The sequence below is a fragment of the Amphibalanus amphitrite genome, unplaced genomic scaffold, assembly GCF_019059575.1.
Source record: "Amphibalanus amphitrite isolate SeventyFive unplaced genomic scaffold, NRLGWU_Aamphi_draft 000301F_arrow, whole genome shotgun sequence".
Lineage (NCBI taxonomy): Eukaryota > Metazoa > Arthropoda > Thecostraca > Balanomorpha > Balanidae > Amphibalanus > Amphibalanus amphitrite.
The window spans coordinates 371,108-431,710 of NW_024881796.1; the positions used below are offsets into that span (position 1 = coordinate 371,108).

The following is a 60,603-nucleotide window of genomic DNA, read 5'->3' on the forward strand; positions in this document are numbered from 1 at the left end:
TTGAACGCGAGAAATCACAACCAAATGCTACATTAGGTTGTAAAGAACTGAATTGCGTTTTCCCACACACGTGGCGTTTTCTCACCTACGTCTGCAGGAGAGACCGGACCCACTATGCCCCCCCCCCCCCCCCCCACCATCGAAAGGTTCTTCATGACTCCCGGGGGCCCCCGGGGAACCTGGGGGGGGGCCCTATACACTGTGGGGGGCCCCTTCGAAAGCAGGTGGCCCCCTCCTGGGCGAAATCCTGGGTACGTGCCTGCGCGGCACAGCATACCAACGCAGTGAATATGCTGAAATAATGCGCCACCGGCCGCATTAGGCAGTAGCATTTCTTACGGCGTTCGCACTCCGCGTCCGCGCTCATAAGTTGGATGCAACTTCATTCCCGTAACCCCTCACGATGGAGATTTCCAGGAAGCTGGCGAGTCGACCGACTGTAGCACTAATTTTCCGCTTTTCTTAACTACTTACGTAAACTTTAGGCCGTACAAACTTTTAGCTGTTTCCTTTAGAAATATTTCTGTGCGCATCAAACAGCCATGATCTATCTGGTGTACCTACCTAATAACTAATAATAATTTTTTCCATAAAACGTTATTTTATGTAGACAGAGACACGCATTGCCGTTTCCTCGAATGCGTATACTGATCTACTCGTATAGCCATAGTAACCACCATGCAATGAGTCGTGCCTCAGACAGACCCTCCATGGAGCGAGGTACATTTACCGGGACCGAAAGAGAGGAAACGAAACGCTGGACTTGGGAACGGTTCAGAGAAGACAGGTGGACAGGATAAGGGAACATAATACATTAATAGGATGTTGGAAGAGAAGTAGAAACGGAGCGGGAATGGGAGACTCATCAATGGCGGCGGAACACCTTCAATTAAGGGGGGGGGGGCACCGCCGACTTTTGGTCCCATTCCTTCCGTGCAACGCCAATAGGGCTAATGTTAAAATGTCAAAGTCAAAGGGGGGGCACGGTGCCCCGATGCCCCCCCCCCCCGTTCCGCCGCCTATGAGACTCATGGTGCGAAAGCGAGTTACGGATAGCTGCATTTGGGGACAGGGAACGAGATATGGGAACAGGAGTTGGGAAATGTTGGAAAGGATGGTGTATGATATCTGACTGTGAACATCAAACATGAAGAAACGTGATGGACTTCGGGTAAGGGCTAGTGGAAACATTTTACTTCAGAGAAAGTTCGTTTTAATATCGACTTTCGCTCAAGACTCGTCATTCGGTTGGAAGTTGAGGTAGCGTTCCGCAAAGCAAGCAAGAAAACCGTTTCTCTGACAGACTTTATCCCAAGTTTTACTACAAAAACAAGTGGTCGAGGACCTGTACCGCTTTTCAAAATGATTTAGGATTTATTGGCTCACGAGCTTGCGCCTTGCCTGGCTACCTGTGTTCACAGAGTCGGCCTGTCTCGGTAACGACTAACGGGAGTGGACAAGTTCCGCCAATGCCAATTAAATAAGGGTGTCCCAGAAGTCTTGAAGCTTTTTTATTTTTGTCGTGTGACCTTGCTATGCCACCGATTAAGGCAAATGACGCCTCAAACGAAAGAGAATGAACTGAAATTTTGTATTTTCATGCGTAGAGCACCACTTAAGTCAGGTGGCCCCCGTTGTGAGTCGCACAAGATTGAGCACGAGAGATCACGTTCTTCGCTGCCGCCAAGATCTCCCGGTTTGCGAAACACCGGTGTCGCCATGCCCGTTTCTGGTCAGCTTCAGAGCCCTATTTCATGAAGCGAGCCAGGAAACAGAGTGTTGGAGCTCCGAAAAAACATTAGCAACATAATGATTTACTGATCAGAAAGTCTCCTGACATGTTTGCACGCATCCATTACGGAAATAGGCTCAGCTGCTTGAGCACGCTAAGCAACAGCCCGTTGTAATCCTTTGATTCGTCGCATTATTATGGGGCTAAAACAAATATCAACCCGTCGCAAATATATGTCGCTAATATTATGTCGCTCGCTTCAGGGAATAAGACTCTGAAGCTGACAAGAAACGGGCATGGCGACACCGGTGTTTCGCAAACCGGGAGATCTTGGCGGCAGCGAAGAACGTGATCTCTCGTGCTCAATCTTGTGCGACTCACAACGGGGGCCACCTGACTAAAGTGGTGCTCTACGCATGAAAATACAAAATTTCAGTTCTTTCTCTTTCGTTTGAGGCATGATTCGCCTTAATCGGTGGCATAGCAAGGTCACACGACAAAAATAAAAAAGCTTCAAGACTTCTAGGACACCCTGTACCTATGGTCTATGGAGATCGCGATTCGCGACTCACCGTCGCCACAGGAAGTCCGTATCCGCCTGTCACCTCAAACCGGAAACGATGCATAATCATTAATCAACCATCTGACCCAGGCAATTGTAAATGGAACTCTGTTCAGAAGTCGGGATATCACGATTAAAGCCCGCTGACCCCTAAGGTGTAGTGCCGCTCCTAATGCAAATCACCGACAGCCATGGACAGATCCTAATACCTACACATATCCCATGACTGCCGTCCCGCTGCCCGTTTGACCCGTATCCATTATTCAGCTACCGGAAATTACAATAAGGATGTCATGTAGGCGATATAAATGTGATGTTTTATGTGTTCTTATATCATTTTTTTGTGTGTGTGTGTTACCTTTCGATCGTGTGGCTGGCTGTAACACATCACTCCGCAGAGGGCGCTGACCCACGTAATTCTAAGGCGATTTTCCTCCTTCCCCGAGGCATCAGCTTATGTGATCACGGGGACCAAACATAGTTTCCTAAGATAAGTTGCAGTTCACATGTCGACCTTTATGCACGCTCCTTAGGTTTACCGGACCGAACGGAGCAGCGCTAGGTTGCCTTCTTTCTTATACTGGCTTCGTGTCAGCGTCAGTATGCGTTCGGCCATGGCAGCGGCAGTGCTCTCAACACCTCTGAGGGGATTCCGAAGGCTAGTTCATGTTTTGTAAAAAGAGTTCAATTGCTTGATCGTCCTCACTCCCCTGATTCCCTCTCTATCTCGTCGCTGTCACGCCACCAGGCGCCTGATACGTCCGCTTCTACAAAAATGTCGCCACAGTCACAAATTCTGTATTACAACCGCGCAGGCGCGCGGTCCGCGCTTTGTATGACACCGATCATGGGATATGACCTCAGATCTCTGATGACTCATGGACACACAAGAGAACATTCACATTCACACACACTCGCAAATAATGTTACGACACTGATCCGCACACACGCACACGCTAGTCTACGTTACAAAATGATGACGATCAACAATACGCTGGGCCGTTCGCTCCGCTTGCCTCGCCGGCCGAGCCACCGCGGCCGGCCGCTCAATCGACTCCATAATAACTATTTGTACATAAATAATATATCACATGCATTACGAGGGTCACCTGTGGGCGCCCTCGGCACCGACTCAGTGTCGGTCATTGACTGGGGGCGGGCGGGCCAGCCGCAGCCCCGCCAGCGCCGCAGCGCCGCGCGCATAGAAACACGGCCCAACGGAAAAGACGCCGCCGTCGGGCGAATAGACTGACTGACAGTGACAGACAAGACGGCGAACGAGAGAGGAGATATGTCGTCTGATACGTCGGTAATAAATACGATACAGTGTGAGAGGGGTGAGGGAGAGCGCCGCGAGGGGAGGGTAGAGGAGAACTCGGCTGCCGGCCGCGCCCGGGGCGCTGTGAGAGGGCGGGTGGGTGGGTGATGGGTGTGGGTGGTCGCGCCGCGGCGCTCACACCTCGGTGGGCTGGGAGCGGGCGCGCGCCACCACCACGGCTCCGTCGGCCAGTTTGGCGAGCCGCCGGTCGGCCAGCAGGTGGCGCGGCACCACCGTCTGCAGACTCTCGCGGCTGGCCGGGCCGTCGCGCAGCGAACCGGCCGGCCCGGCGCCCACAGCGCCCTGGAACGTGGTGAGCACGCGCGGCCGCCGGTCCATCAGCGGCGTGCCGCCCACACCCTCGTCGTCCGACTCGGCGGCCACGGCGACCAGCAGTGAGCTGCCGGCCGGGTCGGCGCCGGCCGGCTCGTCGTGGCCGCCCTGGCCGCTGTCCTTGCCGCTGCTGTGCTCCGAGCCGTCGTCTCCGGTGTACAGCTGGTCGCTAGAGGCGCGCCGCGGCAGCAGCGTGCTCCGCGCAGTCGGGTGGTACACGGTCACCGTGTGCGGCGGAGGAGGCGACAGCGGCCGGTCGGCGGCCGTCGAGCGGTTGCGCTGCTGGCGCAGTGACCGCTTACGCGCCTGGTAGATGATGATGACCCAGACCAGCGAGGTGACCACCACGCCTGACACGACGGCGATTATGATGATGGCGTAGGTTGAGTCGTCGTCCAGACCGAGTGACGAACCTGTTGGAAGACACAGAGTAGTGTCAGAGGACTGGGTTCGGTCTGCTAACCACCTGGGACGCACATTTTCTAGCCGACAGCCTTCTTCGAGAGTAAATGGTTGACTTTACTGAAGTCTTCAAGCATTCGTGTGAAGCCATTGCACGCGAAGCCCTTTCAAAAACGCGAGGAAATGTCTTTCTGAAGGTGAGACATTTAGGCTAAACAATACAAAACTCAAAGTATTTCAATAGGCTGCGTTCGCCGAGATATTCCCTTTAAGCCTACTAAGTTACACTTATGGCAGAATACTACCATGAATAGACAGAGCAAGCCCATAACCCCAGCCATGTCGGTTGTACTCACTGGGCAGCACGGTGAGTTTGGCCAGCCCGCTCTGCTCCCCGAGCACGTTGTTCATCTGGCACTGGTAGCGGCCGGCGTCCTCGGGCACCGTCTGCACGATGATGAGCAGCTGCTGACCGGCCGTGAAGAAATGTCGCTCGGTGAGCTGCAGCGGTGCGCCGTCCTTTGTCCAGGTGAGTCGCGGCGCCGGCGAGCCGGCCGCCATGCATGTCAGCACGGCAGTGTCCCCGGCCGGTACCTCACGGTCCTCCATCGGCTGGACAAACGACGGCGCCTCGAGCACGCTGAGCGTGGCGTTGGCGCGGATCTCACCCGCCTCGTTCCGCGCTGTGCAGGTGTAGGTGCCCTGATCGTCCGCCTGCACCTTGACGATGTAGAAGCCGTCCTCCGTCTCCAGCATGTGCAGGCGGCGCTGGCTGGCCGCCGGGAAGTCGGAGCCGCCGTCCTTCTCCCAGGAGATGGACGGCGTCGGCTGGCCGAACGCCTTGCAGTCGAGCCGGGCCGTGTTGCCGGCGCGCAGCTGCAGGTCGGCCGGCCGCTGCTGGAACACCGGGAACACGTGCACGTCCACGCGCGCCTTGCTCGAGTACGAGACGCCGTAGCCGTTGGAGACGACGCACTGGTACTCGCCGGCGTCGGCGTCGGTCAGGTTCACCAGCGACAGCTCGGAGCGCATCACCAGGCCCGGCCGACCGTCCGTGTGTGCCCAGGCCAGCGACACGGCGCGGCCGGCCTCCACCAGCTGGCTGTCCTTCCGCCAGTCGAACTGCATCGTGTCGTTAGCGGACGACTCGGCCTCGCAGCTCAGCGTCAGGTTGTCACCCTTCAGAGTCTTCCCAGTACGCGGCTGGAGCCGGATGGCCGGTTTGGGCGACTCGTGGCAGGCCAGGCTGTCGGGCGCCACCTCGAGTAGCGGCTGACCCTGCAGTCGCTGCGGATGGTGGCACCGCGCCGTCACTGTCTGCGCGTGACCGGCCTCGCGCACCCAGGTCGGCAGCCAGCGGAGCGTGCAGTCACACAGCAGACTCTGCGAGTCGATCACCAGTACACGGAGAGCAGTTAGACGGCTGAACGAGGCCTCGCGCACCGTGGTCAGAGGGTTTCCGGCCAGATCGATCTCCTCCAGCGCGTCCGCGCCGGTGAACGAGTCGGCCGACACGGACATGATCCGGTTGTGTCGCAGACCGACGCGCGTCAGCTGGTGCAGCCCGGAGAACGCGCCGCTGCCCTCCTCGATTGTCGACGAGATCAGGTTGTTGTTCAGCTCGCTGTCGAACAGAAAAAGGTGTGTCAGAGGGGCGGGAGAGAAAACGAGCGCGATGGGGTTCGGGAACTGGTGGACGGTCATGAGCCTAGCAAAAGTCTAGTATCTATGACGGCTCATGGTGCGGAGCGTCCAAGACATGCTATGTCGATGATTGTGCAAACGGTTGCGTGATCTAGACTAATTTCGCTCCAGACGTTCCAAACAAATAATGAAGCTCATTTAGTCAAATCCCTTGTCGCATCCTCCATAACTTTTACCACAGAGGTCACTACCCCCCCCCCCTAAAAGCCAGCGATCCTCCCCATCGTGACTCACAGGTCTCTCAGTTTGGGCGAGCCGCGCAGGGCGTTCTCGTCGATCAGCGCGATCCGGTTGTGGTCGAGCACCAGCTGCTGAAGGCGCGGCAGCTTGGCAAACGTGTGCGTGTCCACGGCGCTCAGCTGGTTGTAGCTGAGGTCCAGGAACGCCAGGTGCTCGCAGTAGCGCCAGCAGTCCAGATCCGTCCGCTGCAGCTCGTTGTGACTGAGACTGAAGCGCTCCAGCGGCTTCAGGCCGAACAGCCACCCCTTGGTGATGTTGCGGATCTGGTTGTGGTCGAGGTATCTGCGGGCGGAGACGCCCGGTGTTAAGATGTGTCTGTGGGGTATTATAAGCTGGTGATGTCAGTTGCAGCACACTACTGAGATAATACAATCCGGGACACATCACACACAAACCATCCGAGCGCTGCTACAAAACAACAACTGATGACGAGTCTGCACGGCCCCTCTAAAAAAGTCCCGGTAAATAAGCCGAGAGAGCCGACATCATGGCAGACGGGTCCAGTCTTCCCACACGTTTATCCCTCGCCATTATCCACTGCCTGGCCGCATTGCCATTATCCACTGCCAGGCCGCATTGCCATTATCCACTGCCAGGCAGCAGTAATGCAGACGGACAGAGGGGTGATTCCCATCAGACCCCGATACATGGGCGTACCCCGCATTCCTGCGCGCCCTGATCTTGAAGAACGCCTGGTTCGCCAAGTTCAACAGCTATACATCGGTCTTAGGATCGAAAAATGTCCCGTAACATTACCGTGACATGACACGCGCAGCCAAATGCAAGGTAAGGTGTTCAATCACCAATATGTAAAATAGACTAGTTCATCGGTCCCAGCACACTGCACCGCCTGCATTGCTCATTTTCAACACAACCCGGTTCGAGGGGCGCTGGAAGTACGGACAGAATACCTCATCACTCTGTCGCCTCGGCGACTTCATATACAATTACAATGTGGCTGTCGGAACGACTTAATTCGCGGAACTCATCCCAATGGATCGTACGGTCGCACCGGGGCCCGCCTGGCCGGGCCGGGCAGGGCGGCGCGGAGTCGCCAGGTATTCCCGGAGCACCTGCTCGCCAACCAACACCTGACACGCGGCCGCTCCGAGCCGCGTATCACGGCTGTGTCGGACACGGCGACACCAAACGAAACGTGGTGCACACCGCGCCGCGCCCGCCCCGTTAGCAGATCGACTCAGTCCCGGAGCGCCGCCTCAGAGACCTGTCAACGAGCGGACCGCCCGCGGAGTCGACCGCCCTCAGAAACATGGGACTTGATATATCCAACCAGATAGGACGATATGGAAGAGAATATTTTTCCTAATTAAGAACAGGTTGGACGGACCAGGTTAGGTACGGACAGCTCATGTGGCTCTTGATACCATCTCGGGCCTGTTGGAGGCGACGTAAAACCAAAAAAAAAAAACTCCGCCACGCCGTCCGTCATCGTCGCGTCATGTGAAAGTCACCAGATGTTGTGGCAGGTTATCAGTGACGATTTTTTCTCTCTCGCCGTATCAGTACAGAGTCCGCGGCGGCTGTGCCAGACAGCCGGGGGCCGCCGCGGTGGGTGAGGGTCGGAGGGGAGGTGCAGAGCGCCAGGTGTGCCGAGTAGCCCCTCACTGGCACAGACAGTGACATTGAGACAAACACCGACACTGACACCGACAGACCAGGTGTCTGCTGCGGTCAGGGAGTGCCGCCGATACTGCCCCCGCCAGCCGGTGCACAAACACCGAGCGGGCGCGAGCGGCACACCCGCCCACACGCTCCCCGTGTCGGCCGTGATTCGTCACAATAGCGCGCCGGAAACAGCGCAGACAGGCCGCCCCACAGGCATTCCGCACGTAACTGTCGGTACCGGCGGCACTGTGTGCAAGGAGCAAACCACGCACCGACGGCGCTGTTTTTTTTTTTTTTTTTTTTGCTTCTTAGAGAAAAGTAATACTGACAGAAAACCGGTACAGAATAAGGATCGAATTTTACACACATGTATGACGTGTACATATCGATGCCGTCAGAAAAGCAAGACCTCGGTCACCAATACGTCTTCACTTTGAAGACTCATATCAAGGCGTCAAGGAGCCAGTATCAGCGAGTGATTCGCTCTAGAGGCACTTGTGCGACAAGAGAAAAAAGGGCGTTGACTCATGACATGTAGTCCATGAGAAGGGTCTCAGCAGGTAACAGCTTCAAACAGCTCTGGCTGACAGCTGACCAATGCCATTTCCAGATAACGTGTAATCCGGGCACACCTGTGACCGAGCGCGGCCCTTTCTCTGCGAACGTGTAATCCGCAACACTGGCAGATCAGTGCAGCTAAGACGGGATCAACACGGCCGGAACGCCGGTAGGAGCACGATGCAGGCTCCGTGGGCCGGCCGGGTCTCCACCGACCGCCGCCGCGGAGGCTCTGACGGCGTCATATCGTAACCAGCCCCGGCAGGAGGGAGTGCCGGCGTGTCACCAAGACACCCGACACTGACGGGGTGACACCGGCCCCTGTACGGGGCACACGCGCCGCGCCCGCGCTCCGCGCAGCTTAAAGGCTGGGCCGCGCGCTCCGGCTGTAAATCAAAGGCGCGTCCCGGCAGGCGGTCCATAATTCAGCAAGAGGCCATGCTAAACAGGCGGTAAATCACGGCTGTGTCACGGGCCGCCGTGCGGCCGCGCGGCGCGCCGGCTACCGCGCTCACGGCGTGTCACCGGCCGGACTTCTGCAGTAGCCGGCGCGCCGCGCCCGTCCCGTCCCGGCCCGGCCGGCGGCGGCGTCACTTACAGCTGCGTCATGTTGTGCAGGTGGTAGAAGGCGCCGTCCATCAGACGCCGGATGCCGTTGCGCTTCAGCTTCAGCACCTGCAGGCTGTGCAGACCGGAGAACACGAGACTGTCGATCTCCGACAGTCGGTTCCGGTTCAGATCCCTGTCGGGCACACAATGGACAGGCTGAGGTCAGCACTGATGGCATAGGACAGCACACGACACCGAACACGGGCTGCTGCATGTCTGGTTTATCGCTCACTTCCGCCGATCCGGTTATCCGGGGAATGTAAGACAACTGGTAGCTCAGTTCAGACAGCTCTATCGGTTATCACAGCGCCAGCTGTGAGCTCTGGGGTCAGGTGTTCACTGTCTGTACCGGTATTACAGACCCTCCCGCACCATCTCCTCTGCCCGCAGTGCAGCCGCCGAGAGCCGCGGAAAGTCCGGGCTGTAGGCCACCTATTTATGGAAGGGCCCGGAGGTCCGATTCAGACACCACCTGCACTGTGTGCGAGGCCGAGCCCAGCCAAATAAACACTAACGGCACACTACCCTTGTCTGATAAACCCCGATGAATGAACTATAAAACTGAATATGGCGTGGTATCAGCGTAAACGCCCAAACGAAAATGCACGTGGATTACAGAGTGGACTCACCCGGGTTACTGAGCTGACATTTATATCGACAGATCAAAGGCAGTAAATAACGCCGTCACCAGACACATTTCCAATTCCCGGCATTCAGGCATGACCATCATCAACATTTATCAGACGACCTCAGTCCGATATAGACCCTGCAGATGGTGCCTGCCTTCCCTGAGAGAGTAGCAGCAGCTCCGCGTGGATTTAAACCAGCGTATAAACTACTATCCTTGCCCTGACGGCTGGCATAAGGACCAATAACTAATCTTTACAGCATCGGACCCGGTGCACCGCTCGCTCCGCCCTTGTATCAGCCGCGATGGGAGCCGGGCCGGGCCGGGCCGGGGCTAACCGGCGGCTCGCTACTCACAGCTCCCGCAGCTGTCCCAGGCCGCGGAACATGTCCTTCTTCAGCCGGCTGATGCGGTTCTTGGAGAGTTTGAGTACCTCCAGGTGTCGGAGGTTGCGCAGCCGCCGCAGCTCTCTGGGCGAGCTGATCCTGTTGTTGTGCAGTTTCCTGGAACGGACAGGGTGCAGCGGTGTCAGGCGGTCGTCAAGGTGTTGTTCCACTTGACCACGGAAGCACCTGAATGTGGACAAAGAGCAAAAGTGGCCAACAAAAACAGCCTGAGAATCTGACAAGGACACAGCCCCACCTGCAGCAGATCGCCCATCACGCCATCGAGATTGTCGCCGGGCGCGATATCGCCTCAGCGGCCGTCGTCAGCCGGCTGGGTAAGCCCTGCTGGCTGTATGCGGAAGAGAGCCGTGGTGGGCGGCGTTTTGAACGCCGGCCTGTCAGCTGAGTCGCTGGTGCGGGCGCCGCATGCCGAAAGGGCGCGATAAGATGCAATCCGGCCGTAATCGGTCTCACATTCCGGCGCGCCGACCGGTGCATGGAGCCGGCCGCCCAGCCCGGCTATCGGCCGCCCCGCCCGGCCGGCGGCGCGGCGCGGCCCCACACCTGCTCAGTCAGCCCAGGTGTTCGGCTCACGGGCACCGGGGCCGGCCCGGCGCCGCCTGTCCGACAGCCAACAAACCCGAGGCCAGTCGGGCGCTCCAGCACGCCACCGGGCCGCTCCGGCTGACTCAGGACGACGGCCCACCGCCACGGCCGCAGCTGAGGGATTGTTCGCCGAGAACACAATAAAACTGCGGCCGTTGTTCGCGGCTGGACGGCGCCGGCCGGTATTACGTCAGCAGCGCAGCCAGTGCGGAAAACCGGACGTCGCGCGGAGCGACCGCCGTCGAAAAGTGTCGTCCGTCAACACGGGATTAGGAGCATCGCGGGGTAAGGGGGGAGGGAGGGGCGCGTCGGCATCGCGCGCGCTGACCGGTCGACAAGACGGCGGCCACCTTATCTGGCGCGGCGCGGCGATCAGTGGCGCGACACGGCGCCATTATTGCCGTCGACAAACAGCGCTCGGCGTCGGTGATTTACTGCACCACTCGGTCGCTAAAGCCTGCGGCCCGCACCTGCCGCCGAGCGCGGCGGCCAGACACAGCGTGTCTCCCAGCGCCGCCCGACTCTACACCACGTGCGTCTAAAGTGACCGCCTGCCATGTACACAGGAACACTATATCGGTTCCGGACTATATCGGCTACGGCTCCGGACGTAGCGACGCGCTAATATTGACCCCGTAGAGTGCCGGAGCAACAAGATTACTTTGCTGGTTTAACAGGCCGAGGGTTGATAAACACCTGGTCACAAAGCTCCACTTCACTTTATCAAAACCTAGCGATTGGATTGGAGTAGTTCATTGAAACTAAGATCACACCAAACTTCGATCAAGCGCTTTGTAAATTTGATGCATACTCCGGCCGGAAGGGTTTCCGATATTTCAGAAGCCCACTCAGCCTTTTCCTCATGGCGTCTGACACGTGATAAAAACCAGAAGTCGAAATATAGATAGATCGTCGTATCATGTTGACCTGCAACTTCCGATCCCAGAATCGCTCCATCGGTTCTATTTTCAAAGGCTAATCGTAACTTTCCGCACCGCCCCCGCGCGCTACTGACGGACTGCACCGGTAGCCGCTCGCGAGTTCTCACGTCAGCAGCAGAGTTCTCGCGTCAGCAGTGATCTGATCCGCATCAATACGGTGACATCACATCTCAACATCACGGCACACATCAACAACAACGTAAGCGTTAGTCCAAGCGAAGACGGGGAGAACCAACATTCTCGTTAGCCAAACATCCTAGAAGCGGGACGAATGTGATGAGCTAATCCGAACGTCAGCGGGAGCAGTGAGAAGAACGAGGAGAATATGCTGCTACATCACTGCACCGGCTGCTTGGTTAAGTACAGATGTGAGCAATGTCACGGGTCGGGTCAGGTCACGGTCGGGTGGGCGCCACTCACAGTCTGCGCAGCTGGCTGCCGTCTGGGAAGGCTCGCCGAGGCAGGCCGGTGATGCGGTTGTTCGACAGGTCCAGGTTGTGCACATGTCCGTAGCCGAGCAGCGCCGGCGCCTCCAGCTGCTCGATGCCCGTGTCGGAGCTGAGGGAGACAGAACAGACGGACGGACGGACGGTCAGACGAGCCCTCCGCGCGCTACAGACGGCTGGAGTGACGGCCGACATGGCAGCCGCCGCCGCCGCCGCCCGGCGTCCGCGTGACAGCGGCAGGTGCAACGGCCCAGTTACACGCGCACGCACACGGCGCCGGGCAGGAACAGCCGCTCAGCAACACCGATAGCAACGAACAACGAGCAATCTGCAGTCAAACGGACAAACAGCGCGGCGCGGCAGACCGGCGCCGGTCCGGCAAACAGCGGCGGCCGCCGGCGCCGGCGCCGCGCCGCTCCACTCGACACGTCGGCCGGCGTCTCAGCGGCGCCCCGCACCACGCGGTCCTCGGTACTCACAGATCCACCACGCGGACGGATGGAGGCAGCTCGAGCGGCGGCACCGCGCCCAGCCCGCTACAGCCGGACAGGTCACTGTAACAGACACCGGACAGCGCGGTCAGACGGTGAGATGTGGCGAACGCTCGCCCTGATGAGCGGGACACTGCACGAAGCAGCACACTTCGCTGCTACATTGGCGCTTTTCAGTTGTGTTCCACGCCAGCGTCGAGAGAATGAACAAAATGTGTAAATATATTCAGCAAAGAACCTCATCACGCTTTCATAAGCCCACCCGCACGTCTGTGCGACGATAAAGCCAGCTCAAGGGCGCCGCTAAGCACGCACACAAACAGAACAGAGCCGTCATCAGCGGCAGGTACTGGTGGCTGAGAGGAAACTCACATCTCATCCAGCAGTAGATTATCGGCGAACGTGTCAGCAGCCAAATACTTCAGACGTGCGTTCCTGTTCACATTGCTGTAAACGAGACAAAGGTGCGTAAGTCAGCGACCAAATCATAAGCAGCCAACTTCCTTCAGCGTAAGGTCAGGACGCGGCTACAGTCGGAGCTCGAAACGGACGGGAACGGAATTTAGGTCTCAAGGTATGAAATAATTTTTTTACATCAAAATTCAAATCAAATTCAATTCAGAACATACTATTTCACAAAGGTTCTTAACATACAGGAACAAATAATGATTTGAGGATTGTAGACTGACAATTGTCATTTCTTTCGAACCTTGAGCAGACACTAGGCAAACATTTTTGAAACTGGCGCCATGATTATCGCAGTCATTTCAAATGTGTCTGCAGCATCAATTTGCAGCCGCGCCACATGGGTGCGCGGCGCCAGTTTGGCGTCGCTTTCATGGTATCCCTATCGGTGTGTTTGTCCACTGGAGACAGACCGGGTCGGGGTTGGCGCCACGTCTCCCGAACCGGCAGGTGTGTCGGCTGCGGACAAACAGCCGCGCCGGCCCCGTGTGTGCACTGTCAACTGGCGGTGTGTGAACACGCTGTGTGTCTGCCAGGTGAGCTGACGGTCAGTGTACGGCCAGCCCGTCCGCCGGAGCTCACGGCGCTTCCGGGAGAGGCCGCGGCGGGGTGCCGCCGTCCGGCCGCACGGGTGCTCCGCGGTGCAGACTGCGGACAGCCGCCGTCCGTGGCCGGACACTCCGCCCAGTCACGACAGTCAGGCATTCATCAGTCAGCCAGCTGACAGTAGTCAGTCGTATCAGTCAACCAGTCACAAGTCAGTCAGCTGTCAGTCCATATCCGTCATGTCAGTCATTAGTCAAACCGTTCAGCACAGCCGGTCTCCGCCGTCAGTCAACCACTCGTCAGCACAGCACGGCTTACGTCAGACCCCGACCACAGCTGTCCGGTCAGCATGCAGGTGTCGCCAGCTCGGGTTACCCCCGACCTCCGTCATCAGTCGCCAGCCGTACCTACCACGCACCGCAGCGCGGTACCAGCCGTCAACACGGGCACGGCTGGTACGGTCAGGTGCCAGCGGACTCGGGTTACCCCGCTACACACACGGCCAGACTGGCAAACAACACCACCGGCCGCCCGACCGCGCCGGCCGCTCCGGTTTCTGAGGTGTGGAGTTGCCGTTTTATGCGACTGTTTTCTAGGAAGCGCCCCCGGCGGTAGGTGTTCGTACACGGCAGAGAACACGATGCCCGCTACTCACATGACTTTTAGGTGGGGCATCGAGGCCAGCGCGGCGCGTGGCAGGCTCTCCAACAGGTTATCGTGCAGGTCTCTGAAACAGATGGACAAACAGCGGTTAATTATGCTACTGCAGGTCTCTGAAACAGATGGACAAACAGGGGTTAATTACGCTACAACTCCCTGGTTGGACATACGCCACACACTACACTGGATAAAATCAACGATAAGGGCGAGACAGGAGACAGAGAGCGAAGGAGAGAGTGAGAGGCCGGCCTCCCCGAGCCTGGCTGACTGCGCAGCGCGGCGGCCCCTGGGCCACTAGGGCCACTAATGGTCGCCGAATATAAGGCCGTGCACGTGAGCCGATACCATCTGGTCGGTCGGCCCATATGCGGCTACGTGCGCCCGGCCGCCGGATGACAAGTGGACCGGGCGGGGGCGGCGGCGGGCGCCCAGCGGTCGGCGGCGTCCGCCCGGAATACATCGGCCGGACGGCGCGCGCCCAGCCGGCCAGACAGGCCGACCCCAGGCCCAGAGCCGTGCCCCGTGGCGTGCCGTGCAGACCGGCCGACCGCGGCGCAGTATTTTCGCTGCACGCCATGTACGGGCTATCGGGCACCGGTCGTCCGTTGCGAAATGGGATAATCATCGTCCATCAAACGGGCTACCTGGCGGCCGCCATGACTCACCGGGCCGCTGCCTCTCGCTGCCCGACCGGTCGGCCACGCCGTCTCAATTACATATCTGGAGCGCACAAATCATCCGCCTTATAAAAAGCTATGACATAATGAACTGCATTTATCAGCGGTGATCGATAATGCAGGTGAATTCAGCGCACCAGATAGCATCCTAAATACGGCTGCACCCCTCCATTCAATGCGCTGCAAAGCCGGTGCAGCGCCGAGGAAAAAGTCGCCCGATTGGCTGGCCCAGTGTGTCACCTGCGGCGCTCGACCTGGCTGATCATCGGGCTCCGTCCACACCTGGGCCCGCCGACATGGAAAGCGCTCAGGGTCATCACGGTGATGTACGAGTGACCGTATGGCACGTCACAGGCTGAGACAGCCAACATGAAAACGACGCTGATTTTGATCTCCCCTTGATCACTCATAACGGAATCCCAAACCCGTCGGCTTTCCAGCTAGCAGTCTTCCTTTCTGCCTAGCGTGACGCGAGTGACGCGGTCCCACAATTATGTCCTCTGATGTGTCAGCTAATGAGCTGACGACACTAAGCAATGTCCAGTGCATGTGCCGCAGACGGCATTGGTAGAAATCACACTGGGACTTTCCGACTGAGGTCAAGTGGTAACACGATCTGTGCGCTGTCAGAGTCAACGAAGGGCGTAAGCCTAGTCGTGGCCGGCTAGGCTGCGTCAGCCGGTGACACACTGTCCGACACATGCGAGGGCTGAGCCGAGCTCAGTCGCCGGCCGCGGGCGCAGGACAGAGCGGTCGGCTGCTGATGGGACCGGTCGGCGGTTCATTCGGGCGCCGCGCTGCAGCCGGCGGCCGCCGACAAAGATGGTGTCCGCCTGTCACGAACCGGCCCCGGTCAGCCGGCCGGCCGAGCGCCGTCCGATCCGCGGCTCCGGGCGCCTCTGGCCGGCCGGCGGCGGCGCGGTCACGGGCCCGACGCCAGGCCAGACTGCAGCGGAAGGTCAGCGCGGCCCGGCCGCCGGCTGACCTCGCTCTCTGCCAGCCGGCCTCGGGCGGGGGCGGGCGGCCTCTCCGGTACTGCATGCACCACCGATACCAACACGTCACAGAGTGGCACCTGTGCAGCTCAGCCATCCCGTCAACACGTACCGAGAGACATGACCAATCGTCCGGCATATCGTGACACGATAGTTGAGCCCGATACAGCGCGATGAATCAGCCCATCTCATCGCGGGGTTGTGCCGGGCAGCGGGCCGTGGCTCTGCCGCCGCGGCGCTGATCGGTCGGCCGGCTGTCTGGCGGTGCCGGCCAGGCGTGGGTGTCTGTTTAATGGCGCCGGCTGCACCGAGCGGGCCAGGGCCGCTGGCTGGCAGCGCCGCGCCGTCTGGCGCCGACTGCCGCGAGCGTTCGGCCGCCCGGCCAGCTGCCAGACGGCCGGGAGCGGTGACAGACGCGGCCGGTCGGCACACGTGTGGCGCGGCCGACACCGGTGGACACCGCCCGGTCCGCTCTGCGTCACTGACCGCTCCTCCAGCGCCGACCGGTCGTCAGCCGGGCAGTCGGGGCTGTCAGCGGCCGCCGGCTGTCACTCAGAGGGGCGGCCACGCACCCCATCTCGCAACTCAGCGCCGGACGGGCGCCAGCACCTTCTCACACCATCTCACAACTCGCGCCCTGTCCGGGCCGACGGCGGCTACCACCTAACCCGGCCGGAACACCTTAGTGCACGCCCCGCCGTGAGTAAAACGAGCCGACTGGACCCGTGACGGCCGTCCCGGGGCGGCCGGCCGTGACAGATGGAGGCGGCGGCGGCGGTCATCGGGCCGCTCCCTGCCCGCGGCGACCCCGTGTGCCGTGACCTCACGGCGGGAGTCGCCGCCGGGCGGGCGTGCTCGTCACATCCGGCCGCCGTGCTCCGCGCCCCGGCCGCCACACACGGGGGCCATTCAACCAGCTCACCGCCGACAGATGCACCTGATCGGAAAGTCCGCCCACCGCCCAGCGGTGACGGCGGTGATTTTTATCGCGCCCGATTAATGCATGACCTTAGATCGCATACGCTAGCAGCGCCACGTGTCGCCACTGTCGTCAGCGTTCCCGCTCCGAGCTATTGTTTGGAGCTGGACCCAACGCATACGGCTGCACCGCGAAGTCTCACCGAGACAAGACAAAGGCAGCTGCAATGTCATTCACGCGTAAATAGAGATCCGATTTCAAGTCAACGATGCTGAGCGCAGTTTCAGCGTCTGTTTGGAGAAGTAACCGATCTTGTGTTTCCAGTATTTGGCAGTCGTTTCCGGTTGATTCTCCAGTCAATCCCTCCCCTTCTCCGCGGCACATACCGGCTATCCGTTTTGTCGCCGCTCCCCGGCGTCGCACCCCGTTTCACACCTCCGGCCGGCCGACCCTCCGCGCCCCCGGTGACCGGGGTCCTGGTGACACAATGGCACCGGGCTCAGACGCGCACCTCGGCCGCCCAGCCACAAAGCGGCCGGCCGGACCGGCGTTTCTCCGGGCCATACAGCGGGCGCATACCGGCGCGGCGCGGCGAATGGATTGCGCCGAGCCCGGCGGGGAGGGGTCGTCCCAGGGGTCGGCCGCATTGATAGGGCGCCCGGCGCGCACCTCGGCCGCCCGGTATGTGATGAATGGAGGCGGACGCGGCCGTCAGCGGCGCCGCCGGCTCGGGTGTGAAATGGAGGGACCGCCCGGCGGGGGGCCCACCGCGCGGCCGAGCCCTAGCCGCCGACAAAGACGCGCCGGAGCCTGATCACCCGTAGCCGGGGAGCGGCCGGCTGCCCCATGAAACGACCAGACGAGTCAGCGTCGTAACGCAGCTGCTGATACCACCTTCACCGCAACGCGCATTGAAAGTCCGATGTGAGCACTGCAGGTGACCTCAGCCGTTGAGAGCCTGATGTATGAAAGATGCTGAGGCATGAAAGATGCGAGGCTAAAAACCTTTATCTACGCAATACATAAACGCCTTTTCAATCGCACCTAACGAAGCGAATTATTTCGTTGCGCCATTATGGCAGGACCTTGACAAGTTGACAGCAAGTTTAGGTGCACCTGTGCTCTGAATTTGCATGCTTCATTTTCCTGGCCGCATACAAGCTTATCAATAAAGCCATAACTTGGGAGGATTAGTCTCCCATTAAGGTTTAATCCTTGTTTATTAATAACATCTAGGTGTAAAAGTGAATTAATCTACTTTTACCGATTCATATCCAAGAGTGCCATGCAAACCCAGTCAGATTACGTCCAGGACACGGCTTTCCTGCGTGGGTCGGCACTCGGCACGGTCTGGCACAGCCGCTCCGCCGCGGGGCGGCGATGGAGGGCCTGGCGCGGCGGCAGGGCGGTGGCGATGGCGGAGGCGGTGGCTGGGCGCGACTGGCGGGAGACACCCTCCTAATTGATGGCACCGTCGGCCGGAGGCGGGCGCGGCGCGGTGACCTTTTGAACGCCCTCGGCGGCGGAGCGAATCGGCGTCCCGGCCGACGACAGACCCCTCCCCATCCCTCCGTCGGCCGCCGGAGAGCAGACAGTCGGTCGGTCGGGCCGGGAGGGAGGAGGGGAGCGGGCCTGGCGTCGCGCTGTCTCCCTCCGCAGTTGGCCGCCGGCGGACACCCGACACCGCGTCTGGCTGCGCGACACTGCAGCCACGGCCGCCGCCGAGAGCCAGAGGGGCACACTGCAGGGGACACGGGGCACCCGAGGACACAGAGGTCTACATAAGCGAAACACTGCGCAGGCGAGAGATTGAAATATAATGGAGCAATTGTGACTGTCCGCACTCTAATAAAAGGCCTTTCAAACAGAAAATCATTAGAAGGAATTTAACATCCTAAAGACGTTTAACCTTCGACTTCTTTGTCCGACAAGAATGGCGAATCCAGAGCTTTTCGAAGCACATCATTTCGCCTGTGTTAGCACAGCGCGGTGCGCGAAGGGCAGTGGAGCCTACGCAGCTGTAGAGAAGCCCGGTGCTGCTCGGGCAGAAAGATAAGAAATCTCGTATTTACCGCGGAGTAAACGAACGATAACGGAGCGGAGCTGCTGCGAAATAGCTCACCGAGTCCACATCATCGAGAGGAAGTACAAACAGCGTCGGCTAGGCCTGCTTTGAAGTTTGCCCATAAATTTATGCGACAGGTAGCAGAGTATGATGTCAAACTGATAGCTCAAACATGCAAGTTAAAATAATTTATCGTCAAACACTCGTTATTTTTTTGCGACCTTCGTTTCGGAGTTCGAACTCAACTCCGTAACAAAGGAACAGAAAGCGTCGGGTACTTAATGACTATAAAACATACAGACAGACACGCATTATGCATATAACTATATTAATTACCTGTAGGTAAAAGCAGCCAACAGCATATCACAAGAGAAGTAATAAAACCATAATAAAATCGCTTCCGTAGAATTGGCGTCAATGAGGATTGAAACAAGGTCAGCCATTTAGTAGAACTTCGCAGCGAGCTTCCTCGATGCTGGAGGTCGCAGTGAAACCGCAAATAGTTAGTCGCAGAGCTGACCGGCGCCGGCCGGAGCCCAGTTTGCCTGTGACGTTTTCCTGAGCCCACCGTAGCGCTGACCGTGGGCAGTGTCACGGAGCACAGCACGGCCGGGCTGACCGGTCGCTCGCCAGGGGGGGGGGGAGCACCTGATCCGCTCCGGCCAGGTGGCCCACCGAGCGGGCCCCGAGCGGGGGCGGCGCTGGCGGCGCGCCCGTCGGCCGAGCTGGCAGACAGCGCGGCTCGGCCGCCGCCGATCGGTGTCGGTATTGATCGGGCCGCCGACGCGCACCGGCCCGGCCCGACTCTGAACTCAACTCCACTGAGAGCCTCCGCCGCCGCCGGCAGCGCCGCTCAATACGGAGCGTCGGCCGCGTCACACGGCCGACGCTCCCGGCCAGCGGCGTATTTAGAAAATCGCGAAGGGGGGGGCCAAGGGTTTGGAGGGCGCCACCTCACCCAAGGAGGGCGCCATACGGTCGCGAGATAAAAAATCGCTCAGCGGGGTGGGGGGGGGGGGGGTTGGGAGGCGTTTTTTACCATGCCACCAGTTTTTTTTTTGCGTAACCTCGTATAGGTCGTGCTGCATTGATTTTGCATCGTGTGTATTCTTTATACTCCAGGTCACAAAAGGTCAAGTGTTCTTGAAATGCTGCGCCGAAGGCGCGCGAAATTTTTGAAAACAACCTTTTCCTCCGCTTTTTAGGCACGCCTTTTATACGATCACCGTTCAAAGCTCCTCTCGCTCTTTTACCAAATTTGAAGGTGTAAAAAATACCTAAGGTTTGGTCGGGCCGCTGCCACACAAACTGTATAGAAAGCTTGGCTCATGGGTGTCGATGTATAAAAGTTTATTGGCGGTGGCATATCTACGCACCAGATCACCGTATCGGATTGATACCGGAGCGCGAGATGCGTAAACATCATCCAGATTACCTCAGACCAGCCTTCATAGCCTTCTCACAGATGCATACAGTGTACCCACATAACCAGTTTCAATCACCGAAACTTCAGATGCCTGCTGTTGCGGCCGAACCTGTTGACAATACTTAATCGTAATCCATATAGATGCCATGATGCACGTAAAGTAGGATCAATCCGTTAAGACCAAAGACGTGTTTTGTGCATCGTAGAGCGTAGATAGTTTTGGTAGGTATAGGTACTTCATTCATTGTGCTGAATGCACGTTCATTTGTGGCAGTTTTCACAGGCAAGACATCAACTATGTGCAATAGAACGACTAAGTTGAAAAACATGCCAAAGGAGTAAATAAATGATAAGAGGGCAGCGATCAACGGATGTTGCCAATAGGTAGAAGGGCTGCGATCCACAGGAGGGCGCTAATAGGTAGGAGAGCCCCGATCAACATCCCGAGTTTCGATAGTAGGGCACCGATAGGTAGGAAGTTGGCGAGCAGCAGGAGGGCGCCAATGGATAGAAGGGCAGCGATCAACAGGAGGGCACCAATAGGTAGGAGGGCCCCGATCAACAATCAACAGGAGGGCGCCACCAGGTAAGAGGGTGGCGAGGAACAGGAGAGCACCAATAGGAGGGTGGCGATCAACAAGAGGTCGCCAATAGGTGGGAGGGCGGTCATCAACTGGAAGTCGTTAATGAGCGGAAGGGTGACGATTAAAATGGGGGTGGCAATGGTGAGGAGGGCGCCTTTGCTCAAGAGGATGACACGAACAGGAGGGCGTCTGTGCGGAGGGCGCTGGTCAACAGGCAGGTACCAGTGGATAGGAGGGCGGTGATCAACAGGAGGGTGCCAGTGGTTAGGAGGGCGGCGATCAACACGAGGGCGCCAATAAGAGAAGGGCCCCGATTAACATTCAACAGGAAGGACTAGGGAACCAATAGGTAGGAGGGCGGCACTGAACAATAGGGTGCCAAAAAGGAGAAAGGCGGCCTTGAAAATTTCACATGAGGGGGCAATAGGAAGGAGAGCGCCAATAATTATGAGGACGCCGATCAGCAGAAGGGCGGCAATATGTAGCAGGGTGGCGACCTACAGGAGGGCGCCTTCGGGTGAGAGGGCGCTTATTTACGGGACAGCGGCTTACATAGGCGACCACCGTTACGCTTAGAGAGCTACAGCCTACAAATGTGGTTGGAGGGCGCCCGAGGGAGCCCTCCAACCGTATTTGGAGGGCGTATTTGGAATGGGCGTCCTCCGAGGGCGCCCTCCATCCGTATTTTCCCTGTAAACACATTCGCGATTGGAGGGCGCCCTCCAGTCGCGATTGTTTTTCGATTCGATTATATCACAATTGCATTTGCGATTGGAGGGCGCCTTCGGCGCCCTCCAATCGCAAAGGGCGCCTTCGGCGCCCAAGGGGGGGGCCATGGCCCAGTGGCCCCCCCCCTGCCTACGCCCCTGCTCCCGGCCCTGAGGCGAGCGACCCGGGCCGCCGAGCCCCGCCGGCCCAGCGGCCGCTCACCGGCTCACATCAGCTCTCCAGATGTCAGGTGCCTGTCGTCTTCAACCTCAGACAAACACGAAAAACTAACCAGGGAATTCCGTGCGGCTGAATACCGCCACAGTCTGACCCGAAAAATGGCTGCCTCAGGACCGGACCTACAGCGTCAGCGGCCGCACATTAGCGCAACCGCGGTCACCACCGCAACTCCGACGGCCAGCCCGGCTACAAAAGGCATCAGCTGCAGACAGTCCGTGTTTTTTTTCCGACTGTTGACGGACAGCAGCCGGTGGCTGGATGCGGCCCGTCTCTCCGATGACGACCGGCAGGCCCGGCTGCAGCTGGCAGGGCGGGCTGAGTCTGCCGCGGCCGTGTTCCGCTTGCGTCAGCGGGGCGCGGCGCGGCCACCTGATCCGCGCGGCTCCAGTGTCGGCGCCGCCCGCCGTCCGGCGCCCAGTGACCGTCGACAGGCCGCCGCAGAACTCCCTCAGTTGCTGGAACAGCGTCCCGACGTCCACCGGTCCTCGGCACCGCCCAATCAGAAGCCAGGCCTCATTAGCCGGCCAGAACAACATTCGTAATTGTTCACTAAAAATGCAGGCAGGTGAGCTCTCTTGACGAGCTGAATCGAGGCACTGGCATGCCGTAACCATGACACGAACAATGCTTTGTCAGGACAATAAGAGCATCAGGTAAAGCAGTGTGTAACTGTGACTGCATGTAGGAATGCGCTCGCCGAAACCCAGCGCTTCACCTTCAAAAAACAAAACTGGGTTCAAAATTAGCTACAGGCCGGTATTACGGCTCAGCGAGTACTAAGAGCTTACACTTCCTAGCTTTTTGGACAGTATCGTGTAGTTTGCCTAAATCAATTTGTGGGGGTCTCTGTGCATCCGTGCATAATGCCTGAATCGGTGAAGGGGAAAATCTCAAGCACGAGCTTCATAGATAGCACGGTGGAGGTAAGGTGCGATACGTCAGTTGAATAACTGAATGGCAACTTCGACGAAACGAGTGCACGACTGAAAATGTGGATTTGGTCGGTTTGCGTTCTATGGCTTTTATTCGGCAGCATGAGGCGGATGTCGCAGGAACCTCGGCTCTGCGTTCGCCGCCGGTGCGGATCTCTCCGGTCCGGCTGTCCCTGAGCCCGATCCCCAGCCCGGTAACACCGGCACGCACCACGACCGTCCGGCCTCTCTCGGCCGGCCACTTCACACCCGGAGCGCAGCCATTGTGATGGAAACGAGCCGGCCACGCCTGGGGCCGCGAGACGGCCGGCCAAATCTGGCCCGCCCGGCCGCCGGAGAGAGAGAGAGAGATAGACGAAAGGCCGGTGACGCTGCGCTCGCTCATCACAGTCGCGCACGTCATGCTGTACGGTAGACCGCCGCGCCGGCCACCGGAAACAGGGGACTGTCCGCGGCGCCAGCTGCTCCGAGATGCACACGGCGAACACGGCGCCGACACGGCCGCCGGCGACATGAAGTCACCAAGCCACTGGAGATCCGCCCAGATAGCTTGCTGAAGCCCGTCGCGCCGGCCGCGGCCCGCTCCGCGCCCCACTCCCGGCCGGCTGGTGACGGCCTGACGTAAAAACATCCCATTTTCCCAGAAGCGCAGCATCGATTTTGCAGCGGCCGGACCACCAGCGGTCCGCATAAGGGACGGCGGAGCCCCTGGCAGCCATCTACGTCTCCCCACAGGGCGCGCCGCGCTGCGAGGGCCTCGGCCACGGACAGCGCTCACACAAATAATCGGATGACATGACCAGAGACGACGCCTCTCGCTCTACGTTATATCCGATTTTACTTCTCATATTTTTATATGAAATTTATTCTGCGATATCTGCCCTTGAAGCAACTCTACGACCCGGGTAAGTGCTAGAATCGGCTCAGCTAAGTGACAGTTTCGCTGAGCAGCAGGTTCTCATGGGAGCAGTTGGGTGGCCGTTTAACCGCCACCATTAGCCGGAGGTCCGACAAGCTCGGAGGGAAACGCCGTCCAGGGCGGCAACGCTGTGAGGGCGGTATTGCTGTTGGGGCGGAAATGCTGTGAGGGCGGTAACGCTATGATGAGGGCCACGGAGTCCCAAGTCGGAGGCGTTGTGAGGGCGGTTTTGCTGATAGGATGGTAATGCTGCGAGGGCGGTAACCCTGTGAGGGCGGCGGGGCGGCTATATCAGCGATACCACCAGCAGGGCGGTGCCCGACCAGCCCCGTGCACAGGCCTTTCATCTCTCAGTCCCACACAGGCGGGAGTCTGACTAGAGGTCCGGCGAGACAGGGGCACGGCACGCCGGCCTGGCTGGAGGCTCGGATACAGCCCCGCCGGCCCTGCTAGACGCTTGGATACAGCCCCACCGGCCGACGGACCCAATCCCCGCCAGAGGCACGGGTTTAACACCTGGCGCGACTCGACAGGCCTTAATGAGTGCGCCGGCACGAACCGTCCCGGCCCCAGTGGGCCTCCCGTCCTCCGCGCGGGGGGCGCGCGGGGCAGCGCACCCCATCAGCGCGGGCCGGCCGGCAGGGGTAAACAGGCGGGACGCGGCGCGGTCCACCGAGAGCACACAGCCGGAGCTGGAGGACCCAGCGCCGGTGGCCGGATCAAATCACGGAGCTCCCCGGGAGCAGACGCCGCCGGCCGACAGCGATGCTGATTACAATTACGGCCCGGAATGCTGTCTCCCTGAGCGGTCCGATACAGAGCGAGGAGGGAACTCGCTGCTCCCCAATCACGCGGACAAAACACAATCACATCAGACAGCAGTCAGTGCCTTCCATTTGGTCCAGTTAGTCAAAAACACGAAGGTAGGCAGTTGTCAGCGCAGAGGCGATACAGATACAAAAGTAGGTAGGTATGCGCCATCGTCGGCAAGATAACATTATGAAAGATGACATGTTACCCCACGATACCACTTGCTTCTTCACAGTCTATTCGCAGTTTTTACATTTACCAGCAAATCGCTCTTTCGTGAAACATTTTCATCTTCACGACCACCTGACGGATCAGTTATTTTCTCTTTGAGTAGCACCCATGTTTAAGATCGATATACATAGGAAAATATTTGCTTTGTTTCCTTCCGATACAGTCACAGTCCAGTGTCTGTTGTGGGCACAATGCCGTATCAATGTCCTGTATATCCTTATATCATATCAAACAGGTGCACAGATACCGGTACTGTCGATGTTTGTGAGAATGAAGGGTTCATTGTTAGCCTGGAGGGTCTCGCGAAATGATCCGGGCAACCAACCGATCAGCACATACAAAAGTGCGATACCAAGTACAAGCTCGAAGGAAGGAATGATGCCCAGTTAATCGCATAAAACCTGTCGCATTTTACGCTGATGAGGTTACATTATGTCCTTGCGTATCTTTCCTGGGTCCGGGCCTAGGAAATGGGTGTGCTAAGGTCACTTGACCGGTGGGCGCCGCCAATGGTCAGTGTGACGTGACGTCACATCCTGCGCAGCGTCTGATGAAACCGGAGTCGGTCGTTGGCGCGGCTCGGGCCGATAGGATTGAGACGAGCCAGACGAGCCAGGCGGACTGCCTGCCCTGGCACCGGAGACGGCCAGTAGGGCTGGACGATATGTCCACAGCCAGCGCTCTGCGGAGGGGTCGGCAACGTATCCCGTCTCGAGGTTGGTACACTGACTGAGACGGTATACTCACAGACGGCACAGAAGCCAGGAACAGAACGCAACGCGTAGGAGAGCGACTGGACAAGGAATGGTCCTTGAGCGTGCATGAAAAATAACGCAGCAACGGACTTTCCACAGTTCGGAAGGTGTTGATAGTTTGATGAACTTGAAAAGGTATAAAGAGAAACGAGAATATGACGACAGTAGGACATATAAAAATCGTACTGAACGAAGTCATATGCGCTGGAAGGAGATACAAATAATTATGCTACGTAGGAATAAGGGAGCGATGCTTCTTAAAAAAGTGAAGAAAGATTTCAAAGATCGACAGGCACCTTTGCCAAAAATGACACACGACATATAATGCGGAGCTTGGGATAGATACGTGGCAAGAGCAGTCATTTCCAGAGCCTCTTTGCAGTACAAGAAAGACCAACCAACAATTCAAATAACTAGTTACCCCTATCAAACTCTTCCTAAATCTTCCGTCACATTACTCCCTCACCACAATATCTTCGCCCCGCCGCCCCAGGATTGTACTCACAGCACGTTGGTCCAGTTGGGCAGAGCGGCCGGCAGCTGGCGCAGCTCCCGGCTGCTGCAGTCCACCGTCAGGTCGAAGCACACGCACTGGCTCGGACAGTGCTGACCGCTAGTCGCCGCTGACGTTAGCTCGGGGCCTGGAGGAGTCTCCGTCACCGCCGCGGGCCGGCCAGGCGCCTCACTCGCCGAGCGCGCGACCTCATACAAGTCCTCCGAGTCCTCATCCGCGTAATCGGCCTCATCCAAAGGGTCCACAGTCTCGCTCGAGCTGTCACTCACAGGGCGGAACGCTCCGTACGCGACGCCCTCGGCCTCACTCGCGGGGCCTGTGTCCTCACTCAGAGGGCCCACGGTCTCCAGCGCTCCCAATGTCCGACCGGGCGCACCAGCGGCGAGCTCCGCGTTCACCGTCACACCGTCACTGATTGCATTGGTCTGCAGTTCCAGCTGCTCTGTGTGCAGCAGCTCAGGCTGCAGGGTGGGCAGCGCAGCAGCGCCAGCCAGCAGGTGCAGCAGCACTGCCGCCAGCCGGGGCCTCCTCATGGCGTGTGATACCAGCGCTCAGGGGCTGAACATCTGAAGCAAAGGTGCATAATTTGGCTTTGGTATGATAATGAACAGGCACACAACCCCCTTCTCCATCTCCAGCAAGCACATATTTGTATGCATGCAAAAACACAGATGACAGCAAATGCTTACATTATACCGGGTGTCCCAAAAGTAAGGTCATCATTTGTTTTGGCCACACTGCCAAAAATACGCGATGGATAGATATAAATAGGACATCATATGAAAGAGCATTTTATAAAATTTTATTCTGACATACATATGAGTCAATACATTGGCTCGTAGCCCCACATTTGCTGCTTGTCTACATGGCTACCATTTCGGGCCGCGTGCATGAATAGACTACGTTTGACTTCCTCCACTATTCTGGAGCGATTCTCTGGTGAGATGTCGCCTATGTTTGCTCGAAGGGATCATCCTTTAGTTCTTCCCGGCTCGTTGGGTTGTCCTAAAAGACAATCTTTCTGTTGTGTATCCAGAGAATAAAAATATGAAGGTGTAACGTCAGGTGACCGCGGAGGCCATTCAATGGCGTTGCCCTGACTGAAAATTACGGGATCTCACATCCACTCTCGGAGACAATGCATGATCTTCAGGACGGTGCAAGCATAGTCTCCATCCTGCTGAAACCACTGCTGGCTGATGGTGTCGGCACAGCTGCGTTGCGACGAGCGGAAGAACCACTAGGAGGACTCTCGGCCACCTCTCTTGATTTATTGTCACCCGATTCCCGCTGTCGTCCTCAGGACCTCGAAGCACAGGTGGCTAAGTATACATGCCCTGTGCGTACATTATACCTTTTTTCTGACGTTTTACTGGTTGAGGCGAAACTATGCATGAGTTCAGAGATAGGGCGAGCTGATAGGGTCTGCTTAGGGCCGAAAACTGGGCGGTATTTACCCTTTGTTTTAATGACGGACCCTCTCTAAGAGTTGAATTTCGACCTTCTCAGTTTTATGCCTACTGCTCGGTGTAGTTATGATCAAAAATGGTTTAAGCATGCAAGAAAATAATTTTATGGATGTACCTTGCACGTGTTAAAATTGGAAGTGATTCGGACTCTTACTTCTCGAGATATTTAAGTTTTAAATCATGACCTTACTTTTGGGACACCCGGTATTTCCAACCGCATTGGCTGAAAACAGTGCTTGAAAGATTTTGGGTGCAGAACTATTTACGAGTATCGTATATGCTAAGAACAAGTTTTTGAACTTGGCATTTGCACCAATGGGAACAGAAACTGGTCATATTTCCAACAATTATTATCACTGGTATAATTGTACAACAAAGTAAATATAACCAAAGAAGTGTAAATGTAAGCCAAAGTTCAAACATTAGATCTGGCCAGATATGGGAAAACAAAAATAACTCCCTAAACTTTGTGGAATTGGTAAAGCAGACATCACACAAAGATTTTCCAACCAAGCAGAGGCACTATACTTGGAGATGCTCCTTTATAACCTAACCAAAACAAACATTATCTAGCCTGACCTAGCCTAACCTTCAACCTACAATGTACAATGTACAACCTAAACCTTCAACCTACAAACCTACAGTGCCTGTCCTTGGTTGGAAGACCTTTGGGTGAAGTCTGCTCCACTACCTAATGCCAAGTTTGTATCATCTTACAAAGATTCAACTGTGCCTGCAAATATTATCACCTCATTACCGTTGTTTCGTGTAACATTGGCCCACTTTTTCGTTTTTTTGTCAATAACTCAATACTCTTTTTGTGAACAAGCTTAAGTGATTGGGTATAGAGAAATGCATCCTTCAGCTATTCAAAGCATATAAAATTATGTGTGCAGAAAATCTGCACACGCAATTTTTTTTTGAAAATATAAGTGGACAATGTTGCATGCTATTTTGGCAACTTTGGCCCAACACCATTTTTAATGGGAAATCAATAGTTTTTGGCTTTATTTCTCATTTTAGCTACTTGTATGGCAACATTGTCCACCTGAGAGAATTTTTAAAAAATAGTAATCATCAAACACATTAACATGTATTATAACGCAAGCAAGTTTGTACTCACCACAATGGCATAGTGTGGTTTTACATCACATTTGAAATCACACCATGAAGTTTGAAACAGACCCTGGTCTGAGCAAACAGAAAGACAAAATTAAGACAAAAACGCAGTGCAACAAAGCACTATATGACATAGCAAATGCTGAGCTTAACACCGGATCGCACCACACTGTGTTGTGTTGGCCCTACTCGAATCTGTACATTCCTCGGGGCCCAACAGGCACAGGTTGATTGACTTTTTCTTTCACGTCCTCCCGCATGTAAGTGTGTACATCCTCACGTGCTGGCCATCTGAACTTGCCTCCAGCACAGTTCTCCATAGCCTTGATCACAATGCCATCATTCGTTATGTCAATCACCTCTCCGTAGTAAGTGTCAGCATCATACATGAACTTCACAAAGTCGCCCTTGACCACATCCTCAGTTCTTGCAGGAGGTGCCTGGCCGTGATAGTCATCATCTGCATCTTGGTCCTGAAAGTCATCATCCACGTCTACATCTGATTCTGCAACTTCAGACACTGAGTCATCTTGAACGGATGAGTCACTTTGGTTCGCTTCTTCATCGACTGACTTGTCACCGACACTCTTCCCGGCCTCTACGTCGAGCCGTTTGCGTTTCTGTCGTGGAGTTGTGCCCTCCGGACCTCGTTTCCTTTCAAGATGCTCCAGGACTGAAGCATCCACAGATGCACCGGCGACTGCGGGTTCCACCGGATCGGAGGGAAGATTCTTAAGAACCTCCTGTCGGTCCAGAGGGTGGATTCCACAGGCGCGGAATCCACTTTTGATGTTCGCTGTGACGTTCGGATGGAGGTCTGTCACCAGCTGCTTCAGCAGGCCAGGGGACTCTTCTTTGGGGATGGTTGTGCCGGATGTTCAGATGCCGGATGTTCCGGGAAATTCAGATTTCGAGCTGGGCCAAAGTTACCCGGAATTGTCCTCAAAATGTGTGGCATCATTGTCCACCTCATTATTTTTTACTAAAAAAGCAGTTACAAAGCTGCATTTTGGGGTAGTTGGAGCTTACCTCAATCACCACCAGTAGGATCCTGCCAACAGACGCTTGGTGAAACCTGATAGTGTCCTCACTGCATCCTACCCAACCATGATTTTTCACGTAATTTGCAGGGGTTGGTTTACCCCCTAAAAAACCATAGATTTTTTGTTAGTATTAACCCAGGACTGCTACCCAGAATAACTAATGGATGGCCTAATATAACCATGCTGGTAACTTTTCGGCAACAGACAAGTGAAAAATATTATAGCAGGAAAGATTATTTTTTCAGTCATGGGCCAAAGTTGCCTCTCAGGGCCAAAGTTGCACGAAACAACGGTATTTATAATCCTAAAGGACTAAAGGTAGTTTTCTCATTCTTTACCTTCACAGCCAAATGTACCTATATTGAACATGCCAAGCTATTAGAATGTCATGAATAGCAGCTATTTTTATTAATTGATTGCCTTAAATGAGTCAAGAAAGATAGTAACAACAGTTTCCAGAGGGATCCATTTCACAACATAATGAAAGATGCCTCAATTGACAACTTTTATATACATATCAATATGTAACAAACAAAATAATAATACAGTGCTTTTCTGATCTGTTAAAACACAAAGTTTGTTTATTGTTATAAAGCATGCTATTATTGTATTGCTTGTTGTTGACCCACAACGCGCATGCCACCAACCAATGGCATTTCCTTAGTTAAGTAGTTAAAGTGACCATCCCACCTTAACATTAGTTTTGAGTTGAGATGGCCAAATTGGTGGCCATGGCCTGCAAATACCGGTTTGGGCACTCACAATATCAAAAAATGTTTTAATTCTGAGGTATGGAATAACTAACTTGCAGTTTTCTGATTCTAAGGTGAAGGGGCTAATGCATTGGAATGCCCCCTTAGAATTTGTGACGTCAGCGGTGATCTAACGATTTTAAAACCTTATACTAACATCTTTGTGAAGCAGTGGTGGTATATGCTATTTGCCTGCAACATCTGCCGGCGCCGCAAACGCCATACTTCCAAAATTGAAATTAAGTCGCTAGGAACAGCGGAGATTGAGATCCCAAAAAGTAAACAGAAGTAAGTCTAATATCTTGAAAACCAGTGAATATTTTTCAGTGAAATTTGGTAGATATTAGTTTTTGCTCTTTCTGAACCGAGCGACATCACTTCATGCCAATTCATTAACATTTTTGAAGGTGGGAGGGTCCTTGTATAACTAATCCATTCCTATCTTACTAAACCTTCCTAGAACTACAAACTAGAAGTTCCATCCATGTGCATACAAAAAACATAATTGAATAAGTCAAAAAAACACAAAGCACAGATAACAGTAGTGCACAAAGCAATGGTATAAGCGACGCAAATCAGCACAACATTTTGACTCGTCTGCGACAGAAGGTAGCGCACCATCTTTGTCTCAAATATCTTACCTTACTTATGTAAAACCAATCACACTGGATATGTCAACTGACATTTCATACACTTCTAGAAATAAATAATTAAATACAACAATCAATGCAGTCGCACATTAAAAATCCTGATATCCAGTCGTACCCCACGGGCGACACGACCGCAATGGCAGCTCGCTTGCGAATGACTGCCAGGCATTGTGATTTACAACATTTGCTGAAGTGCTTCCTCTTTCAGATGTAAGTGACGTCAATTGATATTCTAACATTCTGTTTTGCATTATTTTGCAGTACTTTGTGATCTTTAAATTATTTTCTGAAATTTTTTACTCAAATCACTAATAAAATACGATTTTACTTAAAAAAGGCACCTAACAAGCACTATAATTAATGACGTCATAATGAACGAAACCCTAAAATGGAACAATAGCGCCAAGACACGAAGGTTGCAAGTCATAGTTGAATCTATCGCCGCTAGGTGGCAGGAACACAGCTTATCGAAGCCAAGGCCCTGGGGCGGTGGAAGTCAAAAACTATATATGGCCTTGAGTCAAAATAACTATAAGAAACGTGGAAGTGGGGTGGAGGGCAGTGACGTACCCAAGGGGGGGGGGGGGCTGAGCGCCGAAGGTGCGAGGAGGCCCCTTCGGTCCAGCGATAACTCTGGTTGACCCTCAGCGCTCAGCACGCCGGTCGCCGTAAAAATGAAAAATTTAATATCGATGAGAGATTTTGTCACAGTGACGAGCCGACAGCGTCCCTTCCTAAATGATGGCTACTGGTTACCTGATGGGCCCCCTGGCCATCGGAGGAGCCCAGGGGCCGTATTCACGTCGACTTCGTAAGTCGATTTTCTTTCGTAATTAGTATGATTTGGTATTCACGTCAACATTTCTTAAGTTTTTATCGACGGAGTTCACGTGAATAAAAAAAATACTTAAGAAGTAGGTCAAACTTAAGAAAATTCTTACGAAAATGATCGACGTGAATACGGTCCCTGGTCACCCGAGGGGCCCCCTGGTCACATGAGGGGCCCCTGCAGCGGCGTATTTAGAAAATCGCGAAGGGGGGGGCCAAGGGTTTGGAGGGCGCCACCTCACCCAAGGAGGGCGCCATACGGTCGCGAGATAAAAAATCGCTCAGCGGGGTGGGGGGGGGGGGGGTTGGGAGGCGTTTTTTACCATGCCACCAGTTTTTTTTTTTGCGTAACCTCGTATAGGTCGTGCTGCATTGATTTTGCATCGTGTGTATTCTTTATACTCCAGGTCACAAAAGGTCAAGTGTTCTTGAAATGCTGCGCCGAAGGCGCGCGAAATTTTTGAAAACAACCTTTTCCTCCGCTTTTTAGGCACGCCTTTTATACGATCACCGTTCAAAGCTCCTCTCGCTCTTTTACCAAATTTGAAGGTGTAAAAAATACCTAAGGTTTGGTCGGGCCGCTGCCACACAAACTGTATAGAAAGCTTGGCTCATGGGTGTCGATGTATAAAAGTTTATTGGCGGTGGCATATCTACGCACCAGATCACCGTATCGGATTGATACCGGAGCGCGAGATGCGTAAACATCATCCAGATTACCTCAGACCAGCCTTCATAGCCTTCTCACAGATGCATACAGTGTACCCACATAACCAGTTTCAATCACCGAAACTTCAGATGCCTGCTGTTGCGGCCGAACCTGTTGACAATACTTAATCGTAATCCATATAGATGCCATGATGCACGTAAAGTAGGATCAATCCGTTAAGACCAAAGACGTGTTTTGTGCATCGTAGAGCGTAGATAGTTTTGGTAGGTATAGGTACTTCATTCATTGTGCTGAATGCACGTTCATTTGTGGCAGTTTTCACAGGCAAGACATCAACTATGTGCAATAGAACGACTAAGTTGAAAAACATGCCAAAGGAGTAAATAAATGATAAGAGGGCAGCGATCAACGGATGTTGCCAATAGGTAGAAGGGCTGCGATCCACAGGAGGGCGCTAATAGGTAGGAGAGCCCCGATCAACATCCCGAGTTTCGATAGTAGGGCACCGATAGGTAGGAAGTTGGCGAGCAGCAGGAGGGCGCCAATGGATAGAAGGGCAGCGATCAACAGGAGGGCACCAATAGGTAGGAGGGCCCCGATCAACAATCAACAGGAGGGCGCCACCAGGTAAGAGGGTGGCGAGGAACAGGAGAGCACCAATAGGAGGGTGGCGATCAACAAGAGGTCGCCAATAGGTGGGAGGGCGGTCATCAACTGGAAGTCGTTAATGAGCGGAAGGGTGACGATTAAAATGGGGGTGGCAATGGTGAGGAGGGCGCCTTTGCTCAAGAGGATGACACGAACAGGAGGGCGTCTGTGCGGAGGGCGCTGGTCAACAGGCAGGTACCAGTGGATAGGAGGGCGGTGATCAACAGGAGGGTGCCAGTGGTTAGGAGGGCGGCGATCAACACGAGGGCGCCAATAAGAGAAGGGCCCCGATTAACATTCAACAGGAAGGACTAGGGAACCAATAGGTAGGAGGGCGGCACTGAACAATAGGGTGCCAAAAAGGAGAAAGGCGGCCTTGAAAATTTCACATGAGGGGGCAATAGGAAGGAGAGCGCCAATAATTATGAGGACGCCGATCAGCAGAAGGGCGGCAATATGTAGCAGGGTGGCGACCTACAGGAGGGCGCCTTCGGGTGAGAGGGCGCTTATTTACGGGACAGCGGCTTACATAGGCGACCACCGTTACGCTTAGAGAGCTACAGCCTACAAATGTGGTTGGAGGGCGCCCGAGGGAGCCCTCCAACCGTATTTGGAGGGCGTATTTGGAATGGGCGTCCTCCGAGGGCGCCCTCCATCCGTATTTTCCCTGTAAACACATTCGCGATTGGAGGGCGCCCTCCAGTCGCGATTGTTTTTCGATTCGATTATATCACAATTGCATTTGCGATTGGAGGGCGCCTTCGGCGCCCTCCAATCGCAAAGGGCGCCTTCGGCGCCCAAGGGGGGGGCCATGGCCCAGTGGCCCCCCCCTGCCTACGCCCCTGGGCCCCTGGTTATCTCACTGGTCACCTGAAGGCCCCCTGGACAACTGATTGTCACCTATTCAGCTGAGGGGCCTCCTGGTCACCTGAGGGGCACCTGGCCATCTTAGGCTCCCCTGGTCACCTGAGGAGCGCCCTGGTTACCTCCCTGGTCACCTGTGGGACCCCCTGGTCATTTGAGGGCCCCTAACCACCTGAGGGCCTCCTGGTCACCTGAGGGGCCCCCTAGGCACCTCACTGGTCACCTGAGGGCCCCCTGGTCATCTGAGCAGCCCCTGACCATCTGAGGTCCCCTGGTCACCTGAGGGTCCCCCATGATTACCTCCGTGGTCACCGGACCGGAGAGACCCTCTGGTCACCTGAGGGATCCCTGACTACCTGAGGGGCCTCCTGGTTGCCTAAGGGGCCACCTGGTCACCTGAGGGGTTGCCTGGTCACCTGAGGTGCCCCTGGCTGGCTATCTGAGGGACCCGTTGCCACCCGAGGGGCCCCTGGTTACCTGATGGGCCTCTTGGGCACCTGAGGGGCCCCCTGGGCACTTGAGGAGCCCCTGGTTACCTCAGGGCCCCTTAGTTACCTCACTGGTCACCTGAGGCACCCCCTGGTCATCTGAGCGGCCCCTGACCATCTGAGCGACATCCTGGTCACCTAAGGTGCCCCTGGCTGGCTATCTGAGGGGCCCTTTGTCGCCTGAAGGGTCCCTGAATATGAGAGGCTCCTGGTTATCTGAGGGGTACCTGGTTAATTGACGGGCCCTTGGTTATGCGATGATTCCTAGTTATCTGAGGGGCCGCTGATCACCTGGGTGGCCACTGGGTAGTGATCTGAAGTAACCCTGGTCGGTCACCTGAGGGGCGGTGTTTACCCGGGAAGTGTCTGGTTATCTACCCCTGAAGCCATATGAAAGCCCTTAGTTACCCGAGGTGCCCTTGATATAACTGGCTCCTGTTTATAAGAAGGTCCCCTGGTCAACTATAGTGGGACCTGGTCAATCAAAAGTCCGCTGGTCACCTGAGAAGCCCCTGATTAAGGGGCCCCTGATCACTCTGATTCAGTGGTATAGCCAGGGGGCGAGGGTCATATGCCCGTTATCGGGTTTAGGTTCCCCCGGGCCCGAGGGGCCCTGCGGTGCTTATTGGCGGCAGAGGGTCCACGCTGACTACCCTTCAATTAAAAAGAACCGGCAGGGCCGGCACCCGGCCGGGTACCCAAGATTACCTACTTTATTACTCGGGTTCTCATTCGCCAATTACCAGCGCTGCACCAAGTGCACATCATAGCTGTGACATTCAAACATAACATTGTAACATTGTAACATAACATTGTAACAGTTCTCGGTGCACGGGTATTCGGTCTCACCATGTTTTCTATTTTTATAAATTTAGCTAGAATCTTTGAATGGACGGATTGATTAAGCCGGAACCCACGCTAAGCAGAGCTTGTTGCGTACCTACACCCCCGACCCCTATCGTCTGATCGCGCATTTCCAGGTAACGGGAGAATTTAGATGCCAAGTTTCACGTGCCCTTCAAAGACGGACACAGCCTGTCCCACTCAACTGACTGCAACCGGCTGCGGCTGCAGTCCCACCAACCGCAGACCATCCCCGTCAGTAGTCTCAAATATCGAGCGCCCGAGCGACTAGAACCCCAGCTTTCACTACCGGGATTCCAATTAACGCTCTACCAACTGAGCTACGGGACAGGCAAATTGGGAGGTAAATTAGGCATCTTAGCTATATGTAAGGTAGGTCACCTGTTTGAACCAGGGCTGCGGAGTCGGATTTGGAGTCGGAGTTGGAGTCGGTCGAAGTCGACAGTTCTGCCCGGAGTCGGAGTCGGAGTCGCCAAAATCTTACCGACTCCTGCTACGGGGTCCGAGCTAACGTTGCATGGCTCAACGTCATGCACTGCACCTGTTTGTTTGACGATACTGCGCTCGAAATAAGATTTTGTCGAAAAAAAGCCATTTCGCTGTTTTGGAGGAACGTTTTCAGCGAAAGAAATGGAAGACGGCGAATGTCCCGGAACCTGCTTTTTAATTCTGCATGTTATTTGTAATGCATATTTGCAGCGCAAAGCTTTAGAACGCACACGGGATCGTTTCAGGCAAGATAAAAACATCTCCATTATAAAATTCAATATCATGATATGGGTTTTAACCCGCGCCGTGCTGGTGGCCTGAGTTTTCCGTGTCCGTTGCTGGGGGGGGGAGGGGGGCTTTTCACGTCCCCCGTGTAACTCGGCTCCTGGGCCACGTAGTGACACGCGGTAAGCGGCAATCGGAAGAGCGTCAAAAATTATGACGGAAGTACCTACTGCAGTCAAGGTCAGGTCAAATGTCAGGCCACCGGAGGACATCAAAGGTCAATTTTTGTCTATTTCAATAATTTTCGAATCACCCGACTGCTACTCGTAACTCGGGAACCAATAGAGCAACAGCGCCACGGAAAAGCGCATTCGATAGCCCTTTCACAGACCTTCCTTATCCTTATTCTCAGATTTGATCTCAGGTCAACGCTTTAGCCTCCAGAGTCCACTGGACAAAAACTAAAAATAGAAGTTTTCACGAATATGTTTTTTTTTTCAGTAATAACTTTTGACTCAAGAGAGCCACGACATTACTTTTGGCAGCATCGTATTCTTCTCTTCTCGTCGAGACGCGTTGAATGAACCATAAGTTGACCTCGAAACTTCGAAAGGTCAATCTGAAAATTTGACCTCAGGTAAAGGTCATGACCTGACCGGAAAGGGTCATGTTGCATATCAATCGATCCGTATCGTCGAGCTGTACACAATTGACGTGTTTTTAACGCTCTAGCACGTCTCTATCAAAAGTTATAATAAAAAACTGATGGTGACTTTTCATGGCCTGAGATGACCTCAAGGGCACACAGAGGGATCACAGGTGCAATTTTCCGATTCAGTGTGTCATGTTTATTACCTAAGAACCGATGTTTGAGAAGGCTTAGAAAGACATTCGTCCAAAAGAGGCACATTTCAATTTTCTCCCATTGTCTTAACCCACGAGCCGCTGGGGGGGGGGGGGGGCATAAAGTTGCCCCCCCCTTTACGTTTTGTGGAATATCTCCGAAACCTGATGAGCTACGAACGTGAAACTTGGCATAGCTTCAAATGAATACCTAGGCAATGTTTGAAGAAAGTTTGGTGGTTGTAGCATCTAAGATGACGTCACAGTGACGTCATAAAGTTTTGTCGTTTTCCGATATGGACCGTTTCTGATGACGCTGAGCATGAAACTCAACTGTAAATGAACTAGACAGCACCTGCTGTCATCCTAAAACGTCTAAGTACACTTCCATCTAGTTCCTAACCAATAATCGGCCCTTTATATTCGGTCCCACATACCTGATGTATCGTGAGGAAACCGAGAGTCGCAAATCTATATTTTGACTTATGACGTCACTGTGACGTCATTTCAAATGGCATCGACACCAAATTTGGACACAACCTTGGCTAGGTATTCAGGAAGATGTGTGCAAAGTTTCGCTTCTCTATCTCTTCGCGTTGCGACGATATCGCCGCGGAAGTAAAGGGGGGGGCAACTATATGCCCCCCCAGGCGGCCGGCGGGTGGCGCGGAGGCCCAGCGGCCGCCGGGTTAAAATTGACCTGACCTTAAGTCACAGTTATAAAAAAATCCGATACATATGTTTTACATATACTGTTACTCTTATCAATCTCTGAAAGTTTCAAAGTGACCAGAGGCCAGTTTTACCAACAGAAAATAACCGTCTGCCGGATTTTTTTTGCCTTATGACCGCTTCACATACCTACGGAACGTACATAAACGGTAAAGCACTCTCCGCTTACGTGCCCATTGCGTTTATGCTCCGTATGTGAAGCGGCCTTCCGGCAGGCGGCTATTTTTCTGTTGGTAAAACTGGCCTCTGGTGACCTGACCTTGAACGACCCTGGCCCTAAACTTTCACATGTGCGGAAAAGACGTATGAACAGGTGTACCAAAAACGGCAGAGCTGCGCGCCGCCGTTTTTTTTAGATATTCGCAAAAAACGAGGGGAGGGTTGTGACGCCCCCCCCCCCCCCCCCAGCACGGTGCGGGTTGATAGAACCGTCCGGAGTCGGAGTCGATTTTTGAAGCCGGAGTCGGAGTCAGAGTCGGAGTCACCCTAAAATCCATCGACTCCGCAGCCCTGATTTGAACACACATTTGTAACATCTGGCAAAACGAGCCTGGCAACCTGTAGGAGGTAACAGTCAACACAACAATGAGCAAACTGAATAGCTGCCAATGTAAGCGTCTCGGCGCAATGTCTGGGCATGGCACCATGGTATTTGTCACTGTTTCTGAAAGGTCACATCGAAAAGCCAATTATACCTTCGCTCAGGCCCCGGAGACGTCAGCGTCTGCAAAGGGAACGTCCATCATACACACCTATAGGGCAGAAACATCCGCCAGCCGACTAAAAAAAATGAGGCCGTCATTTCTCTACCTACGCCGAACAGCGCCGCTTGCCACCCCGGAGACGCGCACGGCGGCCCGTCAGGTCGCCCACTTAGCACGTCAGTCGCGCTGGGTCTGTCTGTCACCGGCGCGGCCTTATAACACCGGGCAGGGAGTCTGCGTCACCACAGCCTCTGCTCCGCTCTGCTGCCGGCTACACGATGCTCGCGCTGACCCTGCTCGTGACCGCGCTGGTCGGCCTGACCTCCGGCCGGCCCAACAACGTGCGCACGAGCGTGGTGGCCTCGCAGACGGACTGGACGCGCGGCGGCTCGTCGCAGGTGTCCCAGGCCCAGGGCCAGGCGGCGGCCAACTCGATCGGCGTGCAGACGGCGCCCGGCTTCAACCAGCGCGACGACCGGGCCGCCAACGCCGCTATCGCGCTCCAGGGTCAGTACAAACGGCACGGGACACTGCAGGCAGGTCTCCGTGCAAATGTCGGGGTAGGGAGAGGTCCGTGGATATGGGAGGGATAGAGCCAGGTCACTGGTCAGTGCCTATTATGTAATTTCAAGTAGTTTGGAAACAAGTTTGCTTGCGAGCGCCCAGGGCGGCCACGTTGTTTTAGCACGGACTAAAATGAATGTAATAAAATCAAAGATATTCTTAATTCCCTTTTTTCTTTGTTTTCACCGTTCCGGCATTTGTATTGCCATCAACTTAAACGGTCACATCGAAGTTTGGGATCATAATAGCCGGTAGCCGGCCGTACCTGGCTACCGGTGACTGTGCCTGCGGTGGGCCGATGGGTGGTCCAGGATGAGGGTGCACTAATACTCATGATTAAAACAAATGTTTATACAATTACATGCATTTCCACAATACAAATAATGCGTCACACAAACAATACACAACTTGCAGGTGCATCAGATTAATGCACAAAGGTATCCAAATGTCCGACTTTAATTTGTCCAGTTCGTTAAAAAAAACTAGTCCATTTCAAGACGATTAAGTCCTTTTTTAACGCACCGTTTGCGTGCAAGCTCACGTTGGTCCCCACGACCCCCCATCACCGACTAAGCATCCACGCCGATCCGTGTTGCAGGTGCGTCTGTCGGTAACGGCGACGTCAGCCAGGCGGGCGGCGTGACCAGTGAGACGCAGGGTCGGCTCGGCAACATCGGCACCCTGACTACCTCCGTCAGCAACGGCCGGTTCAACAACGCGGCGGCCACGGCGGCGCTGTCCGGCGGCGCGGCGGCCGCCCAGCAGGTCAGCCAGGCGGGCAACCTGGTGGCCGGCGGCCGGACGGTCGGCCAGCGCGGCGCCAACCTTAACCTGGCCACCGCCGGCTCCGTCAGCACGCAGACGGGCTCCCGCGGCACCGGCGCCTTCGGCAACACGAACGCCGTGCAGACCAACGCCGAGCACGTGGGCCCGCTGCCGGCGGCCGGTCTGCCCGCCGCGCCCGGCGTCATCCTGCAGGGCGTCGGCACGCCGGCCCTCGGCAACCTGCGCACCACGCCGCCGCCGCCGCCCATGCCCATGATGATGATGGGAGGCCGGGGCGGCCACAGGGACTAGACTAGGCCCGTGATATACCTGTGCATCACCGGACTCTGCAGCCAAACTATGACGGAAAGAATCGTGTGCGAGAGATTTACGATAAACGTAAGTCAAATCTACCAATAAAATTTGAACACGCATTCATACAACTGAAGTGTAACGCTTGTACTTATCAACTTCCACAAGCAACGAAGTAAATTGCAACCACGCATAAGAAGTGTGAAATGATGATATTTTGTACGTTAGATCTTCCAATACATACCTGTACCTACACCTGTTGGTAAATCATCTCTTTGTCTGGGAAAAGATGAAGAACGTGCTGTAAGATGACTCCAGAATATAGCAGGCAGTAATTCGAGGGCAATTTTAGGCAAATAAATGGAGAAGTTAAATCAAATATATAATTTAAAAAGGCACAATTTACATTAAAATAGTCCTGAAGGGCCACCGATTCTGAGGGGTCGAGAGTAAACTATACGGTCGCAGCACGTCGAATGCTCATAAACGCAGCTAGCCAATCGCATGCTTAGGTATACTAAGCGATAGGTGACCGACCTGCCGATGTTTAATGCAAATTACTTAGCACGGGAAAAGATTACGCTTAGCACACTGCACAGCAAGTTATAAGCATAACTGTATGCATCGCATCACAAACAATTATAAAATGTAGGTATAACATTTAACGTATTGATCGACAGGTTGTGTGCACGAAAAGAACGCGTAATAAGTAGACGTAAATTATAAGTTTGTATTATATGTAGATGATTTAATTGTGATGTTGATTTGAACGTTTCAATGAGGAGTTCTGATGAGTTTCAGACACCCAGGCTACGTAAACACGCCGTGTTTAGCTGAAACTGGGGAGGGGAGTGAGAGAGGGTGGGATGCCAGGCCTCGTGATCACACAGCTGGCAGCACGCTAGCTGAGGAGAGTGCGGCTCTTCGCTCAGCAAAGAGTGCGATCGCACGGTCAGCAGAGACTTGACGAGACGTGTGACATAACGTGCAAGTTAGAGGAGTATCGCTGGCAAAACGGTCGCTGGCGAAACAAGGCGAAACGGTGACGACATCCAGCAAGTGCATCTCTGTTTTAATCGCATCAGCAAGCATCCCTATCCGCGTGCCTGTAAAGGCGGTACTGAGCCAACTGTGTGTCAGAGTGGCGATCCCCCCGAGTCTCTGGTGTCGTCGCAGATCGCCGATGTCGCCTCTCCGTCTCCGTCTGACGGTGTGGTCCTTATTGGCGGCCCTGGCCGGGTCCGGGGTCGGAGCACAGGCCGTCGCTGATGTCCAGGTGGACGCTAGCCGACCTGTTGGCCCCCTACCCCACTTCTGGACGTCCACTGGCTTCTGGTAAGTGCAGCAAATACTCGTAGTCGAGACGATAAAATAACCGTAAACGGGAAGGCCTTAACGTCGTGTTTTTTTTTTCGTCCGTGTCACTTCGATTCATCAGTTCACACGCAAAGATGAATAAAAAATAATTATCATACATCACAGAAAATAATGTGCACCTTTTCAGTCCAGGAATGCCACATCAGAACCCGAGGAAGCTGACTGGTCGTGACGTCGTCACGAGCCTGACGCTGATTGGTGGCCTGCCGTGGAGGGGTTTACAGCAGGTGCGGGTTCACTGGCTACTGGACCTCGTGAAACCAGGGTGAGAAGAGTGGAATCAATTTGTCTATATCAATAATAAAAATGTAGGCATTCGCTATAAATAACCGTCGGGGCATTTTTAAATAGCCATCCATTTAATTCCGTTATAAATAGGTGGAGCAAGAATTGATACCGCTGGCATGGTAAAATTACAATCAAATCAACCAATTGAAAACGAGTCGCTGATTAAAATATATCCAACTTTCTATTTTCCTGAGGAAGTGCTGGAAGCCAGACATATAACTTCACTCATCTGGACACGTTTCTGGACGCCCTGGTGTCAAATGGACTGAGGCCAGGGTTCGAGCTAATGGGCAACCCAGGCGGACAGTTCACCGACTTCCTCAGCGAAGACCAGCAGCGGAGATGGACCCAGCTCGTTCGCGCTGTGGCCGAGCGTTATGCAGGTGGGTACAAGCGGTCCAAGCTATGCATTCAGTTGCTTTATTGCTTACAATATTCACACATTATATTAAAATTTATACTACGTGAATGTAAAGCATCAGCCGCTCAACACCGCACCGAACGGGCGCGCCCAGAATCCAGCTTCATGTAATGCGGTACAGCATACTTTCAGGCGTTCGCCACTAGCGCCATCTATGGACCGTAAGGTAAGCATAAGTACCCAACCAACCGCTTGCAAAGGAAGCAAATCGATGGATGTGTTTGTTGTGTAAGTAGGTACTCAAATCCCAGGTCAGATATGATAAGAGACATAATTGACTTGGAACAATAAATCAAACGTGCCAACCTCGAGGGTATGTACCAACAATAATGCGGATATTCAGTAGCCCTGGTATAGTTATTGATACCGTTTACAGCATCGCAAATCTTTTGTTTTTTTCTATTGGCTCATTGATAAAGGCACTCATTGACAAGACCATGTGGCCGGCCCATGAAGCACAGGGCGCTACGGCATAGACGAGGTCCGACAATGGAACTTCGAAACCTGGAACGAGCCCGACCATCACGACTTCGACACGCTCAACATTACCGTGCCAGGTATGATGATGAAAACTAGGCCTTTCAGTACTAAGCTAAAATACCTGTACTAAGCCAAATTAGGGCAATAGCAATATTGATAAACTAAGGACAAGGTAAAGAAAAGTAGTATCCGGTAACAAACAAGCGAATTTGTGGAAGGTGAACAACGCACATTTTTGGCCGTCATACGTAGAGCCTTTCTTGCATTGGACGCTACGCTATAGAAACGGTGCTCAACTGCTGACGGATGTCAGAAAATCATCGTCAGCGATTATGATTAAGCTCCAAAGTGTGGACATCTTCACAACCCCCATTTTCGGCAGGGTACCTCAACTATTTCTGGGCGAGCCGGCGCGGGCTGCGCGCTGCCGACGACCGGCTGAGGCTGGGCGGACCGGGCGGCTCGTGCCGACCTCCCCACTTCAGCACCCTGTGCTGGGCGCTGCTGAGGCACGCCGCCCCACAGCTCGACTTCCTCTCGTTCCACCGGAAAGGCGAGCAGGAGGTGCGCTCCATCCTCTCTGCCGAGGTGCAGACGCTGCGAGAGCTGCGCGCCAGGTTCCCCGGGGTGGAGCGGCTGCCCGTGTTTAACGAGTGAGGACCGCCAGCACTAGTATCGTCACTGCTGCTATGCTAATGCCAATTGGAAGATGTCCTCTTCACTTCAGAAGCCTAAGTTTTCAAAGATGAGCTTCCTATGTGCCTTTGAAAAAATACTCTCCGACAAACGGCACCTTCAGAACCGACGAAGACTATCAGAATCAAACATACTTTAGCAGAAAACTAGTTCACAAATCCAGGTTAGACCATATAATATCACTGAATCATTTATCAATACACTCAGAGTATAACAAATGTCGCAGTTGGGGACGCGTTCATGTCCTCCCGAGTCATCCCACATGCCTCCCCCGCAGCGAGGCCGACCCGGAAAAGGGATGGTGGCGGGCCCGGCCGTGGCGAGCCGACGTCACCTACGCGGCTATGATAGCGTCCAACATCATCAGACACCAGCTGTGGCGCACCGCCACCGGCAACAAGTACCACTACAGCCTGCTGAGCAACGACAACGCCTTCCTCAACTACCACCCTCACTACTTCCAGCAGAGGACGCTGTTCGCCAGGTATAGAACAAAAATACGCCGTCAACCTTAATCTAAGTGCCTTAGGGTAAACTTGAAATGAATCCTGAGTGTAGCAGACCATGGTTTGGTTGAAACTATGGTTTAATTAAAACCCTATGAATCATTCATTAAAGGGACCCTCCCACCTTCAAAAAAGTTAATGAATTGGCATGAAAGTGATGTCGCTCGGTTCAGGAAGAGCGAAAACGAATATCTACCAAATTTCATCGAAAAATATTCACCGGTTTTCAAGATATTAGACTTTTACTATTGTTTACTTTCTGAGATCTCCGCTGTTTCTAGCGACTTTATTTGAAAGTGCGGCATTTGTTGCGCGCAAAGCAGCATATACCACCGCGTGCTACCAAACGTTTTAGTAAAAGATTTAAAAATCGTTAGACCTCCGCTGACGTCACAAATTCTAAGGGGGCATACCAATGCATTAGCCCCTTAGAATCCGAAAACTGCAAGTTTGAAATTCCATATCTCCGAATTAAAGCATTTTTCGATGTTGTGAGTGCCCAAACCGGTATTTTCAGGCCATGGCCACCAATTTGGCTATCTCAACTCAAAACTAATGTTAAGGTGGGAGGGTCCCTTTAATGATGCGCTCGCCATTAACGATTCACCGAGAGACGAGGTGACAGCGGACGGGTTTTTAGGTTTCAGATGAACCGGACGTCCGACAAACACTCGGAGTTTGTCCTGAAGCCGAGCTTCTCCGTGATGGCACTGCTGGCCCAGCTTGGATCTCGGCAGCTGAAGTTCGCCGCCAAACACATGCCCAGGTAAAAAAAGTCTGAAGGCTCTCAAGCCTGACAGGGAAGATAATTGTGTAGGATAAACGAAATATTCCACAAGGAAAAAAACTTAGAGCTCGGCACTAGGCAGGCATAACTAGTTCTACTGGGTACCGCCTAAACAAACTGATGTCTGAGGTATAGAAGCGAAAGAAAATATGACTTTATTATCAGTATGTCGAATTCAGAACTAAATAAACGCATTGTACCCTACATCGGCCTGCAGCTCACTATACGTGCTGCCGTCCATTGGTGACCAGGACAGATCTCTAACGGTCCTGCTCAGCCGAGGAGACTCCGCCGAGGAACCACGGCCCGACACCAGCGTTCATCTGCACATCAATAACATCACCATGCCGACAGGTAACCGTAGCGAGCAGGATAACCATATACATGCTACTGAGAAGAGTAAATGAAACGGAATAGATTCGAGATGAAATCTTTGGAACAGGTGCTGAACGTTTGTATCAGACAACTGTGTCGAGCTGAGCTCTGTTGAGCCCGCCCATAAATTAATAATAGGAACAGGTCAGATTTTGAGTTGAGGAACAAACGGCTAAGTTTGACACGCTTAGCCTTTGACACGATCAGAAATTTCATCTGTTGCGTGCGAACTTTATCCTGTCGTCGCGTCGCGAGCGTGAGCCTCTGACGACCGTTCCAGGTCAGCAGTGGTACTACACCGTGTACACCATGGACAACCGTCTGACCAGCCCGTACCAGGTCTGGGCGCGGCAGGGCCGTCCCGTGTTCCCCGACAGGACACAGCTGGAGGAGATGAGACAGGCGCAGGTACGAAAGCCAGTCAACCACAATACAGAACAAACAGCGCTTGTGAGATGGCATAGGATGCTTGCCGGCTCCTGTCATTGCATTTGCGTTTTAATTTTAGTGCAATGCATGAAGCATAACACCAGTATAACGCCTTTTGGGGCGACTAACGGAGCGAGCGAGAGGGTGAGCCTTGCACGTGCGAAATTTCGAAGGGGTACCTCCAACTGACTTGTGCACGGCACCTTACTAACCGGTCTCTAGCGATGTGCCAAATTTGAGCACAATCGGCCCAGCCGTTCTCGAGATCTGAAAGCGGCACCCTGCACGTGCGCACGTGCAAAATGGGTCCCGACTGACTTGTGCACGGCACCCTACTAAACGGTCCCTAACTGTGTACCAAATTTGAGCGCAATCGGTCGAGCCGTTCTCGAGATCTGGAAACGACCCCTGCACGTGCGCACGTGCAGCAGCACCCCAACTCTGGCACATGGATATGTAGTGCCTAGTGGGTGCCTACCTACATGCCAACTTTCAGCGCAATCGGCCAAGTAGTTACCGAGATATTGCAACAATTACAAAACTGACACCTCTTCGTTTTGCACGTGGCACGTGCATGAGGGGTCACCCACATGCATCGGGAATAGTCCAATACTTGGTAGAAGGAATGAATCTACCCTACAAAATTTACCGCATGTAAATCGGTCAAGTGGTTGCTGAGATATAAGCCTCGCAAAAGCGTCCGCACGGCCGGCCGGCCGCTCATACTCAGAAATTTCCGTTATTCTACGTAAGACTCCGCTCGCTTCGCTCGCTCCGTAACGAACACCTCGATCACCTACAAATAGCACTTCAGCGCCGTCAGTTTAAAGTATAACATTTTCACATCCTTAAATGCAATTTGATTTGACAACCAGTCCTGTTTCACGGTTTCTCATCCTGTGCCCGCATCCGGCCTGCACATCACCCTGTGACCCATCCCTGTCGAAGTTTACCACGACCTTTGACCTAAGCCTCCCCTCAGGGTCTTCGTCGCGTGGGCCCACCTCTGCCGCTCCTCTCCAGCCGTTTATCTGTGAAGCTGCGCCTGCCGCTGCCGTCTGTCACTCTGGTACACGTCTGTGGCACCGGCGACCAACCGGGACCCATCACTGGACTGAGGGTGCAGCCAGTCACACGCGGAGAGGTGCTGATCGTCTGGGATGACCGATTGGTCGATACCAGGTGGGTACGAGAACAGATGGATAGTACTAGTGTGGAAAAACGGAACGATGGAGGATGAAACCAGCCGAGAACGATGGGGCAGTGGCAGGACAATAATTGGCCATTGAAGGACAACTTAACTCCGAGCAATGGCGAAAAAACGTGAGCACGTAAAACTAACACCATCGAAAAATTCAGCCCACTGATGCAACCTTGTCAGTCGACAATATTGACGGAAGCAATCATGACGTAGCACTACGATATGAACTACTTTTGTCTGGTCTCGTCGACTTCATACCGAGAGACCTATCTCAAATGGTCCCACTCGACCGACAGATGCATTCTAACGTACGAGGTGTTCTTCCGAGCCGAAAACGTGACCGACGAGAAGTTTCGTCGAATCAACCCATTGGATACGATTTTCAACTTATTCCAATGGTCCCCAGATACGCCAGGTAAGTCGAGCAAGTGAAGTGGTCGCTGGTCTAAGCATAAATGCTTTCCGAAAATCTACACAAGGACCTAAGCGAAGAAGTCATCCCATAGCAACTATTCAACATACAGGGTGGGCCAAAAAAAGTGTGTCACTTTTCAGCAGCTATTTCTCGAAAGTGGTAAGAGATATCAAAAAGAAACTTTCACGACTTAAAGAAAATCGATTGACAAATTATATGATACCCATTTTATGAAAAAGTTTCAGTCGAACTGATGTTGCCATCACCATTTCAAAAATGGGATATGTGCGTCTTTTATGCTTGCGCATGTGCTCGAAGCTCAAGGCCCATCTGAACGCGCTCCAGGAAGCTGACGCCCTGACCCTCTCCGCGGTGTCTGCTGTCACTTCACGCACGTACCATGATCGACGCTGACACGCAGCTCCTCCAGGTTACGGGGCTTGTTGCGATAGACGCTGTCCTTGCAGGCTCCCCAAAACCAGTAGTCCAGCGGGTTGAGGTCAGGACTGTGAGGATGCTTTTCGCTTCCCTTGGTGATCACGCTACAAGCTTTGTTCATGCAAGATGTAGCGCCACCGCACACGGCCCGAGAGACACTGCAACTGCTCCAAGAGCTCTTCGGTTGCCACGTGACCTCCAAGGGAAGCTAAAAGCAGTGGGCTCCTCACAGTCCTGAACTCAACCCGCTGGACTACTGGTTTTGGGGAGCCTGCAAGGACAGCGTCTATCGCAACAAGCCCGGTGGCCTGGAGGAGCTGCGTGTCAGCGTCGATCATGGTACGTGCGTGAAGTGACAGCAGCCACCGCGGAGAGGGTAAGCGTCAGCTTCCTGGAGCGCGTTTCCGGATGGCCTTCAGCTTGGCGGTGCCCACTTCGAGGACATGCGCAAATAAAGAGATGCACAGATCCCATTTTTGAAATGATGATGACAACGTCAGTTCGATTAAAACTTTTCCATAAAATTGATATCATATAATTTGTCAAACGATTTTCATTAAGTTGTGAAAGTTTCTTTTTCGTACCTCTTACCACTTTCGAGAAATTACTGCTGAAAAGTGACACACTTTTTTGGCCCACCCTGTACATGTTCTCTATATCACTGAAAGCATTCATGATGAAACGAGTTATCCATGATGATGTGTTGAATTGGAAGTCAGCTAAAAAGTATCTTATTGAACTGACGACATATGAGTAGCTGCTGCTAGTCGCTCTCGTTGTTCGATTATTATCAGTGCTCCTATGGATATCATCTCCTGATTACATCCCACGCTATTTTCAGCAGAGGGTCCCGATCCCACGCGGGGCCAGTACAGAGCACGAGCCATGGACTACACCGGCGGGGCCGGGCCCTTCTCACCGACAGTCGTCTACTGAACGGAGGAGGACCTTAGCGCCCACGATCTGCCGACTTGTCCACCCAGCGCAAAATGTCACGTCGGCAGTCCCAGCGTCATTAAATTGTCAGTCATCACTGAAAACGCCTGTCAGAGGGAAAAAAGCTTACCGATGAACAGTGAACACGATCGGGTAAAGCCATTGTATGAAAATTGTAACAACTTGTATATTGCGTTCTGTCATGAGCCAACAGGAGACACGAGCTTGTAAAAGACTTACAAAATGTTCTGCTACATGGTAAATACCACAGCTTATCATCGGGTATGTTTGTTTTGCGCTGAATAATCAGCAAAAGACCATCGACAAAGCAATGGCACAGGAACTCCCAATGAGAATGGCACGAAAGTCTTTCTGACTCGTTTCGTATCCCCAGTCAATGCTATCTGCGATGGCTTTCAGGTACTCGACATGGTTACTTCACCTCTAAAAAATGATAGAACATTAGGAGTTACGACTATGGAAAATTCACTAAAACTCGGCAAAAGATCTACAAACGACGTCACTCAAAACACGAGGCACGAAAACTATCCATTATCCACCCTATCTGGAATAGGAACCCAACATAGCTTGTCTTGAGTAGCTTCACACTCCGACGTGCCGGTTAACGGTAAGGCACGTCCCACCAACAGCTGCTCCGCCCCGCCGAGCTACTCTCTCTACGCATTATGGCAAAACGTCAATACCGTTGAGCCCCACTGGCCGCTCCCTGAGGCACACCAGTGTCTCGTAGCAGCATACCATAGGCACTGACCTCCAAGAGAATCGCTGCCTTCCCAGTGAGGTAAGACACCCCGACAGACTAGTTCTGTTCCGCCTCTTCTGTGCGCCGACGGCGGGTCGCTGGCCCGAAAAACGATGTGAGTGACGCCTGCCGCTTACCGTCAGACTTCTGTGTAGTCCGGGCAAGGGTGCGCTTCGGTGTAGACTCAGCCTCGAACAGCTTCAGAATCTGGCGAAAGATTTAGGAAGGGTAAGAGAAGAGAAGGTTGAGCTAGACGGTCACATTAAATACAAAGAGAATAGCTAGAATTAGCGATAGGTTTGCGAGAAGGCTAGGAATAGGAATACGGCTTAAACAAAACGGCAGCCAGGACAAGAGCTGTGGACCGAATTCACAATGAAAACGAAACATAACGAGCAAGCACCAGCAGTCTTATTTCAACCAAACACACAAATCAAATCACAACACACACACTCATTAAATTCGCTGCGGTTACCTTTCTGACCGGAGTGGGGATGCCGGCCTGAAGCAGATCCTCTCGCGACACCCAGCGGGCGGCCTGGTATCCCTCGGGCACCGGCGGCTCCTCCGTTTCCCTGCTCAGTGGGGCGGAGCGCGCCCGGTACACTCGGCGAATGTGACTGAATATGTGGGTGATGTCCCCCACGGGTTGGAGTGGGCCGGCCGGCGGGGCCAGAGAGCCGCTCAGCAGGCGGCGGAGGGCCGAGTCCACGGCCGAGTCTGATGGCTCCTCCTCTGATAGTTGGACAGAGGGGAACTCCCACAGTGACGCCAGTAGACCTGGTGGAGCGACACAGCGTGTTAATCAAGGAAGGACGGTAACGGTGAAACCAGCAGGCGATGGTGTGCGAATAGCAACGGGCGCTCTTAAATCAGAACAACGTTCAACAAATATTTCTTTATAGCATTGAGGCGTAAAGCCAAACCAACTCGCATTGAGTCAAAACATTTATACTAAACCAATTCTAGCCTAACTTATTTCAACAGCAACGGATGAAAAAGTGATGCATTATCCCCCATCAGGGTGACATAATAATTTTTATCATTCAAACGTGCAAGCAAAAACGGTGTCAGAAATAGGCAATAAGCACCGCCACCTACCTGATTCGGGCCGCTGGCAGAGCAGGAAGCGGCGCCGGTCCCTGTGCAGCACACAGGTGGCCACCTGTTCAGCGCGCGGCGCTGCCTTCCGCGGCTTGCGGGGGAAGTTGAGCACTCCCCGCTCCGTCTCCCAGAGGTCGGTAGGCAGGCAGAGCGGGCACGGTGAGCCGCACTCCTCAATGTCCACGACCGGCGCCGAGACGGCCGAGGTGGACTTCACGGGTCCTACGGCAGAACAGTGCCCATGATTGGAAGACGTTTGAGCAACGTGATGACATTTCAGATGTATTCACTAATAAAACAGTTAAAAGTAGAGTCGGTGGTACGCGCCAATCACAAAAAACATACATGTACAAAACTTCCGTAAAATGCAAGTAGTTCCACGGTATCAGACGAAATTTTCGACATAGTCAGCGGCTCGTGAATCCACAAAATAGCCAATAGCGTGCAAAGTTACACGAAGGGCAACTGAATCTACACTACACCAAGTTCGATTACGTTCCCAGTCCACCGAAATCCGTCCGTCTCGGTCACTCACCGTTACGCTGGCCGGTCAGCCTGTACGCGGCACACTGCGGCCGGACCGGGCACGTGCGGCAGGCGGGATCCCGCGGCGTACACACGGTCGCCCCCAGCTCCATCAGGGCCTGGTTAAAGTCGCCAGGCCGGTCCGGATCCACCAGCTCACCGGCCGTCTTCCAGAGCCAGTCGGTCACCGGCTGCCGAGGCATGATACGGGACTGGTCAACAAACAAACAAAGGTAGCGAACAAACAACAAGCGATCAAACCAACGACGCTACTGGGCTTCCAGCTGCCACTGTTAAAATTTTATCAGTGGCGACTTCAACAATCAGGAATCAAACATGTCTTTATCCCATCTTTGCGGTCAACGACTAACGAAAATGAAAGTTGAATCCGTCAAAATTCAGGTCTACATCGTAAGGGGCTTGTTGTTCTTTAAGTTCCAACGTTAAGTTCAAGATTAATAACGACCTTCACGGGTCATCTCCTCACCGACACCGCATCGTCGATAAACCCACCTTGGAGTCGGAGGCGGCTCCGACGGCCCGAACTCGGGCCATCACGCGCACCACGTTACCGTCGACGACGGGCGTCCGCTGGCCGAACGCAATGGACGCCACCGCGCCGGCCGTGTACCGACCGACCCCGGGCAGTCGGAGCAGGGCCTCGGCCGAGTCCGGCACCCGGCCCTCCAGGTCGGCACATACCTGAGTGCGGAGGTCAGGGAGAGTGAGCAAAGGAACAGGAGGTCGATGGAGGGATAAATGACAGCTTTTACTGTTCAAAGCTCACCTACTCCATACAGGTGTAGGGCTGTACAGTTGTTCACCACTTCAACATTATTCATTAGAAGCAAGCTGAGACCAGGAAGATGCCAGGCTAGACCATGGCAAATGAGTGAAGTGAACAAACTTCTTAGTTTCAACTGGACTTACATCTTTTGCTCTGCATCTGCACAAATTGACCAACAATGCAGGGCCTATTTTAACATGTTAACTGGGGGGGAGGGGGGCAAATGCCCCCGCACTCAACAGAATTGCCCCCCTAGTCGTCGAGATTTGCCCACTATAAAAATGGGCATAAAGGAACAGGGTGACAAACATACTACGTAAATACTGTGACTTGTTTTGCAATGGATGTCAAATGAGTCAGTCTGTAAGTAATGACCAGTGGTGTATCTAAGGGTGGGTCATATGGGTCATGACCCCCCACCCTCTTGGGGCCCGGGGACACCACAGGCCTGTCAGGGGCACCACAGGCCTCTTGGGAGCACCATCAACCTAGCAAGCACCATAGGTCTGCCAGGGGCACCACAGACCTGCCAGGGGCCCCACCGGCCTCGCAGGGGCACCACCTTGGGCCTGTCAGGGGTACCACCACAGGCCCGCCAGGGGCACCATAGGCCTGCCAGAGGCACCATAGGCCTAGCAAGGGCGCCACGGACCTGTCAGGGGCACCAGAGGCCTAGTATGGACACCACATGCCTGGCAGGGACACCACCGGCCTCGCAGGGACTGGGACACCTTGGGCCTGTTAGTGGCACCACGTGCCTGTCGGGGACACTCCAGGCTTGTCAGGAGCACCACAGTCCTGTCGGGGCCCAGGGGCACCACCGGCCTCACGTGGACACCACCGGCCTCGCAAAGGCATCATGGGCCTGTCAGGGGCACCACGGGCCTGTCGTTGGAACTTCAGGCTTGTCAGGGGCACCACAGTTCTTTCAGATGCACCGGCGGCCTAGCACCATGGCACCATGTTTGGCCGAGGTCGCGATTCGGCGTATGTCGCCTCGCATTAGCCGCGCGTTTGCAGTCTTTTCGTGGTTTCAAACGTTCAAACATGGGATATGATGTTGCTCCCATGCATTAGGGTGGGTGTCAAGATCACCGGAAGGTCAGGTCAGATCATTTACCTTTGATGACCTCGGTTCACATTTTCGAGTTTTATATGTTTCTAGGCTAGTTTTTGGAGCTGAATTCGAATTAAGCAACCATTTGACCATTTACGAAGTAGTTTTGGTGCCTTCGTAACATGTTACGAAGCTGTCAGAGGCGGTTGCCACCTACTACGAATACCCGGCAAAACCCTTACTGGTTGACCTGACCTGACCTGACCTGGCCTAAATGCATGAAGACATCATCTATGATCATAACTAACATGATATTCGTGATCAGCACCCCGAAAAACCATAGCAGCCACTCTTTACGATGCTCTAACAGGTCCCGATTTTCCCGACTTTTGGGTCAATGACCTGACCTGGAAGGTCAACCGATGACCTAGGACCTTAAAATTGGGTATAATCGGCTTCCTTTCATCACGGGCAACACGGTCGTTTTTTCCGCGAAGCTCTAGCTCGATCAGGGGCGAAACGGCAAGGGGGAGGGTTCAACGGACCCCCCCCCCCCCTATACGCTCGCTACTGGAAACACCAATACGGGCGAGGGTTAATGGATTATTAAAGACAATTTTCCAGGTTGCCCCCCCCCCAGTCAAATTCCCTTAAAATAGGCTCTGCAACAATGTACAATACAAAATAAGCACATAGGCTTAATTAACCTTTTGAGCTCCTTCATGAAGTCTCCTGGCTCTGGAGTAGTAGCCCAGTCCTGACCAGACCTTCAGAACTTCGTCCAGGTCAGCAGTGGCCAAGGCCTCAACTGTTGGCCAGTTTTTCATCCATTTATTGAAGTACTCCACCACAGTGGCAACTTGGGTCTGCTGTAGCATGATTTCTGAGACCCAAACTGAAATAATAGCTCAGTATTAGAATGTAGGCAATAGACATCAGTTAAAACCTGACCTAGCTAGGAGACACATAATATAATACTGGCATGATTGTGCAACATACTTAGCTAATGAATGCATAACTGCATCGTGCAGTGGCTAAACCACAACTTCACAAATCTGTGTTATGCCAAAATGAAACAGCAGAACACCTGAATTCAGTAACTTACCAGCATATGCTTTCTTATTGCTATCTGCTTCCATGGCTGCAATGTCCCTCCATGGCAAGGATCTATGATTTTGATCATACCATTTCAGAAGGCTCTGCTGGAACTGTAGAATCTCTGAAGCTGATGCATCATGTATCCTTGGCATTTTCATCCTGAAAACTAAATCATGGATTTTTCAATGCATGTGAAAAGTGGTCTCATAGCAAAAGGCAAGCTAGTTCAGTTAAGCGATATATCCTGTATTTATTTATAGTGCTAAATGCAATACACACACTGCCAAGCTCAGGGCATCCCACTCAGAAGTCTTGAAGCCATAGTGTTACACTACTTGCTCGTGGGCCTTATTAGCAACTGGATAAGAGCAGCTGGCTGGCCAGCTGATGACGTACAATAGCTATGGGGTTTATTAATATAAACATGGTATTAGATGGAAATGGACACGAAAAATGGCACTCAGAAAAATTATTAAATAGATATTATGCCATTTTTATCTAGCATCGATAAGTAACAAGCTCTGTTAGTGCCACCAAACGGCACCAGCTGGCAAATGATCCAGAAAATAGTACAGCCCACTCGCCTGCATACAGATAAAGATAAATAAAAGCTGGTTATTAATAGACTACATGAATCAAATCAAAGTTTCTGATGAATGCAATTTGTGCCAGGTTCTTCAGGTTTATACACCTCAAAGTACTGTGTCCATTGAAAGGAATGAAATGGACTGTTTCCAAGTGCCCAAATAGCTGACCTTTATTTTCAAAACGGATGTGTGAGAACACAAGATCAGTCGGTGACACACCAGGGAAATAAGCTAAAATTAGAGCGCTCTATTTATTGCTCCCGCTACTTCACCGTCTCCCATAGGGTCCTGTGTTGAGCTGGTGTCGAGGCTCTAAAAATGACGCCGATTTTTGCACCCTTCTCACGAAAACCGCTCGGACCGCCTGGAAACCAATTGTTCCGCTCTAAAAATTTCATGATCGACGGGAAAATGAATGAGGAAAAGATTGGTCCTGAAATAATTCTGAACTCCCTGTAGAACATATCGAAATATGGCTGCAAACTAGGAGCATGTCAAAATCGACAAAACAATACAAATAAACTTACCGGGATTTTTTTATTTTCCATGCATCTGTGTATGAAATCAGTCGGTTTTTCGGAAAGATCATCTTCTGTTTAATAAATAATTCCACAATTGCAATCGAGAAAAAAAAAAACATTTCCGCTGTGACAGCAGTTTTGGCATTGTGCCAGTAGTGTGGCGTGCGCGGTGATGCGTGGTCGTCGGGACGGAGTTGTGAGTATTTTCGGTGTTTTAAATGGTTGATGGCCATTGGAACCAGCTTCATATTATTTCCTACAAATTTTTGCATCAAATTATTGCTTTGAAAGACCATTGAAACCCCTTATCTCTTCATGAAACACGATCATATTCATCGTCGACGAAAATGGCGCGGGACTCCATGTGCATTCCGATCGAAATAAATCGTAAATTAAATAATATTCGATGATAAGTATCATATTCTAGTGACACATTTTCATAAAATAAGGCATAAACTTTGCAAGGAAGTCAACATTGGATAATTGGATTCTTATTTTGCTCACATATCCTTGTAGTAGTCAAATGGCTCAATTGTTAGATAGATGTAAGTATATGTTTTGGCTTGATGTTTGCTGTGAAACCACCCAGCCACTTGCTGGTTGAGTGGTTTTCTGATGATTACCTGATAATCATTTCTCCTTTTCCTTAAAAGAAACTAAAATTCCTTTCAAAGTAATCCATTTTAATGAAAGGCGGCTTGCTCATTGGCATTTCATGTTCTTGTTTTGTTATTGCTGGCAGTATTTTGATACAATAATGCAATATGAATTTTTTTGCAATAATAAAACCTAAGACAAACTTAGTTAATGCGTCAATCAAACACCCAACAGAAAGATTGCGAGTCCTTGTGACGTGAAGTAGAATATTCTATGAATATGTTATAGAGAATATGCCAAATATTAAATTAATTATTATTTGATACTGATAGCTGAGCAGGTGAATTATGCCACAATATAATTTCATTTTCTGGGTTTGAAATAGCCGGCAGTATTTTACTTCAACAAATGTAATATACATGGAATACATGTTGTTATGTTACCTATGTTAAAAGTTTAATAACAGCCAACAGAAGGAGCTGTTTCAGCAGATAATGTTTGTACCTTATGCATTACCTTTCTTTTCTGCAGGACCATGCTTCCGCTGGGTGGTCGACATTTGCCTCCTGAAGAAGTTGAGCAACATGAAGACCACCAGATGAGGTGTCTGCAGTTCATGTGGAACTCTGCAGACTACAAGTGTTATGCCAACCACAACCAAAGTGCTGTGATCATGGAGGCATGAACTTCATGACAACACTTCAGATTTGCAGTTGAACCAAAGTGTGATTCAAACCACCTGTGGCATCTCACTCAATGTGTGAACAGTGTGATTATTGTGCAGTGTTCAGCTGCAACTAAGACATTTATTAGTGACTTGTTTTGCAATTAGCCACCAAAAGCATTTTTTTGGGCTGGCTGCTGTAATTTGTTGTGCACTGCGCAATAGTGGTAGTGTTTTGTCACTTGTCAAGTTGTCAGTTGTGCATGTTGCATGTTTCTCTTCCCTCGGCCCTCATTATCAGTTAAGTGGTGAATTGGCATCACTCAGTCTCCCCAGATCTCCATTGACTGTCTGTCAACCACCTAACTTGAGATGGTATTTGCTAATAGTGTCAGAAAAGAAGTGATTGTAGACATTTTTAGGAATATGAGCTCCGTTTCATGCGTGTTCCAGTGGTCATTTTGTCACATGTCCCATAGTGTAATAAATGGAAACTGTTGTTCCCTTTTGAAGGTACTCGCGGATGCAGAAAGCGTTGGGCCTAATTATTAAACGCACCCTCCTATCAGCGACGCACGAAATCGACAAATATCATCCTTTTTAGAACAGGAGGAAACGAAAACTTGTGAACATAGCCGTACCTACAACAGTGCATAAGGAATTGAAATTCTGGGAGTTTTTGAAATTCGGAGAAACTCAAGTTGTCGACAGGTATGCCCCCTTGCACGTCAAAGACCGCCTAAAAAACAAACGTCTACAAATGAAGGCAGTATTCGTATGTTCGTTGTAATTGCAGCAGCCGAGCAACATGCATTGCGGTCCGATGGCGAATTACACTCGTGCTCAAAAACTATGCCCGTAACTGCCAATGCACTTAGGTCATAGGTGAGGAGAGGAAGGGTTATGTCATATGTCATCATCATAGAAATGGCTTCATCTGAGCTGTGCCTATTGTTCATAATTCAACCAATCTATGCATTTCGTTTCTTGCAATCTATTCATGCTTTCACTCCAGCTTCAGAGTAATCATCCCATATTGTACGTCTTAAGATATTGATTTCTATGGCGGTTTGCAATTACTAGCCACGTCTCACCTCAGTTTGGTGGCCCCGCATCGGCCCACTCGGCCGCTCTAAAATTGACTTACGGAGGAGGATGGTGGCTTTTATTTTAGCTTCTCCGCCGACTGCGGGGAGCGCCGTCGCCGAGGTAGGAGCAATAATTAGCTTATGTTTGGGACTAATTTCCACGCTTCATTAACATTTTAATGTGATTTTAATTAATTCATGTTAATCTTTGACGCATTCTCTTTCTATTGATACCATCCACCGGTCTGAGAATTACTGCCTTGCTGCGTAAGAGCCGATAAAAGATCACGCTTTTAGGGGTATCTCTTCAACATGGGGCAGGAGCAATAAATAGAGCGCTCTACTTTTAGCTTATTTCCCTGGTATGTCACCAACTGAGATTACTTTATGAGAAGGGTATATACCTACTATTACTGTTGTTGTTGTTGTTGAAGAGTTAGGGCGCGCAGCACCTACTATTACTGCTTTGATGAGAATAAATAAATATCCCCAAATTAGAGGTGGCAAAATGTGGACCCGAGGACCCGGTCCAAAGAACCAGTCTGGACCCATAGGTAACGGTAGCGCAGGCGTCACCGATAGCTTCGGCGGCGTAAACAGTCAAGGTAGGTGTATTGTAAGTATATTGACATAGATATGGTAGCACTGTTAAATTATATGACGTCATTGGAGTATGAAAAAGTCTCTAGAACGTGTCAGGGAGGACAAAATGGGACTCGGCCGGTTCCAGCGGGACATATTGGGACTCAGCCGACTACCGCGGGACATAGTGGGACTCGGCCGGTCCCAGCGGGACACAATGGGATTCAGCCGGTCCCAGCGGGACACAATGGGACTCGGCCGGTCCCAGCAGGACACAATGAGACTCGGCTTGTCACAGCGGGACACAATGGGACTCGACCGGTCCCAGCGGGACATATTGGGACTCAGCCGACTACCGCGGGACATAGTGGGACTCGGCCAGTCCCAGCGGGACACAATGGGATTCTATTCGGCCGGTCCCAGCGGGACACAATGGGACTCGGCCGGTCCCAGCAGGACACAATGAGACTCGGCTTGTCATAGCGGGACACAATGGGACTCGGCCGGTCCCAGCGGGACACAATGGGATTCGGCCGGTCACAGCGGGACACAATGGGACTCGGCCGGTCCCAGCAGGACACAATGAGACTCGGCTTGTCACAGCGGGACACAATGGGACTCGACCGGTCCCAGCGGAACATATTGGGACTCAGCCGACTACCGCGGGATATAGTGGGATTCGAACTGGGACTCGGCCAGTCCCATTCCTATTGTGGGACCGGCTGAATCCCACTATGTCTCGCTGTAGTAAGCTGAATCCCGCTTTGTTCCGCTGTAATCGGCCGAGTCCCATTTTGTCCCGCTGGGACCGGCCGAATCCCACTATGTCCCGCTGGGACCGGCCGAGTCCCACTATGTCCCGCGGTAGTCAGCTGAGTCCCAATATGTCCCGCTGGGACCGGCCGAGTCCCAATGTGTCCCGCTATGACCGGCCGAATCCCATTGTGTCCCGCTGGGACCGGCCGAGTCCCACTATGTCCCGCGGTAGTCGGCTGAGTCCCAATATGTCCCGCGGTAGTCGGCTGAGTCCCACTTTAGTCCGCTGGGACCAGCCGAGTCCCATTGTGTCCCGCTGAGACAATTCGAGTCCCATTGTGTCCTGCTGGGACCGGCCGAGTCCCATTGTGTCCCGCTGTGACAAGCCGAGTCTCATTGTGTCCTGCTGGGACCGGCCGAGTCCCATTGTGTCCCGCTGAGACAAGTCGAGTCCCATTGTGTCCTGCTGGGACCGGCCGAGTCCCATTGTGCCCCCCCCGCTGAGACAAGTCCAGTCCTATTGTGTCCTGCTGGGACCGGCCGAGTCCCATTGTGTCCCGCTGGGACCGGCCGAGTCCCACTATGTCCCGCGGTAGTCGGCTGAGTCCCAATATGTCCCGCTGGGACCGGCCGAGTCCCATTGTGTCCCGCTGTGACCGGCCGAATCCCATTGTGTCCCGCTGGGACCGGCCGAGTCCCACTATATCCCGCGGTAGTCGGCTGAGTCCCAATATGTCCCGCTGGGACCGGCCGAGTCCCATTGTGTCCCGCTGTGACAAGCCGAGTCTCATTGTGTCCTGCTGGGACCGGCCGAGTCCCATTGTGTCCCGCTGTGACAAGCCGAGTCTCATTGTGTCCTGCTGGGACCGGCCGAGTCCCATTGTGTCCCGCTGTGACCGGCCGAATCCTATTGTGTCCCGCTGGGACCGGCCGAGTCCCATTGTGTCCCGCTGTGACCGGCCGAATCCTATTGTGTCCCGCTGGGACCGGCCGAGTCCCACTATGTCCCGCGGTAGTCGGCTGAGTCCCAATATGTCCCGCTGGAACCGGCCGAGTCCCATTTTGTCCTCCCTGAACCGTTCTAGAGACTTTTTCATACTCCAATGACGTCATATAATTTAGCAGTGCTACCATATCTATGTCAATATACTTACAATACACCTACCTTGACTGTTTACGCCGCCGAAGCTATCGGTGACGCCTGCGCTACCGTTACCGACCCATATGGGTCCAGACCGGTTCCTGGAAATTTTCTGACGGGTCCAACCGGGTCCTACCATAAACTGTACATCTTGCACACTACACATTATTGCAAAATATGAAGTGAACGTTTCTTGGCACACAGTAGCTCATGAGTACTCCCAGTGGGAAATAGGCTGCTTTACATGTTGCTACTAATGATACCTACAAGTAGTTTGTATCAATTGACTTTTGGGGAACCGGGTCCAACTGGTTCCGATTCCAACTAAGGCCGGGTCCGATTGGTTCCAGAAATATCCAGCCGGGTCTGGTTCGAGTCTGGTTCCCAAAATTTTCATCTTTTGCCACCTCTACCCCAAATATCCCGTTTTATTTACGCGCGCGCGCTCTCCCCTGCAAATTAGTCCGAAATTGAGACTATGGCGCCATATTTGGCTTTCTTCTAAAACGAACAACGTAACTAAATCAACAGCGTCTGACAATACCTTACAGGGTGTCCCGTAATTACCCGGACATTGTTAATTAGCGTATAAAATAAGGCAAACATGATTGCGTTTTTTTCTTTTTACCGTCCTATATAGTCAACTAGGGTGGCTGTGAAATAGCACATGCAATAGATACGCTTGTTACAAGATCAGCCGACAATGATGGAAAATGCCAGCCATTGCTGGTCTCAGTTATTTTACGGGTCTCCCGAAACTGGGTGTAGGCCTGTTTTCTTTGCTCTCTTGCCGGAGGATAATACGATCATATAAGATAAACTTGACATCAAAGTGTTCCCAGGCCATAAGGTATTATCCCCCAAAACAAAAATTTCTGCCTCCGCCACTTTTGCTGCGTTTTTTTTTTTTTTTTACATCTGGAGTGG

At 53.2% G+C, this 60,603-nt stretch overlaps 4 protein-coding genes across 6 annotated transcripts; 2 read left to right on the plus strand and 2 right to left on the minus strand.

Annotated features, from left to right (window-relative positions):
• Positions 1-3,076: 3,076 nt before the first annotated feature.
• LOC122387876 (leucine-rich repeats and immunoglobulin-like domains protein 3) lies at positions 3,077-31,225 on the minus strand. Of its 2 annotated transcripts, XM_043378492.1 has the most exons (12): positions 31,053-31,211; positions 26,020-26,594; positions 14,249-14,320; positions 12,955-13,029; positions 12,571-12,645; positions 12,066-12,203; positions 10,069-10,215; positions 9,074-9,217; positions 6,286-6,573; positions 5,443-5,971; positions 4,704-5,220; positions 3,077-4,358 (listed from the first exon to the last, which is right to left on the minus strand). In XM_043378492.1, the coding sequence occupies exons 2-12, from the start codon at positions 26,559-26,561 to the stop codon at positions 3,748-3,750; spliced, it is 3,138 nt and encodes a 1,045-aa protein (XP_043234427.1). In that variant the 5' UTR covers positions 26,562-26,594; positions 31,053-31,211; the 3' UTR covers positions 3,077-3,747. The 2 variants fall into 2 exon arrangements, with proteins under 2 accessions (XP_043234427.1, XP_043234426.1); XM_043378491.1 differs by having other exon boundaries at positions 4,704-5,971; positions 31,053-31,225.
• A 7,051-nt stretch (positions 31,226-38,276) lies between these two features.
• On the plus strand, positions 38,277-40,364 carry LOC122387879. The gene is made up of 2 exons (XM_043378497.1): positions 38,277-38,923; positions 39,579-40,364. The coding sequence occupies exons 1-2, from the start codon at positions 38,695-38,697 to the stop codon at positions 40,055-40,057; spliced, it is 708 nt and encodes a 235-aa protein (XP_043234432.1). The 5' UTR covers positions 38,277-38,694; the 3' UTR covers positions 40,058-40,364.
• Positions 40,365-41,568: 1,204 nt separating this feature from the next.
• LOC122387882 (alpha-L-iduronidase-like) lies at positions 41,569-47,064 on the plus strand. The gene is made up of 9 exons (XM_043378501.1): positions 41,569-41,699; positions 42,600-42,700; positions 43,006-43,276; positions 43,597-43,803; positions 44,466-44,591; positions 44,830-44,966; positions 45,268-45,395; positions 46,399-46,598; positions 46,914-47,064. Exons 1-9 carry the CDS (start codon positions 41,569-41,571, stop codon positions 47,047-47,049), a joined length of 1,437 nt encoding a protein of 478 aa, XP_043234436.1. The 3' UTR covers positions 47,050-47,064.
• A 1,504-nt stretch (positions 47,065-48,568) lies between these two features.
• Positions 48,569-60,199, minus strand: LOC122387880 (adenine DNA glycosylase-like). Of its 2 annotated transcripts, none has more exons than XM_043378498.1 (8): positions 60,129-60,199; positions 53,748-53,906; positions 53,350-53,537; positions 51,312-51,500; positions 50,809-50,989; positions 50,271-50,495; positions 49,645-49,949; positions 48,569-49,376 (listed from the first exon to the last, which is right to left on the minus strand). In XM_043378498.1, exons 2-8 carry the CDS (start codon positions 53,896-53,898, stop codon positions 49,227-49,229), a joined length of 1,389 nt encoding a protein of 462 aa, XP_043234433.1. In that variant the 5' UTR covers positions 53,899-53,906; positions 60,129-60,199; the 3' UTR covers positions 48,569-49,226. The 2 variants fall into 2 exon arrangements, with proteins under 2 accessions (XP_043234433.1, XP_043234434.1); XM_043378499.1 differs by lacking the exon at positions 60,129-60,199 and adding an exon at positions 54,496-54,826.
• Positions 60,200-60,603: the final 404 nt, after the last annotated feature.

Bases quoted from the DNA above. Each gene is read 5' to 3' on its own strand.
- LOC122387876 (XM_043378491.1), bottom strand. From the start codon at position 26,561: ATGAGGAGGCCCCGGCTGGCGGCAGTGCTGCTGCACCTGCTGGCTGGC. The intron at 10,216-12,065 runs GTGAGTGGCGCC...TGTCCGTTCCAG, and splicing joins GGCAGCCAGCTGCGCAGACT to GAAACTGCACAACAACAGGA. The intron at 5,972-6,285 runs GTGAGTCACGAT...TCTGTTCGACAG, and splicing joins TCGCCCAAACTGAGAGACCT to CGAGCTGAACAACAACCTGA.
- LOC122387879 (XM_043378497.1), top strand. From the start codon at position 38,695: ATGCTCGCGCTGACCCTGCTCGTGACCGCGCTGGTCGGCCTGACCTCC. The intron at 38,924-39,578 runs GTCAGTACAAAC...TCCGTGTTGCAG, and splicing joins CGCCGCTATCGCGCTCCAGG to GTGCGTCTGTCGGTAACGGC.
- LOC122387882 (XM_043378501.1), top strand. From the start codon at position 41,569: ATGCCACATCAGAACCCGAGGAAGCTGACTGGTCGTGACGTCGTCACG. The intron at 43,804-44,465 runs GTATAGAACAAA...ACGGGTTTTTAG, and splicing joins CAGAGGACGCTGTTCGCCAG to GTTTCAGATGAACCGGACGT. The intron at 46,599-46,913 runs GTGGGTACGAGA...CTCGACCGACAG, and splicing joins GACCGATTGGTCGATACCAG to ATGCATTCTAACGTACGAGG.
- LOC122387880 (XM_043378498.1), bottom strand. From the start codon at position 53,898: ATGAAAATGCCAAGGATACATGATGCATCAGCTTCAGAGATTCTACAG. The intron at 50,496-50,808 runs GTGAGTGACCGA...GTTCTGCCGTAG, and splicing joins GCTGACCGGCCAGCGTAACG to GACCCGTGAAGTCCACCTCG. The intron at 49,950-50,270 runs GTAGGTGGCGGT...TCGCTCCACCAG, and splicing joins CTGCCAGCGGCCCGAATCAG to GTCTACTGGCGTCACTGTGG.